The sequence below is a fragment of the Lithobates pipiens genome, unplaced genomic scaffold (assembly GCF_037356315.1).
Source record: "Lithobates pipiens isolate NorthernLeopardFrog02 unplaced genomic scaffold, aLitPip1_a1.2 Scaffold_23, whole genome shotgun sequence".
Classification (NCBI taxonomy): Eukaryota; Metazoa; Chordata; class Amphibia; order Anura; family Ranidae; genus Lithobates; species Lithobates pipiens.
In genome coordinates, this window is record NW_027507785.1 from 25,729,506 (window position 1) to 25,801,594 (window position 72,089).

Consider the following 72,089-nt stretch of genomic DNA (forward strand, 5'->3'; position numbering starts at 1 on the left):
GGCCTAAGATCATATTTTTTATTTCATCAAACATTTGGGCAATATAGTGATTTTTAGTGCATTAAAATAAAAAAAAGTGTGTTTTTCCCCAAAAAATGCGTTTGAAAAATCGCTGCGCAAATACCATGTGAAAAAAAAATGAAACACCCACCATTTTAATCGGTAGGGCTTTTGCTTTTAAAAAAACACTTCATGTTTGGGGGTTCAAAGTAATTTTCTTGCAAAAAAAAATATTTTTTCATGTAAACAAAAAGTGTCAGAAAGGGCTTTTTCTTCAAGTGGTTAGAAGAGTGGGTGATGTGTGACATAAGCTTCTAAATGTTGTGCATAAAATGCCAGGACAGTTCAAAACCTCCCCAAATGACCCCATTTTAGAAAGTAGACACCCCAAGATATTTGCTTAGAGGCATGCAGGGCCGGCGCTACCACTAGGCGGACTAGGCAATCGCCTAGGGCGCCCGGCCGCTGGTTATTTTTTTCCTGGCTGCCTGCACAATGTCCTCCTTGCTGTCAGTGCCATGTCAACTTGTCAAGCAGCGGCGCCATCCGCCCTCCCCCTCGCCACGCTCTGGCTTTCCAAAGTAATCCTCCTCACTGTTCAGACCTCTATAGGGCAGTGGCACCGCACCGCCTCTCAGTGTCTCAGACAGAAGCCGGCAAGCCGCCCCCCCTCCTCCCCTCCGCTCTCTGTCAGACGCTGTCAGCCTCAGTTATGCCACACTCACTCACTCACACACAGGCAGGCACACTGCAGCCGCTCCCCCTCCCGCCCCCCACCCCCACCTGTCAGTCCGACGGTCTGGGAGAGGGACATTAGCAATGATGATGAGTCTATCTGTCTGACTCACACACAGGCACAGTAGCAGCCGCTCCGCCCCTCCGCTCTCTGTCAGTCCTCTGTGAAGGCTTTGATAGCACGGAGGCGGAGCCCCTGGCCCCGCCCCCACGCTCTCCTGGAAGTTCCTGGAACGAAGGATGGATCATGGATGGATGCAGGCAGAGGCAGCATGCATGCATCATGGGATACAGCGTCAGCTACGTGCAGGGTCAGGTACGTGCAGCCTGGAACAGGAAGAGAAGAGGCACCGCACCACACGAGGCAGGTACACAGGCTAGCAATTACTATTAGTAATTAGCAATTAGTAGCAAATACAGTGGAGTTGGTGCCAGCAACAGGTGTTAGGCTGCTTTCACACTGGGGCGGTATTCAGGCGTTACAGCGCTAAAAATAGCGCCTGTGTAGCGCCTGAAAAAAACTGGCCCCTTTAACGCCAGTGTGAAAGCCGGAGGGCTTTCACACTGGAGCGATGCGCTGGCAGGACGGTGAAAAAAGTCCTGCTAGCCGCATCTTTGGAGCGGTGAAGGAGCGGTGTATTCACCGCTCCTATACCGCTCCTACCCATTGAAATCAATGGGACACCGCGGCAATACCGCCGGCAAAGCGCCGCTGCAGCGGCGCTTTGCGGGCGGGTTTAACCCTTTTTCGGCCGCTAGCGGGGGTTAAAACCACCCCGCTAGCGCCCGCAGACCGCCGCTAAAACGACGGTAAAGCGCCGTTAAAAATAGTGGCGCTTTACCGCCGACGCGGCTCCCGCCCCAGTGTGAAAGCAGCCTTACTGGTGTGACCGTGAGGTAAGTAAAAAACTGTTGCTTTCTCTCTGTTACACCCCTTTCACACTGGGGCGTTTTTCAGGCGCTAGAGCGCTAAAAATAGCGCCTGCGTAGCGCCTGAAAAAAACGCCCCTTTCACTCCAGTGTGAAAGCCGGAGGGCTTTCACACTGGAGCGGTGCGCTGGCAGGATGGTGAAAAAAGTCCTGCTAGCCACATCTTTGGAGCGGTGAAGGAGCGGTGCGTGTATTCACCGCTCCTAAAATGCTCCTACCCATCTAAATCAATGTGGCAGCGTGGCTATACCACCGGCAAAGCGCCACTGCAGCAGCGCTTTGCGGGCGGTTTTAACACTTTTTCGGCCGCTAGCGGGGCAGTTTTAACCCCCGCATACCGCCGCTAAAACAACAGTAAAGCTCCGCTAAAAATAGCAGCGCTTTGCTGCTGAAGCCCGCACCACCCCAGTGTGAAAGGGGCCTTAATGTGAATGACATTATGTTAATGTGATGACCATGAAATGTAATTTTAAAATGTGAGTGTATATATATCTATTATATTGACTGTTGACTGATCTGCCAAATGTTCCCCCAAGTCTGTAATTTATGCACGCTGGTGAAGTGGCTTTGATGGGCTCTGGTGAGGCGGAATTGTTGAGCGCTGGTGAAGCAGTATTCATGGGCATTGGTGGGCGCTGGTGAGGCGGCATTGTTGAGCGCTGGTGAAGAGGTATTGATGGGCGCTGGTGAGGAGGTATTGATGGACGCTGGTGAGGAGGTATTGATGGGCGCTGGTGAAACGATATTGATGGGCGCTGGTGAAACGATATTGATGGGCGCTGGTGAAGCGATATTGATGGGCGCTGGTGAAGCAGTATTGATGGGCACTGGTGAAGCAGTATTGATGGGCACTGGTGAAGCAGTATTGATGGGCACTGGTGAAGTGGCATTGATGGGCACTGGTGAAGCGGCATTGATGGGCACTGGTGAAGCAACATTGATGGGCGCTGGTGAAGCAGTATTGCTGGGCCCTGGTGAGGCTGCATTGAAGGGCGCTGGTGGCAGGGGAGGGCTGGTAGCCTTAGGCCTGGGGGGCAAGTCCAGTCAAGTATCCCATTTAACCACCAAATTAGCTCCACGTTGCCTGCACAGAGAGAGAAATCGCTTCACATTGCCCGCACAGAGAGAGAAATCGCTTCACATTGCCCGCACAGAGAGAGAAATCGCTTCACGTTGCCCGCACAGAGAGAGAAATCGCTTCACGTTGCCCGCACAGAGAGAGAAATCGCTTCACGTTGCCCGCACAGAGAGAGAAATCGCTTCACATTGCCCGCACAGAGAGAGAAATCGCTTCACGTTGCCCGCACAGAGAGAGAAATCGCTTCACGTTGCCCGCACAGAGAGAGAAATCGCTTCACGTTGCCCGCACAGAGAGAGAAATCGCTTCACGTTGCCCACACAGAGAGAGAAATCGCTTCACGTTGCCCGCACAGAGAGAGAAATCGCTTCACATTGCCCACACAGAGAGAAATCTCTTCACATTGCCCGCACAGAGAGAGAAATCGCTTCACATTGCCCGCACAGAGAGAGAAATCGCATGTTATAATATCTCTCTTGTCTCATAGTGTTTATTTTACAGTGTGTTTTTATAACGTTGTCATGTTATTTATCTATCTTATTTTTGTGAGTCTTGTTGACAGTTGATACATGTGCAATGCTGCTATATGTTTTGCAAATGAGAAAATGTTAACAAATAAAAATCTACTATTTTATGGTTTATCATTTAGAATTATTTGATACAAAAGCTGGTTTGGGACAAAACGGTAACATTTCCACAATTAGCTGGTCTAGCAGTGCTTGCATGCAAAATAGTAGCGGTCATTAAAAAGGTGGGGTGTACATGGGAAGGGCAAAGGGGGTGGAGTCAGGGGTGGAGCCAATGGGGGGCGGCAAAATGAGGTTTCGCCTAGGGTGTCAAAAATCCTTGCACCAGCCCTGGAGGCATGTCGAGTCCATGGAATATTTTATATTTTGACAAAAGTTGTGGAAAAAATACATTATTATTATTTTTATTTTTTTTTGCACAAAGTTGTCATTAAATGATATATTGCTCAAACATGCCATGGTTATATGTAAAATTACACCCCAAAATACATTCTGTTGCTTCTCCTGAGTACGGGGATACCACAAGTGTGAGACCTTTTAGGAGCCTAACCGCGTACGGTACCCCAAAATCCAAGCACCACCTTCAGGATTTCTAATGCCCCGTACACACGAGCGGACTTAAATCCGAAGGAGTTTCCGCCGGAGTTCCGCCGGAGTTCCGACAGAGTTCCGTGGAAACGGACTTGCCTACACACGATCCCACTAAAGTCCGCCCGTCTGGTACGCGGTGACGTACACCAGGTCCGACGAGACTATAAAACGGAAGTTCAATACCAAGTGCGCCACCCTTTGGGCTCCTTCTGCTAATTTCATGTTTATCTCGTGTTAGTAGAAGTTTGGTGAGAGACGATTCGCGGTTTTCAGACTCGTATTTTTCAGAACGTTTTTCACTGCTTTTCAGTTTGTGCTTGTGAGGTTTGTATCTGTTTTTTAGTGCGTGTAGTCAGTTCGTGTCTGTATTTTGCAGTGCGATCTAACTGCGCTCGCTGACTTTCAGCTCGCTCTTCACAGGCCTTGCTGTTCTTCAGTGACGTCTGTTAAGTTCGTTCTGACAATCCGACCGTTTTGAAGCCATGTTGCGTGTACGTACTCGTCGTCGAGTTCGTGCTTTGCTTGCGCTTGGTGTTGTAGTTCATTCTGCAACCCAAGAACAGTCCGTGGACGGGGTGTTGAGGAGTTCATGGACGAAGAATTGGTTGCTCCAGCGTGACCAGTTCTCGCACATGCCTTTGCTTCGTGAGATCCGGGAGAATAATCCTGATGATTTCAGGAATTATCTCCGGATGACGGACCCCGTTTTTCACCGTCTGCTGGCTTTGCTGACCCCTTATATCAGCAGGCAGGATACCTGCATGCGGCAAGCCATCACTCCGGAGCAGAGGCTCGTCGCCACGTTGCGCTACTTGGCGACAGGGAGAAGCCTTCAGGACCTCAAGTTCTCGACAGGCATCTCCCCCCAGGCTCTGGGGATCATTATTCCAGAGACCTGTTCTGCCATTATACAGGTCCTGCAGGAGGACTATATTAAGGTAAGATTTAGCATTTAACATCACATTTTATTGTCTTTAATGTTTGCTAATGCCTTGTATTTCTTTCCTCAATCTCTAATTACCATGATTGCAATATGCTGTGAATGTCCCCTTTGTCCTCATGCATGTTGCAATCTTTTAATGCTCCTTTTTTGTCTTTCATGCATATTTGCCTTCATTAAACCTCACCAACATGCTATGGTAGGCCCATATCCACCTAGTCTAGTCACTTAAAATGTCTTTTGTCAGCTCCATTCTATTGCTTTATCCTAAAACCAAACATTTTAAAGATTATTCCAAATGGTCTGTGTCCCCTTAACTGAATCCCCCCCCCTTAATAGTATCCCAAATGGTCTGTGTGTCCTTTAACTGGATCCCCCCCCCCCCCCCCCACACTTAATATAATTCCAACGAGTCTGTGTGTCCTTAAATTAATGTTGAATTATATATTGTATTTTTAACACACTTCAACCCTGGAATGATTTTCCCCCCTTCCTGACCTTCATCACTTTTTTGGGTGATTTGCCAGTGCGTTGTTTGAATTGACAATTGTGCGTCCTTGTAACATGGCTCCTCCTAGTAAATTATCTTCATTTTATTAGCACAAAGAGATTTTGTATTTGGTTGTCTTTGATCACCTCTGCTTTTTTATTTTTGGTGATTAACCACCAACAAACCCAAAATGCATTTTTCAAAATATGCATTTTTTTCTCACTTTTCGCTCTAAAGAAAGATAGGCACAAAAATATATCACCATGATTTTTTTGGACATCATTTGATGCTGATACGTATTCTTTTAGTAAACAAATGTGTTAAAATGAATCACAATAAGCGTTTATTGATTGTTTTGGGCAAAAGTTCTATCGTTTCGGAAATATGGTCTATTTTGCTGGCATTTGTAAAATCTTGCCATTTTTGAAAATAGTAATGGCGTTGCTAACCGTTTTTTTTTGTTTTTTTTTTCTGGTGACTGCCACATTATGGCGGACACATTGGCCAATTTCCATACATTTTTGTGACCATTGTCATTAATACAGTGATCAATGCTGTAAAAAATTGTATTGATTACTGTAAAAATGTCACATGCAGTGAAGGTGTTTTATTAAGCACAAGGGGGCCAAGGAATGGTTTAAAGTGTGTTCTGGGTGAGTGTTTATTAACTGTCTGGGGGATGGGCTAGCAGTGACATGACCCTGATCACTGCTCCCAATGACAGGGAGCAGACGATCGGTGTCCTGTGACTAGGCAGAAGCGTGAAATAAAGTTTGTGTTGTAATGTACAATGTTTAATGTGCAAAAGTACTTATTTTGTTTTTTTCTGCTTTGCCTCCCCAGTTTCCTTCATCGCCACAGGAATGGCAGACTGTGGCATCCCATTTTGCCACCCGTTGGGACTTTCCGAACTGCGGTGGTGCGATAGATGGGAAGCACGTCCACATTGTGCCACCACCCCATTCGGGGTCATACTTTTATAATTACAAGGGGTTTCACAGTATTGTGTTAATGGCGGTGGTGTCGGCACAGTATGAATTTCTGTATGTGGACGTGGGGAAGAATGGCCGGATGTCGGATGGAGGAGTCTTCGCCCAGACGGAGTTCTACCGCCGTCTACAGACAGGTGGCCTGGGATTGCCACCTGATTCGGAGAATGTGGAGGAACTACCCTTCGTGTTCATCGCTGATGAGGCTTTTGCTCTGGACGACCACATCATGAGGCCATTCCCCCAAAGAACCCTCACCCCGGAGAGGAGGGTTTTCAACTACCGGCTGGCCAGAGCGAGAAGAGTTGTGGAAAATGCATTTGGAATAATGGCCAGCCGGTTCCGTGTTTTTCTGACTGCTATAAACCTAGCCGAATACAAACTGAACCATGTCGTACTTACGTGCTGCATTTTGCACAATTTTTTACATCAAAACTCAACAAATTATTTATCCACAATAATGCCTGAGGCTGGACTTGGTCCGGAATCACTGACGGGCCTGGATACTGGCCGTACTGGCTTGGCCCCCCAAAGTGCCCGTGAAGTTCGCCAAAGATATGTCACTTATTTTAACGGTAGGGGGGCCATTGCAATGCCACACAATATTTAATTTTTAAAAAGAGTAAAATAATAAAAGAACCTCAAATCTGAAATGTGTTTTCTTGCTTGCTTTTGGTTTGTGCTGTCTCCTATGTTATCCTAGTGCACTTGTAGTGCCAAGTGTATTTTCATTAATTCAATAAGGCCCATTGTCACTGGATACACAAAATCACTTTTCCCAAACTGGTATTGAGCATTGAAAGAATACGCCACACATTCTTGATTCTTCAAAATTTTAATTTGGCCACATTCACATGTGCCATTGAATATTTAGTGATATAATTTTTTTTTGGGTTTATTTAACTTTCTTTGCCAAACATTTTTTAGTTTCCTTTTTTTTCTAATTTTTAAAAACATTTTTTTTTTTTTTGTGGTTTTTATTTTTCTTTAAAAAATATGAAAAATGTAACAACAATCAGCAACAATCGTAAAAATTTGGGAAGTAACAATCTTTGAACTAAAACAAGGGAAATGAAGAACATGATCGATATTATGGAGAAACGGATTATATTCTCCCCAAAATATCGATCATGTTCTTCATTTCCAGCTGCATATTGTCAATCTGATTCTTCATGAGATCCAGGCTAGTTCGCATGTCATCTAGTTCCCCATTCCAGCCCATTATCTGGCCAATCAGCCTTTGTGCGCTGTCACTGGAAAATGGGGCCCTTTCCACAACCAGAACATCACCTACAATAGATGGGAAAAATTGGGTCAAAAATTATGCAGTCATACATGGATTTCAACAAGCTGGGGTGTCAGACACTCACCTGGTGGGGTGCCCAGCTCCCCTACTTCCTCCACCTCTCCTTCCTCAACCTCTCCTTCCTCGACATCCTCGGGGGGGGCACTGGTGCTTGGAAATGTGTCGCTTTCCACAACCAGAACATCACCTAAAATAGATGTAAAAACATGTGTTTGGAAATATGCAGGTATACATCGATTACCTGAAGCTGTGGTGTCAGACACTCACCTGGTGGGGTGCCCATCTCCTCTCCTTCTTCCACCTCTCCTTCCTCCACATGCACATCCACGGGGGGGATGGGGCTAACCTCACATTCATGCTGGCAATGGTGGCGGTCCCTGGGATCCTGCTTTGTGAGGCTTTTCTCCCCTATGAGAAATTAACAAACAAAAAGGTATACTTTAGCACACAGATATTTAAGGCCAGAACTAGGAAGATGAAACCTTGATTAGAAGTGTTGTACAATTGTCGGTTTATGAAGAGATGCAAAATGTGAAGACATGATAAATCAATTCACTTTGCCAAAAACTACAATAATTTGCTTTTTGTGCCAAGTTTCACACATGCCCAACCCCCCCCCCCCCAAAGTATACCAGGGAACCCCGTGTGGCGTGTGGTTTACCCTAATAAATGTTCTCTGGTGTCCCACACCTTTGCTCATGAGTGCAGATGTGTTTTTACCCAGCTGCCAAGTGTCCTCTCCTTCAATTACACTGAATGTTCTTTTCTAGTCATTGTATTTTGAAACACATCTAAACCACAATGTCCTAATCATTTTTTGTGTCCTAAAAATTACACAGCCAAAAAATGCTGTTTAAACCCTGTATCATAAACGAGGTTTGCCACGAACAATTTACGAGGGTTTGTTAAAACGATACGATTCTTTTACTGTATCCAACATGAAAGCAGCAATTTTTTACATTGTACAAAGGTAAAGCATATGGATCTGTATGCAATAATCATAAAATAGGAACACACGACAAGTACTTACTTTTTTTCAGAACTTTCTTGATCCTTCTGTATTGATCCGGCTCCCTCAATTTAAGGTCGGACCACCGTTTCCTCAATTGGTCTTTTGACCGTCGTACCCCAAAACGATTATGCAGGGTCTTAACTACTTTGGCCATGATTCTGGCCTTGCGCAAGTTCGGATGGGTGTATGGTCCATGCTTGCCATCATAATCCTTACTTCGCAAGATTGCCACCATCTCCACCATCTCTTCAAATGCCATATTTGAGGCCTTAAATCTCCTCTTTCCGGATCGGGACGTTTGTGGCTCCGGGGATTCGTGACTACTGGAGTCGTTAAGATCAACCACCTGTTGTGTTTCCGCCATGTTTCTCCTACTGCGCACCGTAGAGAAAAGGGGGCGGGAAATATTCTTGGAAAAGAACGTCATGGGCGGGCAAAGCAGGCGTAGTTCTACGCGTACGCACTGGATCTTACGCCAAAATGCACATGTCGTACGTACGTTAAGTGCGCAGAAAGGGCGGGAAAACAAGAACTTGACTAAAAGAACGTCAGGGGCGGGCAACGCAGGCGTAGTTCTACGCGTACGCACTGGATCTTACGCCAAAATGCACATGTCGTACGTATGTTAAGTGCGCAGAAAGGGCGGGAAAACAAGAACTTGACTAAAAGAACGTCAGGGGCGGGCAACGCAGGCGTAGTTCTACGCGTACGCACTGGATCTTACGCCAAAATGCACATGTCGTACGTATGTTAAGTGCGCAGAAAGGGCGGGAAAACAAGAACTTGACTAAAAGAACGTCAGGGGCGGGCAACGCAGGCGTAGTTCTACGCGTACGCACTGGATCTTACGACAAAATGCACATGTCGTACGTACGTTAAGTGCGCAGAAAGGGGCGGGAAAACAAGAACTTGACTAAAAGAACGTCAGGGGCGGGCAACGCAGGCGTAGTTCTACGCGTACGCACTGGATCTTACGACAAAATGCACATGTCGTACGTACGTTAAGTGCGCAGAAAGGGGCGGGAAAACAAGAACTTGACTAAAAGAACGTCAGGGGCGGGCAACGCAGGCGTAGTTCTACGCGTACGCACTGTATATAACGACAAAAATCACATGTCGTATGTTCGTTTGCGAAAATAGGAACGGAAGTTGGGAGCAAGCAAAACGAAGGTAAGTTTAAACCATTTCCCCAAATAAGTGGCAGATCCTGGAGTCTATATTGGGCTAAGATTAGGAGAGTCTGAGCTAACATTATGTTTTTGGCTTGTGTATTGTCTTTCAGAAAAATGAATCAGAAATTCAAGGATCCTGAATTTTTAAGTCTATTTATAGACAAATATAAAGAGATGACAAATCTGTGGCAAGTCAAGCACATTGATTATTATAATAAACCAGTAAGGAGGGCAACACTGGAGAAATTTGTGACATTTGTGCAGACTTGGATCCCAGAGGCAGACGTGGACTTTGTGGACAAGAAAATTCAAATATTGCGAAATATGCACCGAAAGGAAAAGAGGAAAATCGATAAATCCAAAACATCAGGAGCAGCACCAGGTGATGTGTATGTACCCAGGCTGTGGTACTTTGAAAAGCTACGGTTCCTTGACGACCAGTGTAAAGCCAGGGAGTCGCTTTCAACCCTTCCCTCCACCCTTCCCTGCAGCATTCCCTCCACCCCAGCAGAGGCTGATGAGCAAGCGGAGCCTTCCATCCTGGAAGAAGCGGATGCACCCAGCTGGAGCCAGGTATTTTGTTACAAAAAATAGTGATATTCATAATATTAATGATGTTAACTAGATGTTATTAGAATTTGGACGCTATTATTGATGTTAAAAAATAGTTAAAATTTGGACATATCAATTTACAGTAGTGGCCACAAATGTTTGTCACCAGCAGAAACAAGAAATAGTGGTGTCATAATGATACTCTTTTATATGTATTAACAGAATTTTGAAGTCAGGAGCTGAAAAATGTTTATGATTGATGAACAAAAAACTAAAACAATGTCCCTTTTTTATACACAGGATGAGCTCAGCCAGGAGGAAGGTGGGGAAAGTGGCAGGCAGGAGGAGGCTGGGCCCACTGTCAGCCAGGAGGAGGCCGTGCCCACTGTCAGCCAGGAGGTGGCCGGGCCTAGTAGAAGCCTGACAACATCACAGGTGCCTCCCCTCCGTCTTCCATCAAAAAGGGCAAAAAAAATTTCGGTATCACAGGAGGAATCCCTGCGCCTAATTCGAGAGGCTACTAATGTCTTAAAGAGCCCCCCTGACGCTGAAGAGGCCTATGGCTGCTACATCGCCAGCCGTCTCCAGCAATTAGAGATGGGCCAACGTCTCCAGTGTGAAAGGCTAATTTTCTTGGCGTTACAGAAGGGGCTGAGTGGCGAATTAACTGCCAACAGCAATATTGTGGAGCAAGTTCCTCCTGTTCCTCCTCCTCCTCCTCCTCCTCCTGCCACGAGTCCACCACCGGAGACACAGCCTCCCAGGAAGGCTACAGGGAAGTCTGCAGGGAAGGGTGCAGTGAAGGGTGGAGCGAAGAGAAGAAGGTGATGACCTGGCTTCACTCTGGTCCGACCAACCACAGCCTGGGGACATATATACCATCTGATGCTGCTCTTGATGTCTGGGATTCTGGGACCATATTGGATTTCGTAATATTTGAATTTTCTTTTCCACAGAGTTTCACGTTTGCCCTGGGGCCAAAAGGCTACACAAATGTCACAAGTTTCTCCAGTGTTGCCTTCATTTTTTTTGTTTGTTGAACCAGAATAAATGGATATTTTTGTTTGAAAATATAATTGCCTATGTGTTTTTTGGTCAAATACATTTCTAAAAGACAATGTGAAATTAACAAGGGACACTAACCTCCTTGAGGTTACAAACAAAATAAAAATGTTATTGTGGTAATGAAAAAAAAAAAAAAAGTTTTTGGTGTTAACTTGACGGAATAATTAAATATGGAGATCACAAGAAAAAAAATGGTAAAGAATTCTACCAAAAATATGGAGGAAAAAAATTACTCAACACCATTTTTTATTTTTTTTTATTTTTTGGAGTAATTTTTTCCTCCATATTTTTTTTGGAATTCTTGAACATTTTTTTTCTTGTGATCTCCATATTTAATTATTCTGTCAAGTTAACAACTTTTTTTTTTTTTTTTTTTTTTTTTACTTGACAGAATAATTAAATATGGAGATCACAAGAAAAACATGGTAAAGAATTCTACCAAAAATATGTAGGAAAAAAATTACTCCAAAAAAAATAAAAATAAAAAAATAAATATATTGAGATGGGGCTTTAAAATAAAAACAAGATCATTCATGAGATGAGGAGAAATAAGACAGAAATGTGTTTTGTGAGAACTCTGTGAGTGAATATGAGCAGCAAAGCAACTTCGTTCTTCTAGCATTATAAATAAAGACTTCGTTCTTCTAGCATTATAAAGAAGATGCGCTATACATTTAAACGAGCACAGAATTTGCAGCATGACGAATGTGCTACTTCCAATACGAACTGGAGTTTTACAAGACCGAGCACTTCCGTCTCGTACTTGCTTCAGAGCATGCGTCGTTTTAGGACTGTCGGAACAGCATACAGACGAGCGGACTTCTACATCGGAACTGGGTCCGGCGGAGTTCCGTCGGGAAAATTTGAAGCATGCTTCATTTCTAAAGTCCGTCAGACTTTGGCGAATCAAAAGTCCGTTGCAGCCCACACACGATCGGATAGTCTGACGGACTCGGTCCTTCGGACTTTGGATGTTGAAAAGTCCGCTCGTGTGTACGGGGCATAAGGGTGTAAATTTTTGATTTCATTCCTCACTGCCTATCACAGTTTCGGAGGCCATGGAATGCCCAGATAGCACAAAATCCCCCCAAGTGACCCCATTTTGGAAAGGAGACACCCCAAGCTATTTGCCGAGAGGTATGGTTAGTATTTTGCAGACCTTCATTTTTGTCACAAAGTTTTGAAAATTGAAAAAAAGAAAAAAAATATACATTATTTTTTTTTTTCTTCATTTTCAAAAACAAATGAGAGCTGCAAAATACTCACCATGCCTCTCGGCAAATAACTTGGGGTGTCTACTTTCCAAAATGGGGTCATTTTGGGGGGTTTTGTGCTATTTTGGCATTTTATGGCCTTCAAAACTGTGATAGGTAGTGAGGTGTGAAATCAAAAATTTACACCCTTAGAAATCCTGAAGGCGGTTCTTGGTTTTCGGGGCCCCGTACGCGACTAGGCTCCCAAAAAGTCCCACACATGTGGTATCCCCGTACTCAGGAGAAGCAGCAGAATTTATTTTGGGGTGTCATTTCACATATCCCCCTGGCATGTGTGAGCAATATATCATTTAGTAACAACTTTGTGAAAAAAAATAAAAATAAATAAAAGTTTGTAATTTTCCCGCAACTTGTGGCAAAATATAAAATATTCCATGGACTCAACATACCTCTCAGCAAATAGCTTGGGGTGTCTACTTTCTAAAATGGGGTCATTTGTGGGGGTTTTGTGCCATCTTGGCATTTTATGGCCTTCAAAACTGTAATAGGTAGTGAGGCATGAAATCAAAAATGTACGCCCTTAGAAAGCCTGAAGGCGGTTCTTGGCTTTCGGGGCCCCGTACGCAGCTAGGCTCCCAAAAAATCCCACACATGTGGTATCTCCGTACTCAGGAGAAGCAGCAGAATTTATTTTGGCATGTCATTTCACATATGCCCATGGCATGCGTGAGCAATATATCATTTAGTGACAACTTTGTGAAAAAAAAAAAAAAAATAAAGTTTGTAATATTCCCGCAACTTGCGGCAAAATATAAAATATTCCATGGACTCAACATGCCTCTCAGCAAATAGCTTGGGGTGTCTACTTTCTAAAATGGGGTCATTTGTGGGGGTTTTGTGCCATCTTGGCATTTTATGGCCTTCAAAACTGTAATAGGTAGTGAGGCGTGAAATCAAAAAAATAAACCCTTAGAAAGCCTGAAGGCGGTGCTTGGTTTTCGGGGCCCCGTACGCAGCTAGGCTCCCAAAAAATCCCACACATGTGGTATCCCCATACTCAGGAGAAGCAGCAGAATTTATTTTGGGGTGTCATTTCACATATGCCCATGGCATGCGTGAGCAATATATCATTTAATGACAACTTTGTGAAAAAAAAAAAAAAAGTTTGTAATTTTCCCGCAACTTGTGGCAAAATATAAAATATTCCATGGACTCAACATGCCTCTCAGCAAATAGCTTGGGGTGTCTACTTTCTAAAATGGGGTCATTTGGGGGGGTTTTGTGCCATCTTGGCATTTTATGGCCTTCAAAACTGTAATAGGTAGTGAGGCGGGAAATGAAAAATTTACGCCCTTAGAAAGCCTGAAGGCGGTGCTTGGTTTTCGGGGCCCCGTACGCGGCTAGGCTCCCAAAAAATCCCACACATGTGGTATCCCCGTACTCAGGAGAAGCAGCAGAATTTATTTTGGGGTGTAATTTCACATATGCCCATAGCATGTGTGAGCAATATATCATTTAGTGACAACTTTGTGAAAAATTTATAAAGTTTGTAATTTTCCCGCAACTTGTGGCAAAATATAAAATATTCCATGGACTCAGCATGCCTCTCAGCAAATAGCTTGGGGTGTCTACTTTCTAAAATGGGGTCATTTGTGGGGGTTTTGTGCCATCTTGGCATTTTATGGCCTTCAAAACTGTGATAGGTAGTGAGGAGTAAAATGACATATGTATGCCCTTAGAAATCCTGAAGGCGGTGCTTGGCTTTCGGGGCCCCGTACGCGGCTAGGCTTCCAAAAAGTCGACCACATGTGGTATCCCCGTACTTAGGAGAAGCAGCAGAATGTATTTTGGGGTACAATTCCACATATAACCATGGCATGTGTGAGCAATATATCATTTAGTGACAACTTTGTGTAAAAAAAATTAAAACATTTTTTTTTGTCATTATTCAATCGCTTGCGGCAAAAAAATAAAATATTCAATGGGCTCAACATGCCTCTTATCAATTTCCTTAGGGTGTCTACTTTCCAAAATGGGGTCATTTGCGCAAACCAATAAATATACAGTTATTGACTTTTTTTTTTTACCAAAGACATGTGGCTGAATACATTTTGGCCTAAATGTATGACTAAAATTGAGTTTATTGGATTTTTCTAATAACAAAAAGTAGAAAATATAATTTTTTTAAAAAATTTGCGGTCTTTTTACGTTTATATCGCAAAAAATAAAAATCGCAGAGTCAGTCAAATACCTTTAAAAGAAAGCTCTATTTGTGGGAAGAAAAGGACGCAAATTTCGTTTGGGTACAACATTGCATGACCGCGCAATTACCATTTAAAGCAGCGCAGTGCCAAATTGTAAAAAGACCTCTGGTCATTTACCAGCAAAATGGTCCGGTCTGAAAGTGGTTAAACTGAGAGATCTTGTTTCTATCTCAAATAAAGAACCCTAAGGCTGCTTTCACACTGGGGCGGGAGCGGCGTCGGCGGTAAAGCGCCGCTATTTTAGCGGCGCTTTACCGTCGTTTTAGCGGCGGTGTGCGGGCGCTAGCGGGGTGGTTTTAACCCCCGCTAGCGGCCGAAAAGGGGTTAAACCCACCCGCAAAGCGCCGCTGCAGCGGCGCTTTGCCGGCGGTATTGCCGCGGTGTCCCATTGATTTCAATGGGTAGGAGCGGTATAGGAGCGGTGAATACACCGCTCCTTCACCGCTGCAAAGATGCGGCTAGCAGGACTTTTTTCACCGTCCTGCCAGCGCATCGCTCCAGTGTGAAAGCCCTCCGGCTTTCACACTGGAGGGAGAGGGGCCGTTTTTTTCAGGCGTTACACAGGCGCTATTTTTAGCGCTGTAACGCCTGAATACCGCCCCAGTGTGAAAGCAGCCTAAAGAGGATCTAGTCTACCACGGCAAACCCTAGACAGGCACGAGGTAAGGTAACGGTAAGCCCAATAAAACCAGCAGCTCCTTTGGGGGTTAATGCTACAAGTTTATACAAAAAAAAAAAAAAAATGTAATTAATTATTAAAAAAATTGCTGTGTGCCGCTAGTGTTTGGGTCTGACTTGAAGAAAAGGTGGCAACCCTACCAGCAAGATGCATTCATTTCATAGACAGACAGCGTGTGAATAAAATATTTATTTGTTTCCTGTCTAAACATGGTTCATTAAAATGAACAAAAGAAATATATCTTACATCCTGGTAAGAAAATAATGATCTTTCCATTAACAAGAAATTTACAAATTTTGGGATTAGCAAACTCGTCACCTGTGTGGGTTTCCTCCGGGTACTCTGATTTCCTCCCACCCTCCAAAGACATGCCGGGAGGTTAACTGGCTCCATTCTAGAATATAAACTGGCCCTAATATGTGTATGTATGAATGTGAGTTAGGGACCTTAGATTGTAAGCTCCTCAAAATTGCTGATGTGATTGTATAATTAGTAAAGTGCTGCGTAAATTCTCTGCACTATATAAGTATCTGCAATAAATAAATGTACAGTACATCAGATCAGACGTGTCAGTGAGGTATAGTCGTGTCATTCTTCACAAGGAGGAGCCCCCTGGCAGTGAGACGGAGAAGTGCATTGAGACCGGAATGTGATCCGACAGTCCGGCCAGTTGTGTGATGAACTGGAACTTGTTCACAGCCTTAAAAAAGCAGATAAAACACAATCAGGAATGATAAGGAGTGTGCACACATGGAATATGGAGGTTTCAAAATAATTATAAGCTGACAAGAGTTCATAGGGAAACCACACCATGTACAGGCGCCAGCAAAGGCCATACAAGGGTTGACTATATCAGGTATAACTACATGTGGAACTTGGGCTTGGGTTTTCAACATTATATTGTCAAAAGTATTGGGACTCCTGCCTTTACACGCACATGAACTTTAATATCCAAACAAAAGAACTACAGCATTAATGGGCACCAATAGGCAGCACTGATGGGCACTGATAGATGGCACTGATAAACGGCTGTGATGGGCACTGACAGTCGGCTGTTATGGGCACTGATAGATGGTACTGATTGGCACTGACAGGTGGCACTGATGGCCAGGTACTGATTAGTTACTGGTAGATGTTACTGATGGGCACTGATTGGCACTGTAGTGGGCTCTGATTGGCACTGTGGTAGGTACTGATTGGCACATTATTGGGCACTGGCAAGGGGTTATGATGGGGCACTGACTGGGCACGGATTGGCAGCTTTTAATTACATCTGATGGGCCTGTGCTGATAATCAATGTGCTGATTATCAGCACAGACCCCCCTCTAACAGGGAGTGCTGCGGATCGTCTCAGATCGGCTCTCCCTCTCAGCACAAATCGAGGAATGCCATTTACCGGCACTTAATGGTTCACGCTATGATTAGCTGTGATTGGTCACAGCTGATCACTATCAGTGATGCGGCATGTCAGACTGACATGCCAGGATCGCCGTGATGTGCTTCCCTACGTGTGCGCACCAGCATGTTATCCTGCTGTACCTCATATGATGCCCAGTCAGGATAACAGAACCACTTCCCGGAGGAAAATCTGCTACTGACCGGGCAGGAAGTGGTTAATAAACGAACATCCCAAGTGTTACAGACAGTTCAAATGGTAGATGCGTTTCACCCACTAACAGGTACGCTTATTCATTACCACCATTGGTAATGGATACGCGCAACTGTTAGTGTGTGAAACGCATCTACCATTTGAACTGTTTGTAACACTTGGGATGTTCGTTTATTAAAGAATTTTGATGGATCTTGGAGTGCTGCCATTTCTTCAATGTACATGAACTTTAATGTCGTCCCAGTCTTAGTCAGTAGGGTTCAATATTGAGTTGGTCCACCCTTTACAGCTATAACAGCTTCAACTCTTCTGGGAAGGCTGTCCACAGGGTTTAGGAGTGTGTCTATGAAAATGTTTGACCATTCTTCCAGAAGCTCATTTGTAAGGTCAGGCACTGATGTGGACGAGAAGGCCTGACTCACAGTCTGCGCTCTAGTTCATCCCAAAGGTGTTCTATTGGGTTGAGGTCAGGACTCTGTGCAGAGCAGTCAAGGGGTTCATCCCTAAACTGTTCCCACAAAGTTGGGAGCATGAAATTGTCCAAAATGTCTTGGTATGCTGACATCTTAAGTGTTTCCTTCACTGGAATTAATGAGCCAGGCCCAACCCCTGAAAAGCAACCCTACACCATAAACCCCCCATCCACCAAATGATTTGGTCCAGTGCACAAGGCATGGTCCATAAAGACATGGATGAGCAAGTTTGGGGTGGAGGAACTTGACTGCCCTGAACAGAGTCCTGACCTCAACCCAATAGAATACCTTTGGGATGAATTAGAGACTTGCCCAACATCAGTGCCTGACCTCACAAATGCGCTTCTGGAAGAATGCTCAAACATTCCCATAGACACACTAATAATCCTTGTGGACAGTCTTCCCAGAAGAGTTGAAGTTGTTATAGCTGCAATGGGTGGGCCAAATCAATATTGAACCCTGCAGACTAAGACTGGGATGACATTAAAGTTCATGTGCATGTAAAGGCAAGTGTCACAATACTTTTGACAATATTGTGTATATACTGAAAAAAAAACTGATTCTTATTCTTGTGATAAAGCTCTGTGAATTGAACCATGTACGTACTACTTTTGTATGTTAGTTATAACAAAATGACCACAATGTCCAAATAATAGAACAGCCTTTTACAATCTCCATAAGAAAAATAGTCTTGTACAACCTCCATAGAATAGGGCAGCCCTATACAACCTCCATAGAATAGGGCAGCCCTATACAACCTCCATAGAATAGGGCAGCCCTATACAACCTCCATAGAATAAGGCAGCCCTATACAACCTCCATAGGATAGGGCAGCCCTATACAACCTCCATAGAATAGGGCAGCCCTATACAACCTCCATAGACTAGGGCAGCCCTATACAACCTCCATAGAATAGGGCAGCCCTATACAACCTCCATAGGCTATGGCAGCCCTATACAACCTCCATATAATAGGGCAGCCCTATAAAATCTCCATATGTTAGGACAGCTCTATACAATCTCTATAGGATAGGACCGCCTTATACAGTCTCCACAGGATAGTCCTAAATCTCCTAAAACAGGACAGACCTCTAATCTCCATAGTTTAGCCACATACATTCTCCATCTGAGAGGACAGTGCCATATATTCCCCATAGGATAGTATACACCTATACAATCCCGATAGGACAGCCCTATAAATTCTCCATAGCATCGGCTGCACCTTTACGATTTCCATAAGATAGGCTCATACCATCTCCATAGGACAGGAAATACATGTATAATCTCCATAGGAAAAGATTACCCCATACATTTTCCTTAGGTTAAGTTACACCCATACAATCCCCGTAGGATAGATAAGTATGCACATTCTCTATAGGATAGGATAAACCTATAAATTCTCCATAGGATAAACCTATAGCATCTCCATAGGATAGAAAAACACCTATGCGATCTCCATAGGATAACCCCATACAATCTTTTTAGGATAGGACACATTTATACAATCTCAGAATATGTCCTATATTCCTCTCACCAAAGAAAGTAATGAATCTGATTCTCTGTACAGAATATAATCTATTCTACGCCCCGTCCAATGCGCACCACTCCCACTCCCTTCGATCCCTCCAGAAAGAGGTGGAGCCACGTACAATTTTCGATCAGCCTCTGAATCCAGAGTCCTGCAACGGAGCACAGAGTGAGATTTCAGGATGAACATGACATGTAGAATATTCCACCGATTCCCAATAAGCCCCATCTCACCTCTTTAGATTGGCCGGAGTGTTGACAGCCTCCTGGTAGAGACAGTCTGATCTAAGGAGGGTTCCTGGGACCAACAAGAAGCCATTGTTATAGGTTTGCCTACAGAGGACCCAATGTAAACTTCCAAACATCAATCTGTATCACTGCAATTCACCCATCTGCCACCATAAAAATCCAAATTCAGCCATTCTCAACATATTCTCAGTTCTCATATTTAAAATAAAATGGCCTTTCATCATCTAGAACAAGTTAGGAACCCTTTCTAAATGAGACTATGCTGACTGAGAAGATGGCAGGCAGATAATGTTTTTCTCAGAGGGACTTTGCCTGATCCAGTTCCAGATACTGTCCCATTTCCCTCCTTCCCCTATATAGTCCTTACAGGACGGATAGCCAAATACATTCTCTATCAGAGGCCCCCCCCTCCCATCACATCAGAGGCCCCCTTTCATGCCCCTTCTCCCCCCCTATACATGAAAGCCCCCAATTATATCAAAGTACTCCCATGACCGAGTCCCCCATCACACAGTCTGTTGCCCCATCATAGACAATTTATCATTCACCCGGGGGGTGTCTTGAGCCTTTGCATACTTTTAAAACGTGCCGTGATGTATAAAATGTTGAGAGATTCTGGTTAAGGTCATCTGGCATGTCTTCATACTCACCCACTGTACCCCGTCTGTCCTGGCCAGTACAGTCTCTACAGGGATCCTTATATACAGAGAACAGGGGGTGTTTCTGCTCCATGCAGTGGTCTGAAATAGGAAACAAATGGGCTGTAAACTCACATATGATCTGGGTGTCAATATTTCAATTGTTAAAAAAAAAAAGTTGCAAATATAAATGGGCATTATTAAGTCACTATCTATACTGTATGATTAGACCAAATGTAACAGCATCAGTATGTGCCAGTTAACTTGATAATAAACTCTATAATTAATAAAAAAAATATTTCTTTCATTTTCTAAGCTTATAAAAGGACAAATGTGAAATAAACTGCTAATGGTCATTTTAGACAACAATATTTTTGTTAAAATGTTTTCCTTTTCTTTTTTATTATTTGAAATTATTACCGATGTAGCACCCTGATAGTAGGCAGGGTTGCTAACAAATTTAGTTATGCTAGGTGGTAACTAGCCTGGCTAATTGGTAGTTGTATCCACTGACATTTTGCATTAAGCCTGAATCTGGTACATTTCTCTCTTCTGTCAATAGGTGGCACTGCTGCCTTTGGCATTAGAATGACAAGACCACGGTGAGTTCAGGTTGTGAATAGACATAATTTCCCAGCCAATCAGAGTAGCTACTTTGCATTATGGAATAGTTTATTTAAGGGGAAGGAGTCAGGTGATCAGTGTTCTTTTAGCCCCAGGCTGAGGCCTGGGGTCTGTATGTGAAGCAGCAGCTGAAGGTTAGTCCTGAAGCCTGAGGCCTAGCCACGTGTGTAGAAGCTCAGCCCCAGGGGAGCCTGATAGTTACAGAGGTTCAGCCAGACGGGGAACCAAGTGTTGCCAGAGGAGAAGGAGAAGCAGTTGCCACATGGGACGACCACTCCTGTTACCAGAGGCAAATGAGAACCAGAGGGACACAGTCGCCAGTAAGGCACAACTACTCCTGTTATCAGAGGCCAGGTTTGTGAAGTCTGAAGAAGTACCAGAGCAGCCTTTTTCACTAGCCGGGGATGGTGAACAAGTTGGGTAAGCTTCAGTGTTCAAGTCATGTACCCAGCGGGTGAGCGTGGGTGAGACTTGAAGAGGATTCAGTGGGTTAGCTGAGAGCCAAGCCAAGGAGCCAGCAGGTAGTGCGGGTGACGCTTGGAGTGTACAGCGCGTTAGCTGTGGAGGAGCTAAGGGGATCCAGCGGGCGGCTGGGATCTGAAGGTCTGGTGAGAAGACTGGGCGTTTAGTGAGAAAAATCTACAGTAATGCCTCGTACACACGCACGGAATTTCCATCGGAAAAATCTTGGATGGTTTTTCCGACGGAATTACGCTCAAGCTTGGCTTGCATAAACATGGTCATACAAAAGTTCTCTGAACTTTTGACCGTCAAGAATGCGGTGACGTACAACACTACGACGAGCCGAGAAAATTAAGTTCAATGCTTCCGAGCAGAGGCGGCTCTAGGCTTTGTGAGGCCTTAGGCAAAATTTAGACACGAGGCCCCACTCACGCCCATAATGGATAAAAAAAAAATTCAAGCAAGTAAAAATGGCTGCAGAAAGATGCGTGGATCTAGCCCACAGGCGATCAGCACCACCTCCAGAGCACCCTCCTCAGATATATGCAGCCAATACAACATCTGGGACAGGTGACAAGCCCTCTAGGATTTCCCCCTTTGCCTTGGGAGAATGGGAAGAGGTGTCATTGAATCATTCCACATCCACAGAGGAATGAGAGTGGGGGGATCCCAGCGCAGTGAGGGAGGGTGACAGGGAGGGAAAGAGAGTGAGGGAGCGGGGGAGAGAGAGAGGGGGAGGGGAAGAGAGGGAGTGAGAGAGGGAGAGGGAGGAAGAGAGAGGGAGAGGGGAGGGGGAGAGAGAGGGGGGAGAGAGAGGGGGGAGAGAGGAAGGAAGAGAGAGAGGGGGAGGGGAAGAGGGAGAGGGAGAGGAAGAGAGGGGGAGGAAGAGAGGGGGAGGAAGAGGGAGGGAGGGGGAGGGAGAGGAAAGGGGGAGGGAGGGAGGAAGAGAGAGAGGGGGGGGAGAGAGGGAGGAAGAGAGAGAGAGGGGGAGAGGAAGAGAGAGAGAGAGAGAGGGGGAGGGGAAGAGAGAGAGAGAGGGGGAGGGGAAGAAAGAGAGGGGGAGGGGAAGAGAGAGAGGGGGGAGGGGAAGAGAGAGAGGGGGGAGGGGAAGAGAGAGAGAGGGGGAGGGGAGAAGAGAGAGAGGGGGAGGGGAAGAGAGGGAGAGGGGGAGGGGAAGAGAGAGAGAAGGGGGAAGGGAGAGAGAGAAGGGGGAAGGGAGAGAGGGGGGGAAGGGAGAGAGAGGGGGGAAGGGTGAGAGAGAAGGGGGAAGGGAGAGAGAGAGAGGGGGGAAGGGAGAGAGAGAAAGGGGGGGAGGGAGAGAGAGAGAGGGGGGAAGGGAGAGGGGGAGGGGAGAGAGAGAGGGGAGGGGGGAAGGAGAGAGAGGGGAGGGGGGAAGGTGGGAGAGAGGGGGGAGGAAGAAAGAGAGAGGGGGGGGCGAGAGAGAGAGAGGGGGAGCGGGGGAGAGAGAGGGGAGAGAGGGGAAGAGAGGGGAGGGGGAGGGAGAGAGGGAGGAAGGTGGAGAGAGAGAGATCTCTAGCCCCGTTCCTGTCTGTAGCCCCTCCTGTGTACCATGTCCCAGTCTGCAGTGCCTGTCTATGGGAAGCTGTGTGTGATGCTCGGTACGTTACCTTCCATGCCAGCAGGGTGTTCATGACGGCCAGCAGCAGGCAGGGTCCATTCTCAGTCTGGGTGGGGACAGTGTCCTGCTCCTTCCAGAGGATCTGGTACCTTCCATCTGTCCTCGTTTTCCGGCCCCAGTCAGCCTGTACTCCAGTCCTGGGAAGTCTTTAGAGCTCGTCTCCAGGACTATCGATCCTTGCAAGTCTCTTGCTCAACTTGCCCACCAGGCCCGGACTGGGACAAAAAATAGACTGAGCAGCCCATAATAGCGGTCTCTTCCACACTCCCCAGCCTGAGAGACCCCTGCAGCAACCTAAGTGAAAAGAGGGGAAACCTAGCAGAGCTGCCCGGGGGTGAACCCAGAAAGAGAACCAGAAAGAGAACAGGGGTGGCGGAGAGCATTGGAGTGAGGCTGAGAGCAGCAGGGGGGGCAAGAGTGTGGGGGGCATGAGCACTAGGGGGAAGAGAGCACTGGGGGAGCTAGGGCACTGGGGGGGTGCACTGGCGGGAGTGGGGAGCCTGGCAGGGGCAGAGAGCATGGGGGGTGATGGAGAGCATAGGGGCCAGAGAGACCTGGGGAAGGGGCAGAAGAGCATAGGGAGGGTGGGGGGTGGAGAGCACCGGGGAGCTGGATAGCACAGTGTGGTAGAGAGCATGGGGGAAGCCAGGGAGCACGGGGGAGGTGGGGGGAGTTGGAAAGTACTGGGGGGAGCTGGATAGCATAGTGGAGTGGAGAGCATGGGGGGAGCCAGGGAGAATAGTGGGGGCTGGAAAGCACAAAGGGGAGCTGGAGAGCACTGTGGGGGGAGCTGGAGAGCACAGGGGTAAGTTGAAAGCACAGCGGGAGCATGGGGGGCAGAGAGCACTGGGGGGGGACTGGACAGCACAGGGGGCAGAGAGCACTGGGGGTGCAGTTAGAACTGGGAGAGGTTAGGGAGCACGGGGAGCAGAGAGCTCTGGGGAGCTGGAGAGCACTGTTGGGGGGAGCCAGGGAGCACGGGTTGGTCGGAGAGCACTGGGGGAGTGTATGGGGGAGACAGGGAGGACCAGAGAGCACTGGGGGGGGGTATCAGTGGGGGGGGAGCCAGGGAGCACAGAGCACTGGGGGAGAGGTGGAGAGAAGTGGGGGGGCGACTGAACATGACAGTGGGGGGAGAGCATGGGGGGAGCCAGGGAGCACAGAGCACTGTGGGGACCAGAGAGCACTGTGGGGAAGCACTGTGAGGGAGCACAGGAATGGGGGACTGGACAGCACAGTGGGGGGAGAGCATGGGGGGAGAAGTGGGGGGGGCTGGACAGCACAGTGGGAGAGCACGGAGGACCAGAGAGCACTGGGGGGAGCCAGGAAGCAGAGATGGTATGCAGGGAGAACTGTGAGGAACCAGGAAGCATCGGGGCAGTAAAAGAGTTAGATAGGAGGAGCTCCGGTGATCCCATCCCAGCGCTTGCTGCAGCCTGGCCGACCCCCGCCAGTGATCGTGAGTGCCCGGCCGTGCCGCCCTCCTGTGTGCCTGGATAGGAGGAGCGGCGGGGACAGCTGCATATGGAGGAATTGAGCTTTCCATATTCTTTCTGCAGCCGGCGAATGCCCGCAGAAGAAGCGGTCATTCAGCGGCTGCAGGAGGAATATGGAAAGCTCAATTCCTCCATATGCAGCTGTCCCCGCCGCTCCTCCTATCCAGGCACACAGGAGGGCGGCACGGCCGGGCACTCACGATCTCTGGGGGTAGTCGGCCAGAATGCAGCAGGCGCTGGGATGGGATCACCGGAGCTCCTCCTTCCCCTTCACAGTCATAGGGCAGGGATATTTTCCGCAGCCTGGCCGGACTCCTGACCCCAATAGGCAACCGGCCAGACGCGGAGAGGCCAGGTGGGTGAGCGGTGCGGGCTGCAGGAGCAGGAGCAGCTCAGTTGCTTTAGGGCCCCACATGGACTTGCGGCCCGCCCGGTGTGCCCTATGGCTGCCCGCACGGCTTTTACAGATGGCACCTGGAGCCTGTTGTTCAGTCCAGTGATCGAGCAGATGTAAATTAGGCGGCCACGAGGCCCCTGTGAGGGCGAGGCCTTAGGCGGCCGCCTAATTTGCCTAATTAGAGAGCCGCCTCTGCTTCCGAGCATGCGTCAAATTGTTTTCGAGCACGCGTAGAAATTTTGCTTGTCGGAATTGTACCAAGACGATGGGAATTTCCAATTGGAACTTTTTTCGACCGAAAAATAGAGAACCTGCTCTCAATCTTTTGCTGGCTGGAATTCCACCAGCAAAATTCCAATGGAGCATACACACGGTCCCAATTTCCAACCAAAAGCTCTCATCAGACTTGCTGGCAGAATTTCCGCTCGTGTGTATGGGGCATTAGAGTATGTGAGATGTGAGTGGAGATCTGCAACCGGACACTGTGAGTTAAGTGTGGGGATCTGCGTTGACGTTGGAGAGTTCAGTTGCCATAGGAGTTAGCAGTTCTACAAATAAAGTTGTTGCAACCAGCTTAAAGGCCCTCAACCTGTATAGCTGTCTGCCTATTTTATCTCAGAGTCTGCCAATTGGTATTGCATGTGCCTAAGCCCCTGTACACACGGTCGGACATTCTGCCAACCAAATCCGTCGGATTTTGTCCGTCAGATTTTGCCTGTCGGATCTTGTCCGAAACTGTTGCATACACACGGTCGGACTAAGTTGTCGAAAAATCCGATCATTCAGAACGTGATGACGTAATTTCGTTACGATGGGACTAGTAGCCAATAGCTTTGATGTAGGAATTTGATCTGAGCATGCGTGGCACTTGGTCCGATCAAAATTCTCTACACATGATCGGAGTATGTCCGATCGAACCAGTTGGTCGGAAAATATTTCCAACATGTTGGAAAATTGGGTCCGACGGAATCAGTCCAATGCATACCACACACAGTCGGATTGTCCGACAACACGGTCCGATAGGACACATTCCGACGGATTCTCCGACCGTGTGTACAAGGGCTAAGGGTGTTCAGGCCCTAACCATCTTTCCCCCAGTTCTTGTGTTTGTTAACCCCACAAAAAAAAATACAGATCCTGGTCCCTTAAAGCAGATTACACAGCACAGTGCTAATCTGCCCCTCTAAACTGTAAAAAAAAAACTCCCTGAACCCTCCACTTCCTGTATGCCCTCTCTGGGCTGACCACGAAAAGCAAGGCTGCTCAGCCCTGACCACCATGGTCACAGTACATCCCTGCATCATACGCTGTTGTCCCCTCTGCTCTCCTCTCTTCCCCCTCATCCCCCTCCTTCCTCTCCCTTTCTGTCTGTCTCCGGCCCAGCAACACCCCCCCCCCCCCCCGCTATTATTGTAAAATGTTGACTTAAATTGTCACTGCAAGCCCCTCTATTAGAGGCTGGCATAGCATACTACGTAAGTGGTTTTAAAAAAACGAGTGTTCTAAATACCAAATTTCGGCTGTCTTCAGGCCAGTCACATGACTCGCAGATGCTTTACAGCTAAGATACAGGGCTTCTGCGGAGGAGACAAGCGACAACGTTATCTCCCTGGCTGACGTCAGAGGGAGATCACGGCCCCTGACGCAGAAGACAACTATCGGAGCTGTAAAGCGACCGCGAGTCATGTGACCGGCCCGAAGACTGCTGAAATTCGGTATTTAGAATGCTCATTTTTTAAAACGACTTACATAGTGTGCTATGCCAGTAGAAGGGCTGGTATAATAGAAAGGCTGGCATAGTCTTATATATATGGGTTAACAAACCCTTTAATAGACAATAAATCTATTTTGTTCGCATTCAAAATGTGACTGGCGCCCCAATTAATCCATCTTGCATTACACCTGCCATGCCTAGTAACCCGCTGGAGGTCACCAGGCCTCTGGGAGTCGGGGCCATTACTACACCCCTAATTTTAAACTTTTATTTTTAATTCGAACAGCCTCTCCTGGCTGCCTGATGATGTGCCACAGTGCATGCGCAGTAGAGCACCCTAATGCGTGATGTGGGGGACTGCTGGCAATGGCCGTTTTTTGAGTGCATCTTGCCCAGCCTTTTGGTGCCTGGGAGGGACAGGGGCAGAGTCCAGTCTTGCTGCAGGTAGCCTGTCAACATTTATGGCAAGCTGCGGCTGGATGCTGTGCCAAGTGGTACCTGCAATTACGGCCTTGTGCGTTCAGGGGTGACAAGGGGCCTAAATTAGAAGTCTTCATTTACCTGTGGAACAATTGTCAAAGTTCAAGTCTCCACAAAGGACATCAAACGCAACCAGATCTCCATCTTCACCATATTGTGACTGGAAGTCCACAACCCACTCCAGGATCAAAGACATCTGATCACAGCGGATGAACACATCACCTGCATACAAAGAGAGGTTTCACTGGTTAACTTTATACATAGTGACACCTGATTACGACATAGCCCTTAAATCTGAAGTTTATTCTGCAATTACCTGCAAGCTACCTGACAGCAGGCTCCACCTTTCCGGATGTGGCTGATAGCCAGCCATGCCTGCCTTCCTCCCCCCACCTGCTGATCCAGTGAGTTCTGGAGGATCACAGGATTGCAGTTCTGCACTCCTGTGACCCATTCTCAGCCGACATCAGGTTAAAGCACGCTGTCAACTGACGTCACAGAGCTGGTACATGCTCTGAAAAGATCCTGACCATATGGTCACGATCTGCTCAAAAGCCTGAACATGCAGCTGACAGTCACCAGCTCTCTGCAGCTGCAGCTGAGCGATCAGCGTTGTTTGATCACTCAGTTCTCGGTCTTGGAGGCGGCAGGGGGACAGCTGCAGCTGGTGTTGCAGCCATCTAGGTCAGTATGCTTCTTTTTTTTTTGAGATTCCAATACTTCTCTTTTAACAGATGAAATATGTTTATTATTGGGGAACCACCCCCCCCCCCCCATAATGCATCTAGCATTACCCTTCAGTAGTAAAATGCAGGAAAAAATAACTGGTGACCCTGTCCTTATGGAAACCCCCTTCCTGTTGCTTTCTGTCCACACTAAAAACAGAAGTGCAGTTGTCCTAGCATGGTCAGTTTGCATCCCTGCTTCTCACCTATGAGTTATGTATAGGGTGTAGTTGCGCAGACCGTATGCCAATAGGTCCAATACGCTCATGCTGCTGACACCCCCGACCCCCCCCACCCACCCAGCCTGCCACAGGTTGAGTGACAGTTCATCTGGGACCAGCGATGTCATTGGCGACATAGTGTCCAGTCCCTGCTACTAACAGTGCATTCATCCAGCTCTCCACAGCTTGAATGACAATGCATCTGGGACAAGCATTGTCACTGGCAGCATTGTGTCCAGTCTCTGATGCTGACACACCCCCCTGCCCAGCCCTACACAGCTTGAGTGACAATACCTCTGGGACAGGCCAGTGGAAGTCATTGTCCAGTCCCTGATGCTGACACACCCCCGCGGAGCCCTACACAGCTTGAGTGACAATGCCTATGGGACCGGGCCAGGGATGTCATTGGCAACATAGTGTCCAGCCCCCACTGTTGACATGCCCCTGCCCAGCCTTACCCAGCTTGAGTGACAATGGCTCTGGGGCCAGCAATGTATTTGGCAGCATAGTGTCCAGTGCCTGATGCTCACCCCGCCCCCCCTATCCAGCCCTCCACAGCTTGAGTGACAATATCTCTGGGAGAGAATGACTAGGTGTCCCGGGAGCGGCACATCAAGTCAAGACCTGCTGTGTAATAGTGAATGCCAGTCTCAGTCTGGACCTCCACCAGGCCACAGGCCCAGCATGTTTCCCTCTGCCCACTGGAGCGCAGAGAGAAACGTGTTGGGGGCATGGTCTGGTGGGGGCCCAGATTGAGACTTCCATTCACTATTACACATCAGATCTTGACTTGATGTGCGGCTCCCGGGACACTTAGTCTCTCTCTACCATTGCCTGGAGCATGGACATGTCCCCTTCCCCGCCAACACTCACAGTGGTGGGCACAGGACTTCATTCCTATGTGATGGATTAGAACTATAAATTAGTTCTTGGTTATCTGCTGCTATTCCTAATTAAAAAGTATAAATGTGCATGCACATTAGAAGTAAACACTCTCTGAGATATGTTCAGCTCAGGCTACTTCTAAATACTGATTTATTGGTGGGCGGTGTTAATATTTTATACAGAAAGATACGTCATTACTATGTCAGTCTAATTGGTACATCTCATTGGTTACAATACAAGAGAAATGAAGAAACTTGATGCTTGAAGTTTGGTTGAAACTGGTTCTGTTATCTCAAATGAATTCTTCTAACGCGGGGGATGTGGGGGGTAGACGCCATCTTGGCTCCGAACATAAAGTCAATCTGTATACTACATAATAAGTAAGGAACATGTATACACATAAGCAAATAGACATTTTCTGATTATCATTATGTACATTGGATTCCTTAACAGTCCCCCCTAAAATGGCTATTTTCTTCTGTCCCTCATCTAAAGGTCCTACTCACCTGGCCCATTCTCCTCAGCAACTCTTTTTAAGCTGTATATAGAGTTAGGCAGCAACTAGTTCACTACCCCCCTCGATACAGCTGGAGAAGGGCAATCAGGTGCTATCTACCCCTATAACCCTAGAGGACTGTGAGATTTTGGACAGGGAGTGACTGTAGAGGAGTGAAGGGTTTGTCATTCTCCATCATAAGAGGGTCCTCTTCTTCTTGGTGGAAAAATGTAGGTGGGCTGTTTTCTACAGCCTTGCTCATTAACTTCTTTACGAAAGGTAGAATACAGCATACAATCGGGGGGTAAAAGAATCAGGATTATTAGTACCGTTACCCCTATCTGGGCGAGCACCTTCTACCACCCACTCATCCAGCTAAAATATTGATCCCATGGGTCTGTAATACCGGAGTTCTTCTTCAACTCCAATGACAAATCTTCTAATTTCTTTATAGCTAAAGTTACTTTACCATTTGGGCCGGTATTATCAGGAATGTAGGTGCAACAGGTTCCCGTTTTTTCTATTTTTACAGACACTTCCTTTCTCAGCTAACAGCATGTCTAAGGCCATCCGGTTCTGGAATGTCATGTAGGAAGTGGGGGGTAACTGGCCAGCAATTCCCTGGCTTTGAATTCATCAGGGACCCCCCTTGGGACCCCTATAGCATCTATGTACACATGAGGGTCAAAGCTTCCGGAGAGAGCTGCTCGCTTCCTCCTCTGACTGTGTGCTGGGTCAGTGTATGTATCAGGGGTATCTTCTGCTAGGATATGGAGGGGCGTAATCACCTTTTCAGGGCACATTCACCGGTCCAGATACCCTCTAATCTGGTCCTATGTTTCAACCCACTGTCCCTCCCAGGAACCACAATTCTGGCCCCAGTAACTGTCTGTAAAACACACATATTACCATCAGGGATGTCTCACCTTACCAACAGGGATGTCACTGTACCAATGGCATTGCCATGAAAGAGTCAAACGGACAAGGTACTATGTCACAGTAATCAAAGGTAAAGGTGGTCACATGTGTACCTGAAGAGTTGTACCAAAATGTAATTATGTTATCATTTTTTGTGATGACCCCCTCCTGGGCCTCCCCCCTAGACCAAACAGAAAAAGGATATGCAGCATGGTCGTAATGAAGTGGGCGGGATCTTGTCCTTGGGGGTGGAGCTTTCTTGCAGTGGGAAGCGTGTATTCAGGTGTTCTTCCCGGCCAATTCCACTGAGGTGGCTGTGGTCAGCAAAACTTGGAATGGACCATCATATCTGGGTTCAAGAGAATGTTTTCTCACAAATTTCTTTACCAGCCCCCAATCTCCAGGCAGTAGTTGGTGTGTTCCTGTATCTAATTCAGGATCTGGAATGGAAGAAAACACCTGGACATGCATTTGGGTTAATTCTCGTGATAATGCGGTTACATAATTAGGCAACACATCAGATTGCAACTGTAACTGTTGTGGAAAGTAACAGCCAAGTCTGGGGGCTGAACCAAACTAAATTTTATAAGGGGATAGGGCATATTTCCCCCGGGGTGTGTGTCTGACACTGAACAGGGCAATGGGCAAACTGTCTGGCCGACTCATGTTAGTCTTTTGGGCCATCTTTAACATCCTGTTTTTCTAGTGTCCCTTTCATCCTTTCTACCTTCCCGCTACTTTGAGGGTGGTAAGGGGTGTGTAGAGCCAACTGAACCCCCAGTGCTGCCCTAATCTTTTGTAAGGGTTGCTGTGAAGGCTGGGCCTGATCGCTCTCGATCACCTCTGGGACCTCAAATCTACATACTATCTCACTCAGTAGTTCCTTAGCTGTGGTCCTGGCAGTCATGTCCACCTCCACTAGGGGGCGTATTCGAATCTGTCACTCCTTTGGCATTTGGGAGTGATCAATTTGTATCCTCTGGAAGGGGTATAGAGCTTTTGCCAGGTGCTTCTTCTGTGCCTTTTCTGTACATTCTGGGTTACATTTGTTGCAGATAGTGCATGATCTGCAGAAGTTGTTGGTCAATGAAGTAACTCATAAGTTCATAAGAGTCTTTGTCAAGTGGGCAGTTCCATTTCCCCATTGCACCATGGCTGGGTACATACTCCTGGGTAGACAAGGCTTCTTGTTGCACTCGAATAGTCCATCTCTGAGAGTTCCTCCTCTCCGTTTCCAGCTTTCCTTCTCATCCAGACTTGCTGCTTCCTGTAATTATTTCAGATAAACTCTGTCCACTGGGAGAGTCTGTAGGGTAAGCACAGGGTGGTCTTCTTCTACCACCCTGCTGTCCACTTCCCGTGGAACACTGGCTGTCTGTTTGGCAGCTGAATCGGCTAGATTGCCTCGAGCTTCCTTCGAGTTTAGTTTGTCGTGTGCTTTACTTTAGAATAGTCACTTGGGTTGGGAGAAGCAGGGCGTCCATCAAGTCCTTGATGGCTGAGCTATGTTTCACAGGTGTTCCTGCAGCCATCAGGAACCCTCTGTCCTTCCAGATAACACCAAAATCATGGGCAACGCTGAAAGCATATCTTGAGTCCGTATGAATGTTGGCTCTTTTTCCCTCTGCCAATTTACATGCTGTAGTAAGTGCTTGCAGCTCTGCCACCTGTGCAGACATCACCGGCGGTAAGGTTTCAGTTTGGAGAACCGAGTTTTCAGTGGTGACCTGGATCCTGCAGGGGTATTTCACTCATGGTGGGGATATGCGTGGTTTCCAGCCGCATTCGTTCGATGCAGTTATGGGGTGACAAGTCAAGACTCGACTCCTCCTCCTTACCCCCCTCGAGAAGTGGAAGAAGGGTGGTAGGTTTCGGTGTTTGACAACGTAATAGAGTAATGCTGTCTAGAAGGTAGAAACACAGGAGTCTCAAGTGTCTGGCAATGGACAGATTTTTTGGCTGGATCTTGGTGGAGTATGGGAGCAATGTCATGGGGAGCAAGCAGAACGAGGCAGAGTCCGAGAGCCAAGTCCAAAGTTTTGTCAAACAAGGCTTGTGCAGCAAAGACAGCTCGCAGACACGATGGGCCTCCTCTTGCTATCGCATCCAGCCGACAGGAATAATATCCTATAGGGCATTGGCAGATGCCGTGTGATTGGGCGAGTACACCTGTAGCATGTCCCAGATGTCCAGATACAAAGGGCTTGAACGTTTTGTCGTAGTCTGGGAGCCTTAGCACCAAAGATGGTGTACTTGAAGGCCTCAAAGTTGGATATTGCTTCAGGAGACATCTGGAAGGGGTCTGATTTCAGGGCATCATACAAAACTTGCATCAGTAGGGAGCCTTCTGAAATCCATGCTCTGCAATAGGAAATTAGTCCAAGGAAGGAATGAAGGGGCTTCTGGCCTTGTGGCAGTGGGATGTCAGAGATTGCCTCGAGCTTCAGATGTTGAGCACCACTGCAATTTGGGCTTTGAGGCTTCGCAACCCTGTGTGGCAAGATAGCCCAACTGGCTTTCTGAGGTGACTTCAACAGTGGGTAAGTCAGCTGCACAGTGGAGAAGGTCATCAACATATTGGAGGAGAGTCACTTCCAGGTGATCCTCTTGTTATGTGTCAAGGATGATAGCCGTAGCATTTGCAAACTAGCTTGGAGAGTTCTGTGCCCCTTTTTGGCATAACTGTCTGGGTACGTTGCTGCTTCTTTTCGTGGGAGAAGGCAAAGAGGTACCTGCAGGAAGGATGCAGGGGTACACTGTAGAATGCATTTGCCAGGTCCACCACAGTGAAGTACTCAGCCATTGGAGGTACAGCTGATAAGGTATGTGGATTTGGCACAATTGGGGTGTCCAACACTGTGACTTCGTTAATTGCTCGCAGATCCTGCACCATCCTGTATCTGTCAGGTTCTCCCTTAGGTGTTTTCTTCTTGACAGGAAAAAGAGGTGTATTACATGGTGAGGTACAGGGGATCAAGGCCCCATTCTGGACCGAGGCAGCTACATGTTTCGAGATAGCTTCTGATTGCGCCAACTTAAGTGGGTATTGTGGTTTCCGGGGCAATGATGCGCCCTCTTTGAGCTTGACTGAAACTGGTGGCACTTTTAAGTGACCAATGTCTTCCGGGCCTGTGGACCATAGACACGCAGGAATTCTGTCAAGTACTTCCTGTGGTATTGAACTTGGAGTTATTGCTTCATGAAGTGTCATCATAAGAGGCAGAGAACACAAGGCAGATGAGTCTTCCAAGGATAAGGGAGTATGTAACTTCACCCCCCCTTCAGGTGTGAAAATGATTGAAGCCTGTAGTCTGGACAGCACATCAGCTCCTAGTAGATTCAAGGGACATGTAGAGGACACCACAAATCTGGTAAGCAAATTGGGAAATGTCCCCACTTGGAGAGGCTCAGTGAGTGGACTGGAGCGGGGCACCCCATCCACTCCCACGCAGGAAACATCAATAGTGGAAAGGAAAGAATTATCAGGCAGGTCCTCAGCTCTCAACACACTCCTGGCTGCACCCGTGTCAATGAGAAAAGTGGTAGGTTTTCCTTGTATAGGGAACGTGACCTTTGCTAGGGGTCCTCCAGTCACATTTGAGGACACTGTCATAAGGGGTGACACGGGTTTGCCCATTTCCTAGCGTGAGTTGGGGCGTGGTGGTGGAGGTTAATTTCCACGTTGCCCTTCGCGGGGATCCCTGTCTTGTCCCGGATATCTTGGGGCTCTGCATACTCTTCTGATGTGACCCCGCTTTCCACAGTTGTAACAGATGATCTTCTCCCTGGTATTGGGCAGTGGTGGAGGACGAGTGTAGGCGGGATCTTCATCTTGTGTTACCATGAGGGGCGTTGGTTTTTTCCCCTTTTGGTTTTCTATCCCTTTGGCCACCAACAATAAATCGGACATTTTCATTGCGCGATATTCAGGGCGGGCCACCATCAGGCTTTTTCTGATATCCTCTCTGAGTCCTGAGACAAAAGCAGATGATAACATGTGTGTGTGTGTCTTTTCATAGAGGGAGAAGCCCAGATCATCAAAGGCCTGTATGAGTCTAGCATGATACTTCTCCACAGACTCCCCTTTATCTTGGGCAATATCTTGGATTGTGGTGGTCTGATCTGCCAATTTCTCCTTTGCCCAGTCGCGGAGTTGTGCACAGAACTCCAAGCCTGAGGTATAAGAAGTGGCACTTGCCAGGCAGGCATCATTGAAGGCTGTCTGCATGACTGGCCAAAAGACATGTCCTGCTTTAATTTGGCATAGGCTGATCAAGTCTCTCCAGGCAGCTGAGTAAGTTTCCTGTATCTGCACTATCCTGCGGTAGAAGGGCATTGGCTGTTTCTCTGGGTCAGGCAGACTTGTCACTAAGGTTGCTGCTTGTGATGGGGTAAAAGCGACATACATCACCGGTGCCCCTTCTGGTAACCGAGACTGGTGTTGGGGCAGGGAAGGGGCACTGTTCCTTATGGTTGTCAGCATACGTTTGAGATCCTCCCGGAACTGTGAGGCTGGAGCCAGATTAGGGGTTAAATCAGCAGGTGGCCTTGCTGCCTGTTGTTGGTCTTCCCACTCGGATGCTTCTTCATCATTAACATATCCGGCAAGTGAAGGTAGTGCTTCCATATTAGGGAAGACAGGTGTGTGGTAGGAACCATCCTGGTTTAAAACGGGAAGAACTAGGTATAGGCCATGGCTGGGCCTATTGGGTGTACCAAGATGGCCGCCGGCAGGAAGTGCACTGGGCTGTGCTTGAAGCGTGGGCTTGGGTGTACCAAGGTGGCCGCCACTGGGAGTGGTCACAGTGGGTTGTGCTTGGGTTGGGGTGGTGAGAAGGGGGTGGGCGTTAGGCGGATAGCAGGGTTGCCCCTCCCCTCCTTCGTTCCAGTTTTTTGTATATGGGGGCGGTACAGCCACATGATTATTAACTCTGTGATTCACATACATAGTACAATTTGCATCTTTCTTGATTTCTTCTTCTATCCAACCCTCTTTGCAATGCCCTAGCCGTCCTGAACCATGCTTCTGCCACATCCAATAAGCCGTTATCACACAGACTCCCCTTTTTCTTCTTATCAGCACATGCCATTCCTCTGCTTCTTGCAACATCTTCTCTCCTCTTCTAATATCACATTCTAGCATTCCCTTCTCTCTCTCCTTCTCTCTCTCTCTCTCTCTCTCTCTCTCTCTCAGCGGACGGCTTAAGAGGAGAATACAGGCAACAAAGTGGTTAATACTCCTCTGACTGCTGTCTTATCAAAGAATTCCTAGGGTGGGGGCTCGCATCCCTGCGAGAGATCTGTCTCCTAGCACACTCCTGACTACACACTCCTGACTGTTCGAGGGTCAAAACTAGCACGTCAGAGGTGGTGTGGAGCAGTGGCTTATGGCCCAACTGATCCTTCAGGTAGCCACTTTCTCTCACTGTCACCCTCTTCGTGTATATCAAACAGTAATGGACAAATACACACACAGGACATGACACCTGACACTCTTTGAACTGCAAAGATAGCTCTCGGGAAAAGCTCACCTGAGTCACAAGACTGCCAAATTCCAGCTAGCCTTCTTTCAAACTGCCCTAATTCACAGTTTGAGATAAACCCTCAGGAAAGCTTTCCCGAGCAGAACATTCATAGACGTTTCGCAAGACTGCCACATCCGCAAGTCTTCTTTCAAACTGCCCTCATTCACAGTTTGAGATTAACCCTCAGAGGTCCTACACAGCCAACCTCGAGTAACCCCGTCTATAAATGCCTGCAGAATTCCACCCCACCACCAGAGATACAATCTAGGGGTGAGGATGGACACACGCCTGCAGCTGCACTTTCAGTCTGCTAAATTTGCAGCCCTTCAGAATGACAGACACTGAACAGATAATAGTCAGCAGAAAACCATTAGCAGGTTCGTTAAAACGGCTTCAGGCGAGAAATAAGTTACCTGCCTCTTTGAACAATCAAAAGGAGCCAACAAGACAAAATCAAACGGCCCAACCAGAGAAGTCGTACAAATGGTAAGGATAAATATACTTACCGTACTGTTAGGGCTGCGCGCTTAACCTCCTTCTCTGATCTGGCCAGCCTTCAGTCCTGGAATGCGGTCTCCCTTCGATTGTGGCCTGAAAGCCGCCCACACACGGGCGCCAGTTGTGATGGATTAGAACTATAAATTAGTTCTTGGTTATCTGCTGCTATTCCTAATTAAAAAGTATAAATGTGCATGCACATTAGAAGTAAACACTCTCTGAGATATGTTCAGCTCAGGCTACTTCTAAATACTGATTTATTGGTGGGCGGTGTTAATATTTTATACAGAAAGATACGTCATTACTATGTCAGTCTAATTGGTACATCTCATTGGTTACAATACAAGAGAAATGAAGAAACTTGATGCTTGAAGTTTGGTTGAAACTGGTTCTGTTATCTCAAATGAATTCTTCTAACGCGGGGGATGTGGGGGGTAGACGCCATCTTGGCTCCGAACATAAAGTCAATCTGTATACTACATAATAAGTAAGGAACATGTATACACATAAGCAAATAGACATTTTCTGATTATCATTATGTACATTGGATTCCTTAACACCTATACAGCCTGAGTGGCTTACACACATATCCTTGGTTCGCAGTAAATTCCTCTGGGACCTGCAATGTCATTGGCAGCATAGTGTCCAGTCCCGGCTGCTGACACATCCACCGCCCAGCCCTACACAGCTTGAGCGACAGCGCCTTTGGGACCTGCAACCTCATCGGTAGCATATGATTAAGTCTCTGCTGCTGACATGCCCCTGCCATTGGTGTGCGCACCCTATTGCATTAGGGTGAGCACCCCAGAGCACAAATTTACTTGTTTAAATCAGCAGAGCAGTGGACGGTATCAGCAGAGCAGAGATTGGTGTCAGCAGAGATTAGTGTCAGTAGTTTTGTTGATGTTTATTATTTCTTTATTATTTTTTACAATTTAGCTTTTTTAATAAGTTTTTAAAATATTATTTTTTATTATTTGGTTACATTTTGGTGAAATATCAAGGGATTAAAACAGACCCCTGATGTCTCACTTTTGAGACAGAGAAAGGGACTAAGGACAGAGATTATCCAGTTCCTTTCTCCGGGAAGTGCTCTGTGCTGAGCAGCATAGTTTACTATGCCTTCGTTAAGAATGAACACAGGATCGACTGGTACAGATCACTCACTGTGTTTATTTAGAAAAGGAAGGGGCTGGTAAATTAAACATTTACCGGCCCCTTTGCCCAAACTCAATCGTGAAACTCCCCCAGCAGCAGCTGGAGGGAGAGGAGGTAAGCTGGCAGTACTGCAGGGGAAGGAAAGAGGGCACCAGGAATCAGGGGTAATCGTTACCACGCATGTTGCTTAAAGCCGCGTACACACGTAGCGGTATGTCCGTCGGACTTTCCGAACGGGCTACTTGCCCACACACGGCACTTTTTCAGCAGACTAATACGGCGTACTAAGTCCGCTGTACTATCCGCCCTAATTTTGAAATGAACGGACTCGCCCACACACGCGGAGGAAAGTCCGCTCATTTCGAGCGCGTCTCCAGGTAGGCAGGGCCCGCGAAGGAGACGTCGCTGGCCCCGCCGCCTGGTATGGACTTAAAGGGGAACCTCAACGCCGAAAAAAATCGGCGTGGGGGTCCCCCCCAAAGTCCACAACAGACCCTTGTCCGAGCACGCTACCCGGCCGGCCAGGAAAGGGGGGGCGAGCGAGCGCCCCCCCTCCTGAGCCGCACCAGGCCGCATGCCCTTAACATGGGGGGTGCCTTGGGGAAGGGGGGGGCCGCACGGCCCCCCCACCCCAAAGCACCTTGTCCCCATGTTGATGAGGACAAGGGCCTCTTCCAGACAACCCTGGCCGTTGGTTGTCGGGGTCTGCGGGCGGGGGGCTTATCAGAATCCGGGAGCCCCCGGATACCGGCCCCCCAGCCTATGTGAATGAGTATGGGGTACAATGTACCCCTACCCATTCACCTGTAAAATAAAAGTACAAAAAAAACACAACACACGAGATAAAATACTTTATTGCACAGCTCCGGGGGTCTTCCGTCTTCGGGGGTCTTCTCGCCGGACTCCTCCGCTATCTTCTTGTAGCTCTTTTGCTAGCGGAGGAGTCCGGCTTTCTTCCTCGTCGCTGGCCTCTTCTTCTGACTTCGGGGGTCTTGTCCCCCCTCTTCGGTCTTCTGTCGTCGCCGCCGCCGCCTTCTGTTCTTCTTCTTCTTCTTCTCCAGGAGATGTTGACTCGACGATCTCTCCGGCTGCAATGCCAGGGACGCGCTGCACTGCCACTTATATAGGGGCAAGGGGCGGTTTCACATGGGTTTATGTCACATGGGTGTGACATCGTAAGGGGGCGGGGTCACCATGTGACACCAACCCATGTGACATAAACCCATGTGACACCACCCCTTGTCCCTATATAAGTGGCAGCGCAGTGCGTCCCTGGCATTGCGGCCGGAGAGATCGTCGAGTCAACATCTCCTGGAGAAGAAGAAGAAGAAGAACGGAAGGCGGCGGCGGAGACAGAAGACCGGGCCACCGCCTGTAAAAGAGCTATAAGAAGGTGCGGTGGCCCGGCAGAAGAACCGAAGAGGGGGACAAGACCCCCGAAGTCAGAAGAAGAGGCCAGCGGCGAGGAAGAAAGCCGGACCCCTCCGCTAGCAAAAGAGCTACAAGAAGATAACGGAGGAGTCCGGCGAGAAGACCCCCGAAGACGGAAGACCCCCGGAGCTGTGCAATAAAGTATTTTATCTCGTGTGTTGTGTTTTTTTTGTACTTTTATTTTACAGGTGAATGGGTAGGGGTACATTGTACCCCATACTCATTCACATAGGCTGGGGGGCCGGTATCCGGGGGCCCCCTTATTAAAGGGGGCTCCCGTTTTCTGATAAGCCCCCTGCCCGCAGACCCCGACAACCAATGGCCAGGGTTGTCGGGAAGAGGCCCTTGTCCTCATCAACATGGGGACAAGGTGCTTTGGGGTGGGGGGGCCGTGCGGCCCCCCCTTCCCCAAGGCACCCCCCATGTTGAGGGCACGCGGCCTGGTGCGGCTTAGGAGGGGGGGTGCTTGCTCGCCCCCCTTTCCTGGCCGGCCGGGTAGCGTGCTCGGACAAGGGTCTATTGTGGACTTAGGGGGGACCCCCACGCCGATTTTTTTCGGCGTTGGGGTTCCCCTTTAAGTCTATACCAGGCGGCGGGGCCAGCGACGTCTCCTTCACGGGCCCCACCTACCTGGAGACCCGCTCGAAATGAGCGGACTTTTCTCCGGGCGGGAAAAGTCTGCTCATTTCAAAAGTACGGCGGACTGGCATACACACAGCCGGATTGTCCGCCGAAATGCAAGTCCGGCGGGAAGATTGGAGTGCAACACGGCATTCTAAGTCCGCCGTACTTTCGGGTCAAAAAAGTATGCCGGAGGCTACACACGGGGGGAATTTTTGGCGGACTTGAGTTTGCCGGACTTTTCCACCCGCTTGTTTGATCGTGTGTAGCAGCATAAGGTGTGCCCAGACACACCTGGCACACCCTGAGCACATGCCTATGTCCCCCGCCCAGCCCTCTCTAGCGTCCCTTGATTTTTGTATGTATTAGTCATCTAGAATTGACTTACTCTCTGTTGCATGTAAATGCGTGCAATTTATATATCCCACAATTCTTTGCTTTTCTTTCGTCATTCCAATGTGAACCTGTATGGAAAAAGGATTCAAAAACTGGAGATTAGAGATAAACATGCCCTCAGTATATCTCACAGAGAAGATATAACAAGGGGCAGACTCACTAAATATCATCTGAATTCTGTGTGCTGTAGCAGACTGGAATTGGCCTCATTTTTTAATACCAAATATATAAAACCCACACCTTTGTGTATTATGAGTTATAGGTGACTGAGCCCTTGTACACACGGTCAGGAATTCCGACGGAATGTGTCCTATCGGACCGTTTTGTTGGATATTCCGACTGTGTGTGGTCTCCATCGGACTGTTTCCTTCGAAATATCCGACGGACCAACTTTCCAACTTGCTGGTATAATTTTCCAACAAAATGCTCCTATTGGACATACTCCGATCATGTGTAGCCTACTCCGACGGACAAAGTGCCACGCATGCTCAGATCAAATTCCTAGACCAAAGCTATTGGCTACTAGCCTGAACGTAGTCCCGTCGTAACGAAATAACGTCATCACGTTATGTACAATCGGATTTTCCGTCAACTTTGTCCGACCGTGTGTATGCAACATCACTTCCGAACCTCTTCCGGAATTAATCCATCGGAATTACTCCGACGGATTTGGTTGTTGGAATCTCCGACCGTGTGTACAAGGGCTGAGAGATTCAGAATATGCTTACAACCTTTCTATATCTTCCTTTATCCAATATTCATTTATTGCTTTTACTTGGAAAAACAAATCCTCCGAGATCAACCTTTCTTAATCTGTTCAACTCGAAGGAACCACTAAAGTAATTTTCAGGTCACAGGGAACCCCTTACTTAACCCCCCTGCAAATTATACAACACAATTAGTTTTAGTAAAAATTTGCAAATTAAAGGAGAAGAATGGCTATACTGCTCCTATGGATGGCTGGAGTGCAGCTCATTCTACACTCCTGTAAACAGGTCTCAGCTGCCAATGGGCTGAAGCCCCCTGTTGGCTGACGTCACTGAACTGGTCCAGGCTTAGGAAAGATACCGATCATATGGTCAGGGTCCACCCAGAAGTCTGGAACAGCCCCTGGCTTAGACTCTGGTGCGCTGGAGGAAAGAGCAGAGAGCCGTGACTGACAGTCACAGACCTCTGCTCAGAGTGGAGGAGGTGAACTGAGCAATCAGTGGTGTTTGATCGCTCGATTATCACTGCAGAGCTGGCAGGAGACAGATGCAGCATGGGATTGATGATGCATCCAGCTAGGTGAGTATAAATGTTTAATTTATTTTTTAATCCTGAACTTTACTTTTAAATGAATAATAATAATAACAATGGTCAGAAAAGGAACACAGTAGAAAATTATAGTGTCTCCTTACAATGCTGGTAAGTGTATAATCAATTTACATTGGCGGTCAGTGTGATGTCTCCTTACATTGGTGGTCAGTTTGGTGTCCCCTTACATTCCCAGACAGTGTAGTGCTCCCTTACATTGGTGGTCAGTGTAGCATATCACTTCTTTGGTGGTCAGTGTATTCCCCCTTATATGCTGGTGGCCCATTTGGTTCCCTTACATTGGTGGTCAGTGTGGTGTCCCCTTACACTGGGGGTCCTTCATTGTAGTGATCCCTTACATTGGTGATTGGTCAGTGTAGTGACCCCTTACACTGGTGGTTGGTCAGGGTAGTTTGTCTTTCCATTGGTAATCAATGTAGTGCCCCCTTAGAATGGTGGTCAGTGTAGTGTCTTATTACATTGGCAGTCCATATAGTGCTCCTTATGTTGATGGTCACAGTAGCACCTCCCCATACCAAGGTCAGTGCAGCATCTCCTTAAATTGGTGGTGAGTATGATGTACATTTACACTGGTGGTCAGTGTATTGTCTCCTTAAATTGGTGGTCAGTTTGGTCCCCTTATATTGTTGGTCAGTGTAGTGCCTCTTTACACTGGTGATTGGTCACTGTAGTGACCCCTACATCGGTGGCACGTTAGTGTAGTGACCCCTTACATTGGTGGTTGGTCAGAGCAGTGACCCCTTACACTGGTGGTTGGTCAGTGTAGTGACCCCTTACACTGGTGGTTGGTCAGTGTAGTGACCCCTTACATTGATGGTTGGTCAGTGTAGTGACCCCTTACATTGGTGGTTGGTCAGTGTAGTGACCCCTTACATTGGTGGTTGGTCAGTGTAGTGACCCCTTACATTGGTGGTTGGTCAGGGTAGTGACCCCTTACATTGGTGGTTGGTCAGGGTAGTGACCCCTTACACTACTACTGAAGGTTTCCAAAATAAAATGGGGAAATGTGTCCAGTCTGGATAGAAGTACAGACTACAATGAAAATATTCCAAAGTTAAAGAGAAAGAAAAACACCAAAAGCAACTTCACCAAATAAATGATCTATGACTATAGAGCTACCCTACCTGGTCTTTAAAAGGCCTCACAACTCTAAGAACACTTTACTTGATTCTTAATTCCATTTTAGGTTCTACTATGTGAGTTTACCTTGGCACAGAGGAGACCTTTGGAAGCCAAGGCATCCTCCCCACGTCCATTCGGGTAGAAGTAATATTTGGCCGCCATGATTGGGTGACGACTGGCCAGGAATAATCCACTATTGAAGAACCTAAATCCACGACCATGAAGTCCTAATGGTCCAACATCATACAAAATGTGAGGAAAGGTTGACCCAAGGCAACGGCATAGTCTGCGTGAAGCTCGTCCATCAAACACTTCCTGCAGGCAAACAAAGTCGGCATTTTGGGGGAAAATTATGGACACTTCAAATGGCACATCTCCTTCTGCACTGAAATCATCCTCTGTCTTATAAGGTATCTCGCTCATTGGCAGGATATTTTCTGTGCTACACTTTGGCACCACGTGTTCACAGTTATTCTTGGCAGGCTCTGAGGAGGAACACAGGAGGCGGGAAATGGCAGCACTGCGCCGCTGCGTGTGGTTCAGGTTACTGAAACGTGCCAAGCCATCGGGGAAAAGGCAGAGGTTGGCACTGATGAAGATGAAGGAGCAGTCACCAGTAAGTATATTGTCTGGAAGAGTGGGAGTCTTTATGGAATTCTGATAGGAGAAGGGACGGCGAAGCCTCTGCAGAGGAGCCCAAAACAGGAAACCCAGAAAACTTAGCGGTAGAGAGAGAAGGAAGAGAAGCAAGAACAAAGGGACCCCAAGGAGCAAGCAGAAGAATCTCAGGTCTGGGCAGCGGGAGCGCTCTACACTGGTGACAACTGCACAGCACAGAAGACGATCGATACACCAGTAAGAAGGGAAAAGCAGAGCTGAACTCAGAGAGAAAAGGAAATTAAGGCAAGAACAACTGAACGGGGACTCGGGCAGAAACATCTAGACTGGACGCGGCTTTTCTGAAACAGAAAGTGGGGGAAGAAAAAGAAACACACAGGAAACCATTAACATCATTTCAGCAGCAATAAAACCAAAACATTTTATTTTTTCATTTTGGATCGATTAAGCGAGGATTTTTTTTTTTACCCCTGTCCAGGTTTTATTTTTGAGTGTGGGGAAATTCCCCATTCTGTTTAATATCCATAATAGGAGGTGAGAGGGAATCCCTGGTTGTCACCAGAACGAGAGTCCCCTTTTTCCCCTTAATTTATCCTGGCGAGTGTTCTCTGAGCGTGACAGTAGAAGAAAACCCCCAATCTTTTTGTCTAAATCCATTTACTATGCGTATTCTTCTTAACACCTTGGTGTACTTTGTGTATTTCTTCCAGATCTGTGTAGTAATCCAGTGTCAACCATTGGCATTCTGTAATAAAGACCCTTCACTGCTGATCTTTCTCCTTGTGCAGGGTGACTGGTCTCATCTCCGCCCCCTCCTGTTATTTTTTATGCAGACAGCCTGTAGTGGGTGGAGCTGCTGGACCCCTCCCACAGCTCTGTTGGCTCCCTGCTAATTTTACTTCTCTGCAGGAGACAAGTCAATGAACCCTAAAAACTTTAAACTTTAATTTTACCCACTAGCTGTCAAAGCCAATTCTCACATACATGTAAAATTCTGCATTTTTCTACTAGAAAATTACTTAAAAAGCCCCAAACATTATATCTTTTCTGAAAGCAAAAGCCCTAGGAATACAAATGGTGCTTGTTGCAATTTTTTATATCACATGATGGCTGTTTATGCAAATGTTCAGGAAGAAAATACACTTTAACCATTTAAGGACCAGGCATATTTTTCTAACTTGTTGTTTACAAGTTAAAATTATTATTTCTTTTTGCTAGACAATTACTTATGTAGCAGCGGGCTCCTGAAGATGAAGAGCACACGCTATGTGTTTTCAAAATGTAACTTTACCCAAACTACAGTTTGGTTTGGGTCTATTTGCCTAAATTTGACTTCTGTGTCAGTCTGACACAGGGCTCTCACAGGGCTGTGAGATGTTCAGCCTGGCCACAGGGGGGGCGCTGTCTCTAGTGGCAGGCATGGAACTATGGTCTGGTTGGGCGCTTAATTTACTCTCTCTCTAAGTCAGGTCAGTGGGAGTGGCCCTCTCGCTGTGCCCTCTGGGAGAGGGTATTTAAGATGCGGAAGTCACGTGGTTTGGGGGTTCAGGTCCAGTATGCTGTGCTGATTACATGGTCCTGATCCTCCTGACCAGCCCCCAGGAAGGCTATGGCCTAGGGTGCGGTTCCAACCGACTTTAATGCCTTGGGGCTGGCTAGCCAAAGGCAAGGGAACTAAGGAAGGATTCCAAGGTGGATGGGTGCTGTCTCCGGTTCGGGAGAGACCCATTGAACTTCGAGCATTCCAGGGGAGGACTCTTTAGAAGAACACCACGTATGGGTTGGTTTTCTTCAAGTAACCAAGTCTTGTGGATATCGCCAAGCACGTTGAAAGATCCAGGTATCCCACAAGTGTTCTACAGCTTAGTTTCCCTACGTGTTCTGCAACAATTGCGGTGATAAAGACTTTGTTCCTGAGTAAACACCTGGTTGGCTGCTCTTCCTTGTGAGAGAAGGACTGTCCAACCTGAGTGTTCATCCAGCTGTGAATGGCTATTCTCTGGATGCAGTCAAAGTAAGCAAGTTCTTTAGCGTTTTTGGACTTTGACATTGAGAGTGCCTAAACTTCCCTTTCCAACCCTCTGATCCCAAGTTGAAAGACTGTTCAATGGTTTGAGTTTTTGCAAATAAAATCCATTCAAGTGGATCTATTGTCAGTCTCAAATTACTGGTCCATCTACCACGGGACATCCCCTAGACGTGTCATAAGTAGAACGAAAGGTAACGGTAAGCCCAAAAATAACCAGCAGCTGCTTTGGGGGTTAGTGCTACACTTACAACCTCCAAAAATTATATATTTTTTTTTCTGACACCCTAGAGAATAAAATGGCGGTCGTTTCAATACTTTACATCACACCGTATTTGCGCATCGGTCTTACAAATGCAATTCTTTTGGAAAAAAAAAATTTTTTTGAATAAAAAACATAAGAAAATGTAAAAGTTAGCCAAATTTTTTTTTTTATATTGTGAAAGATAATTTTTCGCTGAGTAAATAGATACCCAATGTGTCACACTTCAAAATTGCTCTCGCTCGTGGAATGGCGACAAACTTTGACACTTAAAAATCTGCATAGGCGACATTTAAAATTTCTACAGGTTACCAGTTTAGAGCTACAGAGGAGGTCCTCTGCTAGAATTATTGCTCTCTTTCTAACGATCGCGGCTTCAGTATGCTTGCGTTTGCTTCTGCGTGCGAGCACAGCAGGACAGGACTCTTTGAAATAAATGTTTTTCTTATTTATTTATTTTTTTGTCCCTTTAAAAAAAAATGAAAAAAAATGTTAGGACCATTTTTATTACTATTACAAGGAATGTAAACATCCCTTGTAATAGAAAAAAGCATGACAGGACCTCTTTAATGTGAGATCTGGGGTCAAAATGACCTCAGATCTCATATTTACATTTAAATACAATAATTTTTTTTTTTTAAGTCTTTTTTTTTTATATATATAAAAAAAAAATGTCCCTTTAAGGCCGTTGGGCAGAAGTGACGTTTGACGTCGCTTCCGTCATCCAACGGCATTGAGTCCAGCGGGGGCCATCATTCCCTCACTCGACCCTCACTCGTGCGTCTTAAGGACAAGGATCAGATCATCTCCGCTGCTACAGACGGCTCCGGTAAGCGGAGGAGACAAGCGGAATGTGGGCACGTCTCCCGCCGACGATAAAAAACGTTTAAACGTTTTTTATCGGAGGCGAATACACTGTTTAAGACCTTTTATTGGAAAGCAGACCGCCCGCCGTTTAAGAAAATAAATACCGCGGTAGCCATAACCCTGGTATTTAACGTCAATGTATATCGACGGCGGGCAGTGTGTAAGTGGTTAATGAATTTTAGTTCACACAGACAATAAAATCCCCAGGTTTTTGGTAAAATATAAAAGATGATGTTACGCCGAGTGAAAAGATACCTAACATGTCATGTGTGACAGACCCAGCCAGGATAGGGGCTTTTGGAGGGGACTGCAGGGTAGACGCTTGCCTACTGATTATGGGCCCGGGCATTTGAGGCTAAAAGCATTCAGGAAGATGTCCTGTTATATAATGCAAGATGGCATTATTATATTTAACAGTCAAGAAAGCCATGGTGATCTCTGCCAACTTGAAACTCAGTGAGAAGATGGATGTGAAAAGAAAGCTGGCTAACCACTTGAAGACCGCTGCACGTCGATATACGTCGGCACAATGCCAGAGGTGGGCAAATGGGCGTAGCTGTACCTCCCTTTTACTTGGCAGGGCTAATGGGCGCATCGCGTACAGCGTGACCAAGCCCACAGGACCCGCAGACTCGATGTGCACCGGTGTCCCAGCGATCGTGTCACAGAGCCGCAGAGCTTTGAGATGCCTATGTAAACAAGGCATTTCCCCATTCTGCCTTGTGACATGACAGACATCACTGCTCCCTGTCATCAGGAGCAGTGATCGCTGTCATGTCAGTGGAAGCCCCTCCCCTAGGGTGCCCACGTGTCCCGGATTGCCCGGGATTGTCCCGGATTTCACATTTTTGTCCCGTGTCCCGGGCACCTTCATTCCGGGACAATACAGTGTCCCGGAATGAAACAAAACACAATCTGCTCCACGAGTCTCTCTCCCTCTCCCTGTCTGCCGCCGGCCCGCCGCGGCGCCGCCACACACAGTCACAGACTAGTGTCAGAGTCGGACTCACACTACACAGGCAGCGCACAGGAGGAGGATGACTCACACATGCAGTCTGGTTGCTAGGCTAGGGGCTGCCCCGCGTCTAGCAACCAGTGACGTCAGCCTGATGGGCGGGCTGAGACGGAGCTGGTGGCACTGTCTGGCAGTGAGTGTGGGCAATGCACCCCCCCCCCGCAGGCCCCGCACAGTACGTACCCCAGCCAGAGTGACGCCACTGACGACACAGGGCGCCTCACTTAAATTAAAGTCTCCAGGCCAGTCAGCACTCAGCAGCTTCAGTCTCGTGTCCTCTCACTGCCTGTGCTCTCACTGAGATTCCTCCTCAGATTCCTCCTCCAGAGCCCAGGCTCCTCCCGCCCACGAGGTCCTGCAGTTAAAATACAGACACTGACAAACTTCCAGGAGTCCAGGTTAGTGTACAATTCTGCTGCTGTCCCCCTCCCCCTCCATTCTGCTGCTGACTGTCCTCCTCCATTCTTTCTGCTGCTGTCCCCCTCCAGTCTTCCTCTGTGTCCCCCTCTTTTCTGTTGCTGTCCCCCTCCCTTCTTCCTCCGTGCGCCCCTCCGTTCTTCCTCTGTGACCCCCTCCGTTCTTCCTCTGTGTCCCCCTACGTTCTTCCACTGTGTCCCCCTATGTTTTTCCTCTGTGTCCCCCTCTGTTCTTCCTCCATTTTTCCTCCGTGTCCCCCTCTGTTCTTCCTCCGTCTCCCCCCCCGATCTTCCTCCATGTCCCCCTCTGTTTTTCCTCCGTGTCCCCCTCTGTTCTGCTGCTGGTCCCCTCTGTTCTGCTGCTGTCACCCTCCATTCTTTCTCCGTGTCCACCTCTGTTCTTCCTCCATGTCCCCCTCTGTTCTTCCTCCGTGTCCCCCTATGTTCTGCTGGTGTCCCCCTCCATTCTTCCTCTGTGTCCCCCTCCGTTCTTCCTCTGTGTCCCCCTCCGTTTTTCCTCTGTGTCCCCCTCTGTTCTTCCTCCATTTTTCCTCCGTGTCCCCCTCCGTTGTTTCTCAGTGTCCCCCTCCGTTGTTTCTCAGTGTCCCCCTCCGTTCTTCCTCCATGTCCCCCACCATTCTTTCTCAGTGTCCCCCTCCGTTCTGCTGCTGTCCCCCACCGTTCTTCCTCCGTCTCCCCCCCGATCTTCCTCCATGTCCCCCTCTGTTCTGCTGCTGTTCCCCTCTGTTCTGCTGCTGTCCCCCTCCATTCTTTCTCCGTGTCCCCCTCTGTTCTTCCTCCATGTCCCCCTCTGTTCTTCCTCCGTGTTCCCCTATGTTCTGCTGGTGTCCCCCTCCATTCTTCCTCTGTGTCCCCCTCCGTTCTTCCTCTGTGTCCCCCTCCATTCTTCCTCTGTGTCCCCCTCCGTTCTTCCTCTGTGTCCCCCTCCGTTTTTCCTCCGTGTCCCCCTCTGTTCTTCCTCCATTTTTCCTCCGTGTCCCCCTCCGTTGTTTCTCAGTGTCCCCCTCCGTTGTTTCTCAGTGTCCCCCTCCGTTCTTCCTCCATGTCCCCCACCATTCTTTCTCAGTGTCCCCCTCCGTTCTGCTGCTGTCCCCCACCGTTCTTCCTCCGTCTCCCCCCCGATCTTCCTCCATGTCCCCCTCTGTTCTGCTGCTGTTCCCCTCTGTTCTGCTGCTGTCCCCCTCCATTCTTTCTCCGTGTCCCCCTCTGTTCTTCCTCCATGTCCCCCTCTGTTCTTCCTCCGTGTTCCCCTATGTTCTGCTGGTGTCCCCCTCCATTCTTCCTCTGTGTCCCCCTCCGTTCTTCCTCTGTGTCCCCCTCCGTTCTTCCTCTGTGTCCCCCTCCGTTCTTCCTCTGTGTCCCCCTCCGTTTTTCCTCCGTGTCCCCCTCCGTGTACATTGCATACCTGTCTAAACTGGTTACCACTGTTTGCATTTTTTTCCCCAAAAAATTGGCAAAAAAGGTATCAAAAACCATCTTTTTTAGGCGGGTGCGGGGGGGGGGGGGGTTGTCCCTGAATGGCAGTTTGGAAATGTGGTCACCCTACCCTCCCCCCGCAGTAAGAATCACTCCCTAGGACACAGTTAATCCCTTGATCTCCCCCTATTGTTTAACCCCTTCCCTGCCAGGGTCATTTACACAGTAATCAATGCATTTTATAGCACTGATTGCTGTATAAATGACAAAGGTCCCAAAATAGTGTCAAAAGTGTCTGATGTGTCCGCCATAATGTCGCAGTCACGATACAAATCATAGCTCACTGCCACTACTAATAAAAAAATAATAATAATAAATATGCCATAAAACTCTCCCTTATTTTGTAGACTTTTGCGCAAACCAATCAATATATGCTTGTGATTTTTTTTTAACCAAAAATATATAGAATACGTATCGGCCTAAACTGAGGAAAAAATTTGTATTTTATATATTTTTGGGAGATATTTATTATAGCAAAATGTAAAAAAATATTGCTTTTTTTTCAAAATTTTCGCTCTTTTTTTGTTTATAGCGCAAAAATAAAACCCGCAGGTGATCAAATGCCACCAAAAGAAAGCTCTATTTGTGGGGAAAAAATGGACTTTGATTTTGTTTGGGTGCAACATCGCACAACCGCACAATTGTCAGTTAACCACTTCTGGTCACCGAAGTACGTCCCTACTTTGGGGGCAGCAGCTAGCTACCATAACCCCGGTATCCTCTCGTTCGGCCTAGCGGTCTGGTGCAAGATAAAAGTGGTCTCTGTGGCAGATTTGCCACAAGATCACTTTTATCTATGGCGGGAGAGGGGCCCCCTCCTCCCGCCGCCATCCAGTGCCCTCCGTCGCTTACCGGAGCCGTCGGCAGCGGCGGAGGCGATCGCGTCTGTCCCCTGGGCTGACATGGGGACGAATGAGGGGACGATGGCCCCCCCACCCGTCTCCATGACATTGCAGGGCGGAAGCGACGTCATAGCGTCCCTTCCGCCCATAGCTCTTAAAGGGGCATTTTTTTTTTTTTTAAATGACTGCATTTTAGTGTCAATATATGTCATATGATGTCCTCAGGATTTCTTTACCACGTGATCAGCCGTGTCCAATCACAGCTGATCACAGTGTAAATAGGAAGAGCCGGTGATCGGCTTTTCCTCACTCGCGTCTGTCAGACACGAGTAGAGGAGAGCCGATCGGCTGCTCCTCTGACAGGGGGGGAGGTCTGTGCTGATCGATTATCAGCGCAGCCCCCCCCCCCCGGGGATGCCCACACTGGACCACTAGGGAAGCCACCAGACCACCAGGGATGCCAGTCAGTGCCCACAATGGATGCCAATCAGTACCCACAATGGGCATCACTGATTGGCATGCATTATTGTTTGGCACTGATTGGCATCCATCAGTACAATATAATGCTGCCTATCAGTGCCCATCTCTGCCACCTATCAGTGCCTAGCCATGCCCATCCGTGCCACCTATCCATGCCCATCTATGCCGCTTATCCATGCCCATCCATGCTGCCTATCCATGCCAGTCCGTGCGAGCTATCAATGCCAATTTGTGCCACCTATCAGTGCCCATCCGTGTCACCCATCAGTGCCACCTATCAGTGCCCATCAGTGCCGCCTATCAGTGCCACATATCAGTGCCCATCAATGCCACCTGATCAGTGGCAGTTTATTGGTGCCACCTCATCAGTGCCCATCAGTGCCACCTTATCAGTGCCCATCAGTGCAGCCCCATCAGTGCCCATCAGTGAAGGAGAAAACGTACTTATTTACAAAGTTTTGAAACTGAAACAAAAAAAACATATTTTTTTTTTCATAATTTTTGGTCTTTTTTTATTTCTTTAGCAAAAAATAAAAACCGTAGAGGTGATCAAATACCACCAAAAGAAAGCTCTATTTGTGGGAAAAAAAATGATAAAAATTTTATTTGGGTACAGTGTAGCATGATAATTGTCATTCAAAGTGCGAAGGCGCTGAAAGCTGAAAATTGGTCTGGGCAGGAAGGTGTTTAAGTGCCCTGTATTGAAGTGGTTAAAGCGACGCAGTGCTGAATCGCAAAAAGTGCTCAGGTCAGGTAGGGGGTAAAATCTTCCGGGGCTGAAGCAGTTAATGAGATTTGGGAAGCCCTGGGTCTTCTTGAATACTGGTGCCGAACTGTCTGGGTGGACAATAATCTGAGTCACCTAGGCTCGTCAAGGTGACTAGTTGTTAATTATTTTATGTTAATTAGATCACTGTCAGCTATTATTTCCTAGATGCGGATTAGCATACTGTTTATGTTGGCTGTTCTTTAGATTTGCTAATTGCTTAGGATAACACGATCAAACCCATACCTAGGGGCGGACTGACCATTCGGGCACTGCCCGAGGGCCCCATGCAACTAAGGGGCCCCATCAGGGTTGCCAGCCTCAATAAAACCAGGGACAGTATGTAAAAATCTGTGTTTTTTTAAAAATCCCAAGATTATAACTGCCCTGCCCAGGGGCCCCATAATCTTGTCCTATTGCCCAGGGGCCCCATAATCTTGTCCTATTGCCCAGGGGCCCCATAATCTTCTCCTATTGCCCGGGGGCCCCATAATCTTCTCCTATTGCCCGGGGCCCCATGAGTTGTCAGTCCGCTCCTGCCCATACCTGATCTTGTGTGCTATATATTGTGTGAATTTACAATAAAGAGAGTTCCAGTTTGCACCTAAGTTAGTGTCGTCTAGTTCTTGGGTGCAATATTCATCTATAATACCCGGTTCCTGGTTCCGGACTGGAGGAAGCTGTATCGTGACAGAAGCACCCAAGCTGGGCACTGGATGATCCTTCACATCATGCTTTAAAATTGCGTACGGCTGTAGAATGACAAAAGAATACCTAAAAATATCCGTAGGGGATGCTTTAACCACCTCAGCCACGGAAAGTTTTACCCCCTTCCTGACCAGAGTACTTTTTACAATTTGGCACTGAGTTGCTGTAACTGGTAATTGCGCGGTCGTGGGACGCTGCACCCAAACGAAATTTTCGTCCTTTTTTTCCCACAAATAGAGCTTTCTTTTGGTGGTATTTGATCTCCTCTGTGGTTTTTATTTTTTGCACTACACACAAAAAAAAGCGACAATTTCGGGGAGGAAAAAAACAATACTTTTTAACTTTTATAACTATTATATAATAAATATCCCCAAAAATGTTTTGAAAAAAACTAATTTCTTCATCAGTTTAGGCCAATATATATTCTTCTACATATTTTTGGTAAAAAAAAAAAAAGAAAGAAAAATCGCAAAAAGCATATATTGATTGTTTTGCACAAAAGTTACTGTATAGCGTCAACAAATTATGGGAAAGATTTATGGCATTTTTATGTGTAGCGGCCATGACCCTTTGCAGGGCGGCCTTAACGTTATGGGCTTACCGGTTACCTCCGCTTGGCTGGTTCTTCCACGTCTAGGGGTTCCCAGGGTTGGTACCCAACAACTTTGTCTTTTTGAAAGGTTTTTATTTGCAGGGGTAACATCCAACAACACAGTCTCGTATAGGAACAGAGGGCAAGGGTGAAGAGCTCAGACGCCTTGAACTGCAGACACAACAAAGTCTCTATTACCACCCAGAGAGTAGCCACTCACAGCTCGGCGCTTCAAGGCTGAACAAATCTCTAGCCAGAGATTATGGCAGTCAGCACTTTGATTCAGAACTTGTGAAATCTCTGACCTTGAACAAGTTGTAACTGAAAGTGAACAGGAACCTTTTTCCTCAGTACCTGGAACATTCTCTGTCTCCTTGGCAGTACTGGAAAAAGCCTGAATTTGTCGGTGTCCTTCACAACTCAGCAACCAGGCACTTCTCAGGATGCCAGCTTGTTGGCCCTCCTCCGAAGAGTCCTCCCCCGGGCACTTCCACGAGCTGCGGTGCCCCTCCAAGCTGAGAGCACACCTGGACGCCTTGAATCCTCCCTCAGTTACTGCGCCTCGGACCAGCCGGTTCCGAGACTCGGGAACAGGCGGATCCTCACCCCAGACCAGGCGGGTCTATTGGGGGTAACCAACAGAAGCATGTTGCAGAGCGCCGAACGCCCGTGACCAAGACCCCTCGCGGGGCTACCCCGGTCATGGAACCAGAACAGACCCCACAGGGCTCATGAACAAACCACCCGTAACACGTGACCTAATCATCTTAAGTACCCTTCGCCAGACTCCTCAGCGGCGCACCCACTGATTGGCTTTGAGGAACGCTGATACCCAAAACGTCCAACCAGGCCTGGGTCTGAGCCTGTCATGTGCACCTCACCATACACATGACCAGGCAGAACTCTAACACAGCCCAGCCAAACTGATGTCAAAGTTAAGTTAAGCATAATGAAAACTGAATCATGGGTGAATCATGATAATCATGGGTTAATCATGGGTGAATCATAATAATCATGGGTGAATTATGGGTGAATCAAGATAATCATGGGTGAATCATGGGTGAATCATGATAATCATGGGTGAACCATGGTTGAATCATGATAATTATGGGTGAATCATGAAAATTATGGGTGAATCAAAGGTGAATCATGATAATCATGGGTTAATCATGATAATCATGGGTGAAACATGGGATCATGATAATCATGGGTGAATCATGGATGAATCATAATAATCATGGGTGAATCATGATAATCATGGTTGAATCATGGGTGAATCATGATAATCATGGGTGAATCATGGGTGAATAATGATAAAGCCAAACTGATGTCAAAGTTAAGTTAAGCATAACGAAAGTTAAGCGGGGGGGGGGGGGGGGGGGGGCTGCTGCATGGCAGGACAGGCGGTTTTTCAGCTTAATGCACAGACTGCATTAAAGTGAAGAACTTTGAGGGTTTACAACGCCTTTAACATGAACATCTAAACATTCAAAAATACTCTCTTTGTAAAAGTAGTGGTGATATCCATAGTTGCCAACATTGTGAAAAAAAAATTCGGGACACTTTTTTGGTAGTAGGCGGAGTTGTGTTATAATTAGGGGGCGAGGCATGCGGTTATAGGCGTGGCATAGGAAAAGGATAAAATGCAGCGAGCGCCGCGGCAAAATATGGGCGTGGTTTACGTAAAATAGTGGGAGTGGCTTACATGGGGTATGGCTCAAAGGGGTGTGGTTAGCGTCTGAGATGAATGTGGGATGGAGAGGGAAAGGGAAAGGGGGGGGTGGATGGATGGAGGGACAGCAGCCCCCCGATCCTACACCACAATAGCAATACGTGTTTTCCAGAGTTTGACAATCAGCAGATAAAGATACTCCAAATACCTGGTGTTAGCGCTTCAATCATCCCGGTGCCATGATTGTTATGGTGTCAGGATGATTGAAGGCACCCTCTGACATCCCATCCACAGACTGGCCCCCTCTGACAGATCCCATCCACAGACTGGCCCCCTCTGACAGATCCCATCCACAGACTGGCCCCCTCTGACAGATCCCATCCACAGACTGGCCCCCTCTGACAGATCCCATCCACAGACTGGCCCCCTCTGACATCCCATCCACAGACTGGCCCCCTCTGATGCCCATTCACAGACTGGCCCCCTCTTACATCCCATCCACAGACTGGCCCCCTCTGATGCCCATTCACAGACTAGCCCCCTCTGACAGATCCCATCCACAGACTGGCCCCCTCTGACAGCCCATCCACAGACTGGCCCCCTCTGACATCCCATCCACAGACTGGCCCCCTCTGACAGCCCATCCACAGACTGGCCCCCTCTGACACCCCATTCACAGACTGGCCCCCTCTGACAGATCCCATCCACAGACTAGCCCCCTCTGACAGCCCATCCACAGACTGGCCCCCTTTGACATCCCATCCACAGACTGGCCCCCTCTGACATCCCATCCACAGACTGGCCCCCTCTGACATGACATCCCAGCCACAGACTGGCCCCCTCTGACATGACATCCCATCCACAGCACAGACTGGCCCCCTCTGACATGACATCCCATCCATGGACTGGCCCCCTCTGACATCCAAACCACAGACTGGCCCCCTCTGACATGAAATCCCATCCACAGACTGGCCCCCTCTGACATCCCATCCACAGACTGCCCCCTCTGACATCCCATCCACAGACTGCCCCCTCTGCCATCCCATTCACAGACTGCCCCCTTTGCCATCCCATCCACAGACTGGCCCCCTCTGCCATCCCATCCACAGACTGGCCCCCGACATACCGTCGTTCACGTTGCCGCGCAAAGACTAACTTTGAACCGTGGCACCGCCCACTGTACATTACACACACACTGGCAGCGGGGGTGGGCGGCACCACAGGTTCTCTATTGAAGACCAGCTTCTGGTCTTCTTAAAAAGGGCGGCCGGCGGCGAAAAATGGGAAATTTGAATTTCCTGGGACAAACCGAATTTCCCGGGACATTTCCCGGGACAAAATTAATTTGGGACAAATGTCCTAATCCCGGGAATGTCTCAGGAAATTCGGGACCGTTGGCAACTATGGATATCGCCTGTGCAGAGAGCAGAACTGTGGGAAGGAACCAAGCAGGCTCAACCCACTACAGAAAACTAGAGGAAGGGGCGGAGACAAGACCAGTCCCCCTGCACAAGGAGAGAGGACGGCAGTGCACCCATTAACCAACTTACAGTTAAACCATAAACCACTGTTAACTGGAATACCACCATCAGGACCCATACCACTGATTGGTCCCGAACTCATCCTTCTGAGGTGTCACCATCAGGACCCATACCACCGATGGGTCCAGAACTCATCCTTCCGAGGTGTCACCATCAGGACCCATACCACCAATGGGTCCCGAACTCATCCTTCTGAGGTGTCACCATCAGCACCCATACCACCAATGGGTCCCGAACTCATCCTTCTGAGGTGTCTTCCTTCTCCCACAATGACCAACACCAACTGAGTCATGTAGAGATGTAGGAGATCAGGGGAAGGAGTTGTCATATGGTGGGGACTCCCAAAAGCATCAAATGCCAAAAAAGGCTTTTCCCAGGCTGCAAAGTGAGAATGTGGTCTGCTGGAGAGGTTAGCATACATTGTATAGCGCACCCCCTAAAGAGACGCTAGTAGATTGGGCCTATTTCCTCCCCTTAACTTACACACAGTCAGGCTCTCTCTGGTTTAAGAAGCAGTCTAGGGGTTTCTTTATTGTGTTTTTTTATTTTTGGTAGAACTTGGATGGTGATAGGGAGCATGGGATGCCCCAGAACTGAAGAATTTGAACTTGTTGAGGGCTGCTAACATTCTGGCTGCCCTCTTCCACTTCTTTACACACAAAAGGCTTGTAACCCTTCAGCTAAACCTGCACAACATCCAGGGTTATTGCACCCCTGCTTGGCTGTACTGACACACTTCAAGCTGTACTTTCTGCAGCAAAACGTCCCAGGAAATCCTCCACCTAATCTTCTTCTCAAGGCTAAAGTACTAAACAGTCACTCTTGAAGCACTGGGGTTTTGTATTCCCTTAGCCACAGGATCATTGGCTGCCTCCTTCCAACATCCACCCTACTATTTGTGGGGGAAAAGCAGACTCACTTAGCCTATTGGAGAACTTGGGCTCTCTCCCACAGCTTTCTTCCCAGCTTTCCTCCTGTGAACTCTCTCCTGACCCCTTGGATTCCTGGGATTCTCTATCTTCAGGTCCCTCAGCTTGACCTAGCTTGGGCCCTCTTTGCCTTTAGCTGGCCTCTCCTCCAGAAAGTTCCTGTCACGCACCTGGTTATTGAGCCCGATATGCAGAGGGAGGCCTCCCTTACAGTCCTGACTTGCGGCCCCTGGTAGAGCTGACAGGAGGCACAGGAGTGCAGGACAGCACAAGTGCCTGGCAGGATCAACAGCTGGTATGCAGGTCTGGTGCTCCGGACGTAGCTGGGACAGCAGGAACAGCAGGTGGAATACAGCAGACTAGAAGCTGAAGCTGGAAGGCAGGCACTCACAGGATTCAGATGGATGGTCCCAAGGATTGAGACACAGGAAGGTCAGGCAGGCCGGGTCATACACTGGAGAGCAGTACTGGAACAGGTCAGGGCCGGATTAACATAGGGGCTGATGGAGCTGCAGCACCAAGCCCCTGCCTTAAAATAGGCCCACCCAGCCAGCAGCATAAGCCCGATTTTTTTTTTCCTGTCCATAAACTTCTATGGGACAGGAGAAGTGTGTGTAAATGTAGGGGTGTCTGGCTGCATCTGTGTTTGCTCACTGTGGTTATTACAATGTCACAGTGCACAGTTCCCCCCCTACACAAATGGGAGAGGCTGAGTTGGCTCTGCCTTTCCCCTCCCCCTCTGTGAAGTCTGTGCAGTGAAGGAGCCGTGTGGGTGGGAAACACCGGCAGATAGAAGGTGAACAGGATATCTGTGAGTGATCAGCCTCCAGGGACCGTCCACATGTGAGCTCAGTGACTGGTTTCTTATATCCCTTTCCCTCGTTTTTAACTTTTTTCTCCAGCAGTAGCTGTTATAACTGCAGCCAAAGTGTTTAGAATTGTGTCATCAGCCTGTGGCAGTGCTTGGTGGTCCCTTGTGCTTTTAGGTGGTTCACACTGATTTGCTGTGTTTTGGCCCATTGCTGGTGTATCCACAGTTTTCCTGCGTTTTACCCCCAGTCCTATAGATTTCTATTAGGTTGTTTGTTTTTTCTGCATTTTCTGAAAGCGCACCAAAATTCCTGCATGCTGCATCTTTGGCACACTGTCAGAAAATGCAGCAAAAACCTGCAACCTGATATAAATCAATAGGACTGCAGCTAAAACTGCAGATACATGAGCAGTGCAGCCAACTGCAGCACACCAGTGTGAGCCCAAAAGCTTGCACACACAACCCTGTACAACTTGGTCTAAACAAAACTCCTGGCATACAGCCATACCATCCCAGCTCAGGAGGGGTGGGGGCTCCAGGGATTTGATTGACTATGCAGGCCCTGTCTCTTCTAACCAATTGGGGAGAGTCTTGGAGGCAGTGGCAGGCTGCTGGTGGTAAGTGGCACACTGTATCTGGTGACAGGCTGTGGGTGGCGAGTGGCACACTGTATCTGGTTGCATGCTGGTGGCAAGTGGCACACTGTATCTGGTGGCAGGCTGCTGATGGCAAGTAGCACACTATCTTGTGGAAGGCTGCTGGTTGCACACTGCTGCTGGTGGCAAGTAGCACACTATCTGGTGGAAGGCTGCTGATGGCACACTGCTGGTGGCAAGTGGCACACTGTATCTGGTGGCACACTGCTGGTGGTAAGTGGCACACTGTATCTGGTGACATTCTGCTGGTGGCAAGTGGCACATTGTATCTGGCATGCTGCTGGTGGCAAGTGGCACACTGTATCTGATGGCAGGCTGCTTGTGGCAAATGGCACACTGTATCTGGTGGCATGTTGCTTGTGTCAAGTGGTACACTGTATCTGGCATGCTGCTTGTGGCAAGTGGCACACTGTATCTGGTGGTACACTGCTGCTGGTGGCAGGCTGCTGATGGCAAGTAGCACACTGTATCTGGTGGCAGGCTGCTTGTGGCAAGTAGCACACTGTATCTGGTGGCAGGCTGCTTGTGGCAAGTGGCACACTGTATCTGGTGGCAGGCGGCTTGTGGCAAGTGGCACACTGTATCTGGTGGAAGGCGGCTTGTGGCAAGTGGCACACTGTATCTGGTGGAAGGCTGCTTGTGGCAAGTGGCACACTGTATCTGGTGACATGCTGCTGGTGGCAAGTGTCACACTGTATCTGGCATGCTGCTGGTGGCAAGTGGCACACTGTATCTGGCATGCTGCTTGTGGCAAGTGGCACACTATATCTGGCAGGCTGCTTGTGGCAAGTGGCACACTGTAACTGGTGGCAGGCTGCTGGTAGCAAGTGGCACACTATCTGGCATGCTGCTTGTGACAAGTGGCACACCGTATCTGGTGGCAGGTTGCTGGTGGCAAGTGGCATGCTGCTGGTGGCAAGTGGCACACTATCTGGTGGCAGGCTGCTTGTGACAAGTGGTACACTGTATCTGGTGGCAGACTGCTGGTGGCAAGTGGCACACTTAAAGAGGGATTCCGCCCAAAAAAAAATATTAAAAGCCAGCAGCTATAAATACTACAGCTGCTGACTTTTAATAAATGGACACTCACCTGTCCCGGGTTCCAGCGATGCCGAGGCCGATCGACCGCTCGTGCCTCGGCTGCTGCCGCCACCATTCTAGGTGAGGGAATCAGGAAGTAAAGCGAATCGGCTTCACTTCCCGGTTCCCTACTGCGCCGCGCAATAGGAAATCTCCGCGCTGTCACTGGGACCCGTGTGTGTCCCAGCAGACAGCGCGGCAGGGCAGGAAATGGCGTAGACTCCCGTGGGAGTCTATGCCCGGAAGTGGGTGAAAATACCCCCCTCCCCCCTGAAAGGTGTCAATTGTGACACCGGATGGGGGGAGGGTTCCGATCAGCGGAGGTTCCACTTTAGGGTGGAATCCCGCTTTAATCTGGTGGCATGCTGCTGGTAGCAAGTGGCACACTATCTGGCATGCTGCTTGTGACAAGTGGCACACCGTATCTGGTGTCAGGTTGCTGGTGGCAAGTGGCACACTGTATCTGGTGGCAAGTGGCACACTGTATCTGGTGGCAGGCTGCTAGTGGCACTGTATCTGGTGGCACACTGTATCTGGTGGCAAGTGGCACACTGTATCTGGTGGCAGGCTGCCAGTGGCACACTGTATCTGGTGACAGGCTGCTGGTGGCAAGTGGCACACTGTATCTGGTGGCATGCTGATGGCAAGTGGCACATTGTATCTGGTGGCAAGTGGCACACTGTATCTGGTGGCAGGCTGCGGGTGGCATCTGGCAGCAGGCAATGGTGGCAAGCGACACACTGCATCTGGTGGGAAGTGACAAGCTCAGGTTCCCACTGATAATGCATCATGGTGAGTTGAACTATTTCACTATATATTACAATGTAGTAATAGAAATAATGGAATTTGATCATCCCGATGCCATATCAAGCATAGCGTCAGGATGATTTTAAGTGCTAAGTGCCATTTGCCTGAAAAATCACCCCCCGCCACCTATTTCCCCATCAACCCGAGACTACATCCCCCCTCTTTTTTTTTTTTTGGGAAGGGGGGGATCTCCCTGAATGGCAGTTTGGAAATGTGGTCTCCTATGTTGCTGCTGTTGAGAGACCGCATAGCAGGTGGTATTGGGGGTGTTCCTGCTGCTCAAAGGCTGCACGGCCGATATTACTGGTGAAAGTATATTTAATTTGTTTTAGCAAAACATTTTTGCATTTTCATTTTGTTTCCGTAAAAAAGGCCCACCAAAATCCTCAGCACCAGGCCCATGATGCTGTTAATCTGGCCCTGGAACAGGTGCAGAAGGCAGAAGGAAGGTCGCTAGGCAAGCCAGGTCAGTAACAGACTGGTGCAGATAAGCCAAAGGATCAGGCAGGAGAGAGGTCATGGACAAGCCAGGGTCAGATGCAGGCGGGTGGCAAGGATAGTCACAAGGCAAGCAGTCTCCGGAATGAATCAGGAACAGAGGAAACTCTCAGGGAATGCTATAGATCAGGCAGCAAGATTCCTCTGTCATGACAGGGCTTAAATAGCGCTCCTGGCACCAATACAGTGACTTTTTTACAGTGATTTTTTTTAGACTTGATCACTGCATTGGAGTCACTGGCCCCAAAAAGTGTCACCTAGTGTTCCGATTTGTCCGCAATGTCGCAGTCCTGCTAAAAAACGCTAATCGCTGCCATTACTAGTAAAAAAAGAAAGAAAGAAAAATTCTATAAAAATATCCCATAGTTTGTAGACACTATAACTTTTGTGCAAACCAATCAATATGCGTCTATATAGCACTATACATATTGGCCTAAATTGATGAATAAATTCGATTTTTTTACATTTTTTATTGGATATGTTTTATAGCAAAAAGTTAAAAATATTGTCTTTTTTCAAAATTGTCTTTTTTTTTGTTTATAGCGCAAAAAATAAAAACCGCAGAGGTGATCAAATACCACCAAAAGTAAGCTCTATTTGTGGGTAAAAAAGGACATCAATTTCATTTGGGTACAGTGTCGCACGGCCTTGCAATTGTCAGTTAAAGTAGCGCAGTGCTGTATTGTGAAAAATGGCCTGGTCATGAATGGGGGTAAACTTTCCAGGGCTGGAAGTGTTACTAAACCCACAACAGTAAAAATCAGTCTGTATAGGCAGTAAAGCATGCTTGTTATACTCGCTGTGGAACCTAACCTAAGTAAAAAGACTTTTTGATCCTGTCTTCGCTGATCCTCCCCTTCTTCCACTGTGCCCAATCTATCTCCTGATAGCACAGAGCCTTGGAGGCACTCTGCACATGCAAGAAGACAGCCAGATACGCGACTGAGAACAATGACTACAAAACTCCAACTGCCATTTTCCACCATCCATGTTTTAGCAAATAATCTTCACAATCATTAACCACTTCCCCTCTGGAAAGGTTTTAACCCTTTTTTGACCATAGCATTTTTTGCTATTCAGCACTGCACTAATTTAACTGGTAATTGCGCGGTCATGAAACGCTGTACCCAAATAAAATGTATGTCCTTTCTTCCGCCACACAAATAGAGCTTCCTTTTGGTGGTATTTAATCACCACTTGGATTTTTTTTTTCTGCTATAAAAAAACAAAAAAGACCAACATTTTGAAAAAAAAAACCTAACAATATTTTCTACTTTCTGTTATAAAACATATCCAATCAAATCTAATTTCTTCATAAATTTAGGCCAAAATGTATTCTGCTACATGTCTTTGGTATAAAAAAATCCCAATAAGTGTTTATTAATTGGTTTGTGTGAAAGTTATGGTATATACTGTATACTGGACATGGCAGGTGTGCACCCCAAAGCTCATACACATGTGCCTTTCTAATAGGGTGGATAAAAATTAATGATTTTTTAAATAAAATCAAAGAAATCAGATTTTTTTTATTTAAATCAGATTTTTCTTTTAAAAATGTAATCAAATTTATTTTAATAAAATACTGTTGGAGTAAAAATCTATACTTTGTTTTAAATTTTGCCAACAGGAAATGTTTCTCCTTCACTGACGTGCGCTGATGAGGCTACACTGATAGGCTGCACTGATGGGCACTGATAGGCACTGATAAGGTGGCAATGATGAGGCGGCACTGATGATTTTTTTTATTTAAATCAGATTTTTTTTTTAAATTTTAAACAAATTTATTTTAATAAAATACTTTTGAATAAAAATCTATAATTTGTTTTAAATTTTGCCAACAGGAAATTTTTCTTCTTCACTGACGTGCGCTGATGAGGGTGCACTGATGGGCACTGATAGGCACTGATGAGGTGGCAATGATGAGGAGGCACTGATGGGCACTGATAGACACTGATGAGGTGGCAATGATGAGGTAGCACTGATGGGCACTGATGAGACTGCACTGGTGGGCACTGATGAGACTGCACTGGTGGGCACTGATGAGGAGGCACTGATGGGCACTGATAGGTGGCACTGATGGATGCTGATAGGTGGCACTGAAGTGCACCAAGAGGTGGCACTGATAGGCAGCACTGATAGGCACTGATAGGTGGCACTGGTGGGCACTGGTAGTTGACACTGATGATGAGGCACTGATGGACACTGATTGGCAGCACTGATGATGAGGCACTGATGGGCACTGATAGGTGGTACTGATGGGCACTGACTTGCAGCACTGACAGGTGGCACTGGTGGGCACTGATAGGTGGCACTAATTAGCAGCACTGCTAGGCAATGAGGCAGGGACCAATGTCCCTGTAACAGAAGCAAGTTACCGGCTTTAATCTTTTCTCCTCACGCTGATTGTGAGGAGAAAGAAAAGTCGATAACCGGCTTCTGTTTACTTCCCACTGTGATTGGCCCTTTACCCTGTTCCATACATGGTTTGAATCGTGGCCAGTTCAGCAGGAACCATCCAAGATTCAAACCGTTATTGGGCAGGCTGAATGTGCCAAGTTGATCGATCAATCAACTCGGGTACAAGCAGCCTGCTGGATCCACTTACAATTACGTAATTGACTGCTATAGCTGCTATCGATAATCATTATCTTCTCCCATCGGGGACAGCAGTCCCCCCCTAGCATTGTGGAGGGGGGGGGGGGGGGACTGCGTCTGTGTTGATGGGGAATCATGGAAATTGCTTTCGAAATTTGCACCGTGTATGTGCAAAGTTCCGCTTCAAAGTGTCACGAAGATTTCAGTGTTTTACCGGTGCACACAAGTTTAAGGCTCAACATGTTGGGTATCTACTTACTCAGCGCAACCTCGTCTTTTATACTTTATCAAAAATGTGGGTAATCTATTGCGTTTTTGTGCCATAACATTTACTTTAGTGTATTTTTTTTTTACTGAAATTATGCATTCACTAATATTGCGTGACGTAAATAATTAGAACTAGCAACATTTTATTCTCTAGGGGTGTCTTCTTTCAGAAAATATATCATGTTTGGGGTTTTTATGTAATCTGCATACCTAAAATGTTTTTTTTAAACATACGTGCAAACAAATAAAAAATTAAAAACCAGCATAGGCAGTGAAAGGGTTAAAGAGCAGATTATCATTATTATTATGGTGAAAGGTCACTCACACATTTCAATGTGCGCAATTACTATATGCACACACAATGCAAGCTATGCTTTATATAATACACATAAGTCACAGGAGTCAATGAATTTTAATACACACACAATACTCTATATTCCATCGAATATACCCACACAATACAATCTATACTATTATATATCATATCTATACCTGCACACACTGGTGTCAGCTCACCTCACTTTCCAGCTCAGCAATGCAGGAATTTCTACTTTGGAAGTTACATAACCAGCTGGGCGGGGCCACGACAACTCATTCATTTTTCTTTCTTAGACTCTGCTGTCATTATGGCTATTGATTTTATTCCTCCCCATCCCAGATAACAGTAATATTCTCGTATTAATATGCTGGAACACCTCCCCGGCTAGAACATTTCCAGAATGATGTTTTGTAAGCTGAAGAGAACTCAGAATAAAACACATTGGAGGAAACAAACCAGCCATTACACACAGTGCAATCCAATTCACCATCTCATCCCCCACAGCAACACAGTACATTTATATAGCTCTAACATATACTGCAGTCCTGTACAGAGAACACTGAGCTAGTCATATCAGTCTCTGTACCAGAGGAGCTTCTCCACTATGTGGTGCTGTTCTGCAGGGTGCTGTTGGCTCATTCTGCTTTTGTGTCAAGCCTGGGGTCTCTCATGCGGGCTTTTCCTAGGCAAGCATGGACCAGGTTGGGGAAGACGAAGGTGAAAGCTCTCCAGAGGCACTGAGGCCTACACCATGTGCTCAAGCTGCAGTGGATCCTGGGCCTGTCCCTATTAGCCCTTGTACACACGGTCGGACATTCCGACAACAAAATCCGTCTGATCTTTTCAGACAGATTTTGTCCGAAACTAGTGTTGCATATACACGGTCGGACAAAGTTGTCGGAAAATCCGATTGTTCGGAACGTGATGCCGTTCGTTCGTTGCAACGGGACTACGTTGCGGCTAGTAGCCAATAGCTTTGGTCTCCTAATTTGATCTGAGCATGCATGGCACTTTGTCCGATCGGAATTCTCTACAAACGATCGGACATGTTGTCGGAAAATTTTATATCCAGCTCTCAAACTTTGTTGGTCGGACATTCCGACGGAAAAAGTCTGATGTAGCCCACACACGGTTGGATTATCTGACAACATGGTCCGATCTGACCTTTTCCGTCTGAATTTCCAACCGTGTGTACAGGGGCTTAGAGTTGCCACATCATCCCTTTAATCCGGGACACACATTAATTACACAGGTTCTGTGGCTGATTAAGGTGGTAATTAAACTCACTCTCTGCATTAAATCAGCCTCAGAACCTGTGTAGTTAATATGTGTATCCAAACAAAAGAACTCGCTGCTCCAGATGAGACAGGAAGCCTAATGATATCACGGGTGCCTGCCTTGGCTCGCCTCTGCATACAATCACCACTGAAAAGTCTTGTTTAATAAATGAACATCCCAAGTGTCCCAGTTTGAACTGTTTGGGATGTTTGTTTATTAAACAAGAATTTTGATGGATCTTGGAGTGCTGCCATTTCTTCAGTTGTATGGTAATTAATATGTGTCCTGGATTAAAGGGATGATGTGGAAACCCTAGTCCCTATGCAAGAGGAGTCCTTACCAGTCTTCCATGATAGAGTGGTGAACAGACTTTGCCGCATTGCTAAGAAGGAACAGAAACTTTCTGTCATGAAAGAAGATCTCAGGAAAAAGAAATCCCTGCACAGTAAGTCTAGAAGCTGAAGTCTATGGAAGAGGTATTGAAAAAATAGGAGAAGATGGTCGCCTCTCTGAAGGAAAGCAGCGGTGTATTCAGAGAAAAGTGTGAGAGTGAGGAGAAAGTCCAACAGATGAAGGAAAGTGCCTGTGCCAGTACCAGCCAGAGGGTGGATGCCAGAGCAACGGCGACAGTATGGATGGAGGGTAAGGAAGTGGCTTCACATGGTGGCCCCCTGGAATGCAGGAGGAGCTGGCTGCGAGGAGTCCCACATGGACACTAACAGAGCAAAGCAGAAATTTTGCATGAACATTGAAACTGCAGAGCAGGAGGGCCGTATGAATGCTGAAACAGCTGGTGTTTTTTCTAAACAGTAGACTTTTCTTGATGATGGGACTGCTGGTATCTGTGGTACTTCTGGGACTATGGTGAGCAGGACTGTTGTGCTGGAGGGGAAGAGGGATGATCATGTGGTGGGTAATTTACCAAACCAGTTTTCAGAGGTTCCTGTGTAGCCAGTTAATATTCCTATGCAACCAGTTAATGTGTCATCTGTCCCAATTAGGAATTATGCTGAGGCTGTGTTGGGACAAAGTAATGCTGCTGCTAGTGGAAGGGAGCCAGTTGTGTGACTTTCACTTAATGCACCTTCCATTAAACGCAGGAATGTGGTACAGCTCAGATGGGAAGGAGGATATATTCCACCTATCAGGAGGGTGGTTGTGGATAAGATCCTACCCATGGGATTTAAGGTGGAAGATATTTATGCGCTTTTTGAGCATGTATATAGGGGCCAGCCAGACTGGAAGGGGCTTGTCCCCAAAGTTGTCTCACGTCTGCTCTTGATTAAGAATGTGACTATCCTGAGAAGGAATTAGTCTATACCCCCCCCCCCCCCCAAGGATTTATGGGTCTGGTTGAGGGGGTTTGGTGAAACAACCTAAAAAAGATTGTAGATGATAGAGGAATCTGGACGGGTGGGTGGTCGGTGTCATTGAGGTTGCGTGTGTGTGGGAATGTGGTCCACCAGCATTTGCCCTCCTCTGTCTTTATTGATAGAGCTAGGATTACTGTCTTCTACCCTGGTCAACCTAAGCTTTGCCATACATGTGGAGTCAAGGGACATTTCTCCTCTAAATGTCCAGAACAGAAGTGCTCTTTGTGCCAGGAACTGGGGCATCTGGCAAGGGAAAATTATTAAATGTAACCTATATGATAAGGTTGGTCACCCTTAGGCCGCGTACACACGGGCGGACTGTTCGCCCAACCTTGTTCGGCAAACAGTTTCATCAAACAGTCCGCTCAAAATTTGCATGAGCGGACTTGCCCACACACGAGCGGACTGTTTGACGAACAAGGTTGGGCAAACAGTTCGCTCAACTTTTGAAATGAACGGACTCGCCCACGTAAGGCGGAGGCAAGTCCGCCCATTTCGAGCGCGTGTACAGGTAGGCGGGGCCCGCGAAGGAGACGTCGCGAGCTCCGCCGCCTGGAATGGGCTTAAAGGGGAACCCCAACGCCGAAAAAAATCGGCGTGGGGGTTCCCCCCAAGTCCACACCAAACCCTTGTCCGAGCACGCTACCCGGCCGGCCAGGAAAGGGGGGCGAGCGAGCGCGCCCCCCCTCCTGAGCCGTACCAGGCCGCGTGCCCTCAACATGGGGGGTGCCTTGGGGAAGGGGGGGCCGCGCGGCCCCCCCACCCCAAAGCACCTTGTCCCCATGTTGATGAGGACAAGGGCCTCTTCCCGACAACCCTGGCCGTTGGTTGTCGGGGTCTGCGGGCGGGGGGCTTATCGGAATCCGGGAGCCCCCTTTAAGAAGGGGGCCCCCGGATACCGGCCCCCCACCCTATGTGAATGAGTATGGGGTACAATGTACCCCTACCCATTCACCTGTGAAATAAAGTACAAATAAAAACACAACACAGGGGGAAAAAATATTTTATTGCACAGCCGGGGGTCTTCCGTCTTCGGGGGTCTTCTCGCCGGACTCCTCCGCTATGTGTGTGTAGCTCTTTTGCCAGCGGAGGAGTCCGGCTTTCTTCCTCCCCGCCGCCGGCCTCTTCTCCCGACTTCGGGGGTCTTGTCCCCCTCTTCGGTTCTTCTGCCGGGCCACCGCGCCTGGTCCGGTGGCCCGGTCTTCTGTCGCCGTCTTCCGTTCTTCTGTCGCCGCCTTCGGTTCTTCTGCCGGGCCACCGCGCCTTCTTGTAGCTCTTTTACAGGCGGTGGCCCGGTCTTCTGTCGCCGTCGCCGCCTTCCGTTCGTGTTCTTCTTCTTGTTCTTGTTCTTCTCCAGGCGATGTTGACACGTCGCTCCCTCCGGCCGGAATGCCAGAGCCGCCCTGCGCTGTGACTTATATAGTGACAATGGGGCGGGGTCACATGGTATATGTCACATGGGTTGATGTCACATGGTGACCCCGCCCCCTTACGATGTCATAGTCCCCATGTGACATCAACCCATGTGACCAACCCATGTGACATATACCATGTGACCCCGCCCCATTGTCACTATATAAGTGACCGCACAGCGCGTCCCCGGCATTCCGGCCGGAGAGCTCGTCGAGTCAACATCGCCTGGAGAAGAACAAGAAGAACAAGAAGAAGAACAAGAACGGAAGGCGGCGACGGCGACAGAAGACCGGGCCACCGCCTGTAAAAGAGCTACAAGAAGGCGCGGTGGCCCGGCAGAAGAACCGAAGGCGGCGACAGAAGAACGGAAGACGGCGACAGAAGACCGGGCCACCGGACCAGGCGCGGTGGCCCGGCAGAAGAACCGAAGAGGGGGACAAGACCCCCGAAGTCGGGAGAAGAGGCCGGCGGCGGGGAGGAAGAAAGCCGGACTCCTCCGCTGGCAAAAGAGCTACACACACATAGCGGAGGAGTCCGGCGAGAAGACCCCCGAAGACGGAAGACCCCCGGCTGTGCAATAAAATATTTTTTCCTCCTGTGTTGTGTTTTTATTTGTACTTTATTTCACAGGTGAATGGGTAGGGGTACATTGTACCCCATACTCATTCACATAGGGTGGGGGGCCGGTATCCGGGGGCCCCCTTCTTAAAGGGGGCTCCCGGATTCCGATAAGCCCCCCGCCCGCAGACCCCGACAACCAACGGCCAGGGTTGTCGGGAAGAGGCCCTTGTCCTCATCAACATGGGGACAAGGTGCTTTGGGGTGGGGGGGCCGCGCGGCCCCCCCTTCCCCAAGGCACCCCCCCATGTTGAGGGCACGCGGCCTGGTACGGCTCAGGAGGGGGGGCGCGCTCGCTCGCCCCCCTTTCCTGGCCGGCCGGGTAGCGTGCTCGGACAAGGGTCTGGTGTGGACTTTGGGGGAACCCCCACGCCGATTTTTTTCGGCGTTGGGGTTCCCCTTTAAGCCCATTCCAGGCGGCGGAGCCCGCGACGTCTCCTTCGCGGGCCCCGCCTACCTGTACACGCGCTCGAAATGGGCGGACTTTCCGAGCGGGAACAGTCCGCTCATTTCGAAAGTACAGCGGACAAGCCCACACACGGGCGGACTGTTCGCTCAAACACAGTTTCAGCGGACAGTTTTTCGGAATTTCCGAAAGACTTTGTCCGTCCAACTGTCCGCTGAAACTGTCCGCTGAAAGCCCACACACGAGCGGACTGTCCGCCCAAACACTGTTCAGCGGACAAGGTTGGGCGAACAGTCCGCCCGTGTGTACGCGGCCTTATAGTCGGTCCCCTGAGGCTTTGCACAATAAGCCAGAGCTAGTGGAGGAATTCTTCATAGAGAAGAGTCTGGGCTGGCAGAGATTGTACCAGGGGATCCTAGTGTCTCTATACCGTCAGAATCTGTGTCTGTGAGGCTAGCTGTGGTGTCAGTGTCCCCCCAGTCTGTGGTCTCCCAGTTAGTGTCAGAAAGTGTGGTTGTCAAGTCTGTATCCGCACCTATTGTTTCTCCTAGTGTAGTGAAGGCAGTGGAGGGTGCTGGACCAGAATGTATGGTGGTGCCAACCCCTCCTCCTCGGCATGGCAGAAGTGTGGCCGGAGGTCGTCAGACACCGAGGGGTGGAGTGAGGAATGGAATGGATTGCACCAAATGTATGACCGCTGTCTATGCGAGATGTGCATAGGTATGTGCCTGTGGCGCATATCTGGTTCCTGGAAACAGTAGGCAGCACACAGGAATGACATCACACCCCTACAGGAAGTTGCCTGTACTGCTGCTAATTTCTTCCCACCACCATGCCCTGCTCACTGTTCTCTGAGGAAGAGATGATCCTTGTTTGCAAAGGAAGAAAACTTTTTTTTTTCCAACATGGGGTAGTATTTGTGTGGGTCCCTAACACACATTCAGACATATTAGGGCCAATTTAGACAGGATATGATTTACCTACCAGCATATCTTTTGAGTGTGGGAGGAAACCGGAGTACCTGGAGTTAACCCATGCAGGCACAGGGAGAACATGCAAACTCCAGGCAGATGGTGTCACGGGCAGGATGCAAACCAGCTACCCTTTTTGCTGGTAGGTGAAAGTGCTAACCGCTACACCACTGTGCTGCCTGAATATACTGTATATATCTATAGATCTAGGTTCTTGTGTCCACCAGCAGAGAGAAGTTGGGTAGATGCCACACTCCCATTTCTGGAGGCATAATAATGGTCCAGCACAGGGGTCTTCAAACTACAGCCCTCCAGTTGTTCAGGAACTACAATTTCCACCATGCCTAGTCATGTCTGTGAATGTCAGAGTTTTACAATGCCTCATGGGGTGTGTACAGCTGGAGAACCGTAGTTTGAAGATTCCTGATCACTCTAACATGTTTGGAAAAAAGGTGGTTTCTCGTGTGATTTGTATAATGTCCAAGAAATATCATTTGAAAAAAAAATACAAGTAGATCATGGCACATCTACATTTCAAATTTGGCACTTAAGATGGTCATGCACTATGCAATCTGATTGGCCAATCTCTGTACAACCCTATATTTCGGAAAAATATGTAATAGGAAGAAGCACTTGAACAATTAATTCAAATTATAGGAAATCAAACAGGCTCTTACACTAAATCTATATTTTTTTAAGATCTAACTGATTGCAGTGTATGGTCACCTTTAAAGATCAAGATTGGAAAATATTAATTTATTGGGTATTCCTCCTCTGTTCTTTGTAATGTATTGAAAGATTTGGGTAAAAATAGAAAAAAACACATTTCAAAGATATATTAGAAGTAAGAGGAATGTGATTACTAGCATCAAAGGGGTTAATTCACTGAGAACTCTTACTAATTGCTTAACAAGACACATCCAATGAGATTAAATTAACCCAATGTATTGGGTGTGAGCTGTTATCAATGAGAAAACTGTAGTTTCCCTAGCACCAGTTGCAGTTTACATATTTATTATCGTTTCTGAGTACGTCAGTTTGCACATTCAATCAATGATTTTTCTGGTGCAACAATTAAGGTGTGAACCGACACAGGGCATTCGTCTTAGTAACTCCCCCCCCTAGTTGTATTATCAGTAAACTACCAAATTATGCAAAACACGACCCTAACTCAACCTAAACACATCCTCAGGCTAAAAAATGATTAAATATTTAACCCATGCATGCAGCCTTTTTCCAAGAATCGAATCATATAAAAATCTAGGGGACGTGAAAGGAAGCTATAATGAACTATGTGTACTGTATTTATAGAATTTACATGTTGAATTAGTGGGTAAAAGTAGAAAATATTTTGCAAATCAAACACAGGACAGCGCTGTGACCAGTTTGATATCTAATTAATTTATTGTATTTTATTATTGTTTATTTTTTTTCTATGAGCTGTAGTTAATATACCTGGGCGTTAATTGAATTTTCCACACAAGATGGCGCTGTGACCGACTTTAAAGTTGGTCCTTATGTCCGCCTTTGTATGCTGCCATGGCATAAGGCCAGTAAGCAGCAAGGCGGCTATGATCTTAAAGTGGGGTACCCCCTAAAAAAAAAAAATTAAAAGTCAGCAGCTACAAATACTGCAGCTGCTGGCTTTTAATAATCGGACACTTACCTGTCCCGGGTTCCAGCGATGCGGGGGAACGAAGCCCCCCCCTCGCTCCCCGCTCCGCTCGCGGCGCCGTCATGCATACTGTGGGCACCCGGCTGTGGCTTCACAGCCGGGCACCCACTGCGCATGCGCGAGCGGCGCAGGGCGCCGTGATACGCCGTACAGTCACCTGGGACACGTGACAGGTCCCAGGTGAATGTGCGGCGCGAGGGGAAGTGATGTCACCAGCCCGGGCAATGAAGAAGGCAGACTACGAGGGACCCCCTAGCAACCGGTATTTAGAGGTGAGTAAAAATTTTTTTTTTTGCCAATTATTTTTTTTTGATTTTTTTTAAGATTTTTAAGTGGTTTTATTTTTTGGGGGGCAACTCCACTTTAAGACTATATATAGACATGGTGAGCGATGGACGCCTCTCAGCCAGTCACCCTGATGATGTCGTTTGTGACAAAACACGCAGGGTGGGGCCTACACAAGTGACATCATCATTGATGACCGCCGGGGTCCAAACTGCTAGCCCATAGAAACCGAGCCATGTTTTGATGCTTTTAATCCCGTTTCACTGTGAGAGTATACTTTATTTCTTTGAAAAAGCAGGTAATACAGTATTACGCTATGGGATTGCTTATTATCCTTCGTTTTTGAGAATTGCTGTAGCAGTAAATCCTGAATTTGGCTTGCGGAGGAGATATGATTACTGACGGGAGATTTTAACCCCTTAAGCACTGATTGACTATTTTATAATTATAATGGTTATAATGGTCATTGGGTTCCGGTGAGGAGGTGGAGTGGGTTCCCTTGGTTTGGATGCACGGATTTGCTTTCCAATCTCTTCATGGGTGGTTTTTGGTTGTGAAGACACTTTACGTCTATCATATATGGACTACATGGGTTTATTATGTGGAGATTAGAAGATTATAAGTGGACTGATTCTTCACTT

At 47.7% G+C, this 72,089-nt stretch overlaps 1 protein-coding gene across 1 annotated transcript; it reads right to left on the minus strand.

Moving 5' to 3' along the window:
* Positions 1-15,751: 15,751 nt before the first annotated feature.
* On the minus strand, positions 15,752-43,120 carry LOC143927347 (sphingomyelin phosphodiesterase 5-like). Its single transcript, XM_077451368.1, has 7 exons — positions 42,250-43,120; positions 39,719-39,794; positions 26,934-27,074; positions 20,053-20,142; positions 19,388-19,451; positions 19,161-19,305; positions 15,752-16,244 (listed from the first exon to the last, which is right to left on the minus strand). Exons 1-7 carry the CDS (start codon positions 43,102-43,104, stop codon positions 16,140-16,142), a joined length of 1,476 nt encoding a protein of 491 aa, XP_077307494.1. The 5' UTR covers positions 43,105-43,120; the 3' UTR covers positions 15,752-16,139.
* Positions 43,121-72,089: the final 28,969 nt, after the last annotated feature.

Excerpts from the sequence above, each read along its gene's own strand:
- LOC143927347 (XM_077451368.1), bottom strand. The coding sequence starts at position 43,104 with ATGTTTCTGCCCGAGTCCCCGTTCAGTTGTTCTTGCCTTAATTTCCTT. Across the intron at positions 39,795-42,249 it reads AAGGTCTCCTCTGTGCCAAG|GTTCACATTGGAATGACGAA; the intron begins GTAAACTCACAT and ends TTTTCCATACAG. Across the intron at positions 27,075-39,718 it reads GCATTTACATGCAACAGAGA|GTGATGTGTTCATCCGCTGT; the intron begins GTAAGTCAATTC and ends CTTTGTATGCAG.